The 72,089-nt window shown below is 43.1% G+C and overlaps 1 protein-coding gene and 1 pseudogene across 2 annotated transcripts; one reads left to right on the top strand and one right to left on the bottom strand.

The window, feature by feature from the left end:
• The first annotated feature begins 20,340 nt into the window (after nucleotides 1-20,340).
• LOC126473520 (opsin-2) lies at nucleotides 20,341-71,378 on the top strand. Of its 2 annotated transcripts, none has more exons than XM_050100622.1 (8): nucleotides 20,341-20,623; nucleotides 34,311-34,490; nucleotides 39,497-39,715; nucleotides 45,102-45,232; nucleotides 52,285-52,457; nucleotides 62,381-62,541; nucleotides 65,506-65,607; nucleotides 70,998-71,378. In XM_050100622.1, the coding sequence occupies exons 1-8, from the start codon at nucleotides 20,571-20,573 to the stop codon at nucleotides 71,116-71,118; spliced, it is 1,140 nt and encodes a 379-aa protein (XP_049956579.1). In that variant the 5' UTR covers nucleotides 20,341-20,570; the 3' UTR covers nucleotides 71,119-71,378. The 2 variants fall into 2 exon arrangements, with proteins under 2 accessions (XP_049956579.1, XP_049956578.1); XM_050100621.1 differs by having other exon boundaries at nucleotides 20,430-20,623; nucleotides 34,308-34,490.
• LOC126476473 (5S ribosomal RNA) lies at nucleotides 43,477-43,594 on the bottom strand (annotated as a pseudogene).
• Nucleotides 71,379-72,089: the final 711 nt, after the last annotated feature.

Here is a 72,089-nt window from a genome sequence, read left to right as displayed (position 1 = left end):
CTTCCTCTCCAAGCAGTTTTGTGAAGCATTTATTTAAACAAGTACAGGGACTTCCTATAGTATCAGCCTGAACAGTCTTGGGGGTTTTTAAAGACTTATATTGCTGACCAGCATTTTGTCGACGTTTTGCTTTATTTTTCTTCCACTGATCAATATTTCGCTTTCTTTTTCGTGAAGGCTTTGGTTTTTCGGGTGATTCTTCATTTATTCCACTTATTTCAAGCTATAATATGAAGAGCAAAATAGTCTAAGAATTTGTGTGAGATATAGTCATAAGCCACACAAAATACTAAATTTCGCTAAAATCACATTAATAAGAAAATATTTTTTACACATCTTTTGCCTTTGAAACTACATTATTGCACCATTAAGCAGTAATACACTCCTGGAAATGGAAAAAAGAACACATTGACACCGGTGTGTCAGACCCACCATACTTGCTCCCGACACTGCGAGAGGGCTGTACAAGCAATGATCACACGCACGGCACAGCGGACACACCAGGAACCGTGGTGTTGGCCGTTGAATGGCGCTAGCTGCGCAGCATTTGTGCACCGCCGCCGTCAGTGTCAGCCAGTTTGCCGTGGCATACGGAGCTCCATCGCAGTCTTTAACACTGGTAGCATGCCGCGACAGCGTGGACGTGAACCGTATGTGCAGTTGACGGACTTTGAGCGAGGGCGTATAGTGGGCATGCGGGAGGCCGGGTGGACGTACCGCCGAATTGCTCAACACGTGGGGCGTGAGGTCTCCACAGTTCATCGATGTTGTCGCCAGTGGTCGGCGGAAGGTGCACGTGCCCGTCGACCTGAGACCGGACCGCAGCGACGCACGGATGCACGCCAAGACCGTAGGATCCTACGCAGTGCCGTAGGGGACCGCACCGCCACTTCCCAGCAAATTAGGGACACTGTTGCTCCTGGGGTATCGGCGAGGACCATTCGCAACCGTCTCCACGAAGCTGGGCTACGGTCCCGCACACCGTTAGGCCGTCTTCCGCTCAGGGCCCCAACATCGTGCAGCCCGCCTCCAGTGGTGTCGCGACAGGCGTGAATGGAGGGACGAATGGAGACGTGTCGTCTTCAGCGATGAGAGTCGCTTCTGCCTTGGTGCCAATGATGGTCGTATGCGTGTTTGGCGCCGTGCAGGTGAGCGCCACAATCAGGACTGCATACGACCGAGGCACACAGGGCCAACACCCGGCATCATGGTGTGGGGAGCGATCTCCTACACTGGCCGTACACCACTGGTGATCGTCGAGGGGACACTGAATAGTGCACGGTACATCCAAACCGTCATCGAACCCATCGTTCTACCATTCCTAGACCGGCAAGGGAACTTGCTGTTCCAACAGGACAATGCACGTCCGCATGTATCCCGTGCCACCCAACGTGCTCTAGAAGGTGTAAGTCAACTACCCTGGCCAGCAAGATCTCCGGATCTGTCCCCCATTGAGCATGTTTGGGACTGGATGAAGCGTCGTCTCACGCGGTCTGCACGTCCAGCACGAACGCTGGTCCAACTGAGGCGCCAGGTGGAAATGGCATGGCAAGCCGTTCCACAGGACTACATCCAGCATCTCTACGATCGTCTCCATGGGAGAATAGCAGCCTGCATTGCTGCGAAAGGTGGATATACACTGTACTAGTGCCGACATTGTGCATGCTCTGTTGCCTGTGTCTATGTGCCTGTGGTTCTGTCAGTGTGATCATGTGATGTATCTGACCCCATGAATGTGTCAATAAAGTTTCCCCTTCCTGGGACAATGAATTCACGGTGTTCTTATTTCAATTTCCAGGAGTGTATAAGTGTGCCCAACAAGTTTCATCATTAACACACAGGATGGCTGTCAAATGCGTTGGCAATGTTGAGAGAAACAAAGTCACAAGCCACAGGAAATTAATCACCAGAAATAAACCGTTTTATATACTTACCGAAACATCATCTGAGCTGGAACAGCTGGTTGATGGATGCCAAGATTCATCACTGTTAGGATCCAAAGGGTAAAGCTCTTCACTTCCTCTACTCTCTGTGTCAAATATGCGTTGAAGACCCGAAGACGCTTCAGACGTTCCTGACCCACCTGCCATTTAGCCGTGGCTTGTGACTATGTATCTTCTGAAAATACCACCAGATGGCACAGCATAGAACTGCACTCCACCATAGCCTACCATTTGTTGCAGTAACACAGAACTTTTTCAACACATTGTGAAGAAGACATTGTTAACATGCCGCAACATGAAAAACTCAATTTTGTGAAAGTTGTGGCTTATGACTATATCTCTCCAAGCCCTTCAATTGAATGAGCAGACTGGCGATATATGGTCTCTTGTCTCTGGTAGTGGTACATCTGTTTATGGAGAAATTCGAGGACGGGGCCCTTTCAACTACTGCCTACCAGCTGATGTATTTCTTCAGATTTGTTACGTTCGTCATCCGGCGACATGGCTGGAAAAGACTGGACACGTTTCTAGGAAATCTGAACTAGAGACATCTCTTCATTAAATTCACGATGGAACTAGAGACCAATCTCAGGAAAGACCTAATGAACATGGTGAGTTGCGAAGTCGAAATTTCGTGTTGGGAGGATGCGAACCACTGGCAGTACACCCACTTATGAGATGATAATGGATAGTTGGGAAGGTCTAAGAAATTATGTAGTACAGTTCATGCAAGTTTGACATCTGTTGGATGCCAGTTTTGCTCTGTTGCAGTTGTAATGAGCGGCAGTGGATTTTTAAGTTTATAAGGGGATTGATTTATCCCTTCTCGAACATAGTCTGCTTTCAAATATTGTGACATATCTGGATCATAATAACTTTTTCCATGCTAATCAGAATGGGTTTCGAAAACCACTGATCTCGATGATCCTCTTAGTACATGACACCCTAGTGCCATGGACGCAGGAAACTAATTTGATTCGCTGTTTCTAGACTTATGAAAAGCTTCTGATTCTGTACTATATCGACACCTTCTGAAACATATACGTCATTGAGAGACACATAAGCAAATCTATGACTGGGTTTTTCATTGGTGACAGGAAGAATGAAGTGTATTATCCTAAATGAAAGGTCATCTACAGACTGTGAAGTAGTGTCTGGTGTACCTGTTTCTGTTCGAGTTATCAGTACACATGTGACAGCATGTGCTACCTAATATGTTCCAAAACGCCACTCACAAAATCGGAGTTCTTCTGGGCTCAGACCTCGGGTTATGTTGATGACAGAAAGGCAAGGTCAAGGGTTTTGTATAGCCCTTGGGCTAGGGAGCACAGGTATCCCAAACAGAATTATCACCTTAGTGTCACTCTACCACAGTGCAGGGTCAATGAATGAATGTTACACACTCTTGCTTAGGCGAATGGAGCATGTGTTTCTTCTTGTTGCATTTAATGTGGTCTGCGGAGGGGAGGGGGCTAGGAGGTTCTGGACAGGGAGCCATGTTCTGGCTGAGGAATACTCATGATGTCATCAGAGAGTAGGGTAATTAATTGATCAATTAATTAATTTGATATCAATTTGATACCTAAACTGCATCAGAACTGGCTTTATTTCACTACTTTTGGATATGTAAATGATTAGCATTTGTGCACAACTACACAAAGATGGTAGGAGATTACACAGTGGGGGGTCTCATTCTAGCACCTGGTGTGGTGATATGGAGTGGCATTTGATACAAAACACCATCATCTCTGATTCGCATTGCTGATAACTTGGACACGTTAAAGCTGGTCGAGCCTAGATTTCCATAGCTTTGTCTTTCAAGAAGGTGACACAAGACCACACATCTTGATCTACCTCGATACAGGTGATGTCTACTTGTTACTATGGCCAGCACATTCTCCTCTGGATCTTTCATTGAGTGAAAACACCTAATTATGGCTGGCTGAGAGACTATCATGTCCCAAGTCATGTGGTACCACGACTGATAAATCCTGGCCTAGAACTCAGACAGCACAGTATGACGACGCAACTTTAACTGTCATCCAAGTCCAGTTCGACTCGAACCCCTGCGGAGCAAGAGTTGTTGTTGCTGCCAGAGGTGGTAGCTCTGTATAGACCCTCGAAGCACATACACTGAAGGTTGTGTATTCTTCCCACAGCACTCTATACACAGTAAGGTTTTATTTTCATTTGCTATCCTTCATATGTTACAATTTTAATGTACAACAGTGTTTGTTGACCTCAGTAGTGTAATTTAAACTACTATGGTTGTCACTGTTGCTGTTGTCTCTCCATTCTGAAAACTGGTTTCATGAATTCCCCACACTAGCCTGTCCTGTGCAAACCTCTTCTTCCCTGTACAACTACTGCAACCTACATTTAGCATGCTTACTGCATTCATTCTTACGTCTCCTAGTACAATTTTTACTTTCCCCAATGTCCTGCCAACATAAAGACACACACAAACACACATCCACACACCCACCCACACCCACCCACCCACCCACCCGCACACACACACACCCGCACACACACACACACACACACACACACACACACACACACACACACACACACACACACGAACACACATGCTTCGTTACCAAACTGACTGTTACTTGAAGCTTCAGGATGTGTCCTATGAACAACTCCCTTCGTCTAGTCAAGTTATGTCATAAATATCTTTTTTTTGGATTTCCTATTCAGTACCATCTTCATACCTTCCTCTATATATCTATCTAATCTTCAACATTCATCCGTACCACCACATTTGTATTCTTTTCTTGTCTCAACTGCTTATCTTCCAAGTTTCATTTACTTACATTATTCGTCCAGCATCGCCCACTTTAATTCGCTATATTAGATTATCCTTGTTTTCCTTTTCTTTATATTCCTCTTATAGCCTCTTTTGAAGACACTATGCATTCCGTTCAACGTCTAGTGGCTAGCGTTGCTGCCTCTGGATCACGGGGTCCCAGGTTCGATTCGCGGCCGGGTTGGGGATTTTCTCTGCCCGGGGACTGGGTGTTCGTGTTGGCCTCATCATGTCATCATCATAATCATCGTGCGTGATAGGAGCTTGATTGGATTGAGTCAAAATTGGACTGTGTAAAAATTGGGACTTAGTACGGGCGCTGATGACCGCCCAGTTGAGCACCCCACAAACCAAAACATCATTCTGTTCAACTGCTCTTCAGAGTAATTTGCGTCTCTCACGGTATTGAAATGTAACAGACAGATCTCAAAGTTTTTATTTCAACTTCTTGAACTATAATTCCGCTTCCAAATTTCTCCTTGGTTTCATTTACTGCTTGCTCAGATTGAATAACATGGAGGATGTGCTACAACATTATCTCATTCACTTCTCAACCACTGCTTACTTTACAAGTCCCTCGACTATTGTAGCTGCTGTCTGGTTTCTGTACAAGTTTTAGATAAGTTTTCACTCCCTGTATTGTAGTCCTGCTACCTTCATAATTCCAAAATGTGTAGTACAATCAACACTGGCAAAAGCTTTCTCCCAATCTACAAATTCTTTAAACACTAGTCAAACGAAGTCGGCCTCAACCAGTGTTTCCATTATTCTCTTAGTAATTTGTGTCAATATTTTGCAACTACGACTTATTAAAGTGATGGTTCTGTGGTAATCACACCTGTCAGCACCATCCTTTTCTGGAATTGGAATTATTACATTCATTTTGAAATATGTGTATTTCGCCTGTCTCATGTATCCTGCACATCAGGTGAAAAAGTTTTGTCATGGTTGGCTCTTCGATGATCTCGGGAATTTAAGGGAATGTCGTCTATTCGAGGAGCCTTGTTTCGACTTACGCTGCAGCGCACTGTCAAATTCTTCTTCCACTACCATATCTCGGCTACCATACCTTCATCTACTTCATCGCCCTTTCTGTAATATTGCCTTCAAGTGCATTTCCCTTTGTATAGCCCTTCTATACCTTTCTTCCACCTTTCCCTGCTTAACTTCACTTTTGTTTCAGCTCTTGATGTTCATACCTGCTTCTCTTTTATCGAAACATCTCTTTAATTTTGCTATATCTTTCCCCTAGTCTTACATACTTCTACAGTCTTACATTTTCTGTTAACCTAATTTTTTATACGTCTGTATTCCCTTTTCCCCGATTCGTTGACGTATTTGCAGATGACCTCGCAGCCTTGATTCGTAACATGACAATAGCCCAGAAACAGACGGAACTCTTGACAAAAGACCGCAGGAAATGAGAAAATGTAGTTACACAGTTTGATTCTAAATGAGGGAATATGTTAGCTGAAAAAACACGAAAAATTGACATGAAAACCAAATATCAAGCAAATCCGATAACGAAAACGTCCAATTATCTACGTGAAATAATTTCGGAAAATGTTATATGAAAGAAAGCACATGAGAACAGAAGAAAAAAAGGAACAACATAATGTATCGTGCAGAATATCCGTAACAAGAATTACATCTAGAAGTATGTAAAACTGAACATTACAATTTCTTCATGAAAACAGAGTAGTTCTGAACTTCGAAAATATTGACATGAAAGCAAATACCACATACATTAAAAATCAGATAGAAAAATTATAACAAAGATCCTGGGACTGAAACGAACAGGGGACAAGTTCACGTTAAGAAATGAAGAAGAGATCAAACGGTACAGAAACATCACAGTGGTATCAGAAAACGCAGATTAAAATTCTACGGTCACTTCAAGGGATGAAACCAGATTTACTAAGAACACAAATCTGTGAATTTTAGGAAAACGGGGATGAAGCAAAAATAGAGAAAGTGGAATGGTAAAAGACGCCCCTCACGGATTGGGGCTGTTTGCAAAGGAGTACGAGCAGCGGTCTATGAATGTGGAACATGTGGTCAGGATGTCGACAGTCCTTTCAGTCGTTATTTCCAGGAGTTGAATCCTGACCGAACTGCCTCTTCTTTTTTCATGCAGCTCGTCATTTGGTTCCGCGAGGCTGAGCAGACCCGTTCTAGATCTCCTCAACCCAGAAAAAATCTATGGGTAACGAACACGGGTCCTTCCGTAGTGAAGGCCGCGACGCTAACCTTTCAGTTTTAGACGTGGCCAAAAGATAGATTGTTGGGAAAGCAAAAATTATCCAAAACTGGCAGGTATCACATGGGTAGACACCCGCAACAGGGAAATTTTTAAGCTAAAATACAATTATGGCAAGTTAATCACGAGGAAAAATCAAAGGAGACTGGAGGGTTTTGGTCTTAAACGAGAAGACGGGTTCCTATAAAAACTGGAAGGGGAAGGACAACCAACGTTGTACTTTCAGCTGTCCTAGTTGGGCAATTCCGTAAAAGAAGCAAAAAATCTGCAAAGTAGAATTCGCAGGAGGGGTTTCAGAAACTTCTGCAGCTGTAACGAAGACACGACAGGGAAACTGACTCTGTCCGTCAGTCTCATTCGCGGTCTTGAGACGTGTTACAAGGATATCGGTGATAAGACTGTCTGATGATACTGATAATCTCTTAATGCAGCTACGTTGACTGCTATTTGTCGGCGATGAAGTCTGAAATTTGCACGCCAGTGCTGCAGCTGGTCGTCCGCTGATTGGAGACAGATGGCATTTTCAGTTGTAAAATTGCCGTTGATGTGTACGGCGTGAAACGTCTGAAAGCAAACACAAGCAAGAATCTTCAGAAGGATCCAGGGCGGGGAATGTTTTCGTGGCATTCCCCGGGGTGATCTCGTCATTCTGGAAGGGACAGTGGACCGACATAAGAAGCAGATCCGCCGAATCTACTGCTATCAGACATAGGCTTTATCAAAACGAGGAAGAAATTTCTGGGGATGGATCCGGCGAAAACAGGAAAGAAGCGTTTACTACGTGTGTAAAGTAATATGCTGAAAATTAAGGGGACAATTAACAAATGAGGTGGAAACAAATATGAGGAAAACAGAAAAAGGGACAAGATGATAGTGCAAGTGTTGAGATACCAGGGGATAACTTCCATTTTAGTACAGGGAACGGCAGAGCGTAACTTTCCCCACATTTCGACGGTTATTAGCAGTCGCAAATTGAATCTACGGCAAACAGATATTGATATGATTAGATGAAGTCTCATATAGGACAATTACTGTTTCTCATTATGCATAAGCGATTGTTAATCTGAACCACTTAAACCCGAACTCAATTCCCATAACGGCGTTGTGTTACCATCTTTTCCCACTAAATTGTTGAATTAATATTCTACCTCCTAGCGCACTTACACTTCTTATTCCCGTCGACATTTATCTGACTTGAGATATTGACTAGTATCCAATACATCTTTCTTCCACTCGAAGTTCTGCTTGCACCCCCTTGCGATACGATGTACTCGCTCATTCTCCCACCCTCGACTCCCGAATTCACAACTGACTTGGAAAACGCATGTGCATTCGTATCGACAAACTCGCACTGTCAATACGAAAATGCTCACGACGTCTAATAAAGAACTTACCCTCCAGCAGATATAGTACGCTTACAAGAGGTCGAAAATTGTAAGGCTGGACTGGAAGCGGAGTGCACAGGGTTTTTCCCTTATCTCGACCACCACAAATAGCTTTTCGTCTACTTTTAGAATAAAAAAATGTGTCAAGCAAATGCTTTTAAGTTCCCATGGGGCCATTAACCTGCATGATTGTTTTTCCTGCAACTTTACTCGTTACGGAAATGTTAACAACAGTATGTCTTTTCTAAATAGCACCCTTATATTTTGTATTCCGCAATCCTCTTGCTCCCATTAATAGTTGTTAAAAGAAAGGACATAACACAAAATTGACTTGATTCTCCTGCATAAGGACAAATTACGGATAGACGACGTATGTAAATCGTTTTTTTTTAAATAAACGGTCAAATGCTTTGTGAAATGATTTGTCTTAAAGTAAGAAACAAAATAGGTTAGAGAAACAATTAACGCGCCTTTGAATGCTGCTCGAAATGACGTACAGCAAATGATGCGTCTAAAATGTCTCTCTGAACTATTGTAGCATATTTCTTACTTTTAGACAAGTCTTTTCACGAATTATTTGACAATTTTTCCTATTTTTTTTATTTTCAAGTTTTGTTCAGAAATAGCGAAAGATAGTACATAAAATATCCATCGGTATTCCATTATTATTAAGAATATATAAATCGAGTGAAAGATAAAGAGCTTTAATTTACGCTGGAATTTGAATACTTAATACTCTTTCAACATGAAAGAAAAAATTTCACATTTTCTACGCCAGTGTAAGATTTTACGCCTAAAATAACTTACCATTGAAGAGATGAACTTTTGAAAACTTGATTTACATAGTAGTAGTTGTTCGTGAAATATTTAAATTTTTCCTCAAATCAGTGCTTGAGTTCTTGTTAATTACCCTGATTACCTTCAAGTAATCAAGCCTCCACCCCCTGTTTTTTCAAAGCTAGTTCTCACACTATCAATTTGATACTCCCAAGTTGTCCATTTCCTCCGTCTTCATTTGGCTACGAAAATTAAGGACTAAACTCCATTGAGTAACTTGCAGAGAGTGTTGTTTTTCGCTCTGTGCAAACTATTTGGCAGACAAGGAAAATGCACAGTCGTCAGTCAACAGCCTTCAGTTGAGGGTTTGTGTGAGTACAATGTACACCAACGAAGAGATGGTACGGATGCTACTCATACGTGGAGGATGTAAGTACTACAGTACTGTTCTGCATGCACCCCGTTGTAAATAGGAAGAAATTATTGCAGTTACTGAGCTGCAAAGTTACATTCCCCGTGGACGAGTAACGTTTTACCTTCTCTTCATTGGTGTACACTTTGCTGGCACAAAGCTTCAACTCAAGGCTGTTGACTGAATGACCAGTGTACATTTCTGTTGTTTCCATTTGTTTACTGTTAGCTCCGGAACGCGGACGAGTTATGTTGTCCCAAGTACCTGCGCTGTGTACTGTTACAGGAGAGCAAAGTCAGTTTTGGGTTACATTTTTATTACGTGAATAGTACAGTGCGATACGTTTTTGATAGCGTCTTGAGGAGAGTAAGTGGATTACGGAATAAAAAATATAGGAGGCTATTTAAAAAGACGTTTTGGTGCTCCTATCCGCGTAACGAACAAAGTTATAAGAAGGGCAGTCATGTTCGTTAATGTTCTCCTGGTAGCTACACAATATTTGCTTTATACTTTTTTTTTATTTTGCTTCTAGATAAGAAGTTATTTTCGGTGGTTAAGATAATGGGATACCCTGTCTGTATACAGGGTTGTTCATAAGTACCAGGCGGTTATAATTAAACTGCAGCTACTCGCGGAGGTTCCAATGTGGGCGGTAATTTTCATACGACAATGAATATCTGTGGAACGGATTTACAATGGAAAAAAATAGTTGGAATTTTGGCCACCAGATGCAAATCTGGTGCTATGAATGCAAGAAAGACGTGTAGAAACGTTTCCGCATGTCATGGACTAGGACCGGGATGTGGGCAGAAACTGTCATGCAAGTGAGAATGGAATAATTTTGACTTTATTACTAACCGCCGCTTACACAATTTATTAAATGTGAGCCCCGGAGACGGCGACGAGAAGCTGCAACCGTAAAACGACGTGATGAACAACTGCTCGCGGCAGGTAGAGTGGAATCTGAGCAGGTGCTCAGGGAGGGTGCTGTCGTAGCAGCGATTCAGCGAATTGCGCGCACGTGCTCTTCTGACCGTGTTGATGTTCATTCTGTCATGGAATAGGGCTCTCAGACATGTGAGTGGCTTGAAGACTCCTTAAGTAATAGAACCCAGTACATTGTCCTAGACGGCCACTGTTCATCAGAGACAAGGGTATCGTCAGGAGTGCCCCAGGGAAGTGTGATAAGACTGTTGTCGCACTGCATATACATAAATGATCTGGCGGACAATGAGGCAGCAATCTGCGGTTGTTTACTGATGATGTTGTGGTGTACGGGAAGGTGCTGATGTAGACAGACTGTAGGAGGGTAAAAGATGACTTAGACAAAATTTTTAGTTGATGTGATGAATCAGAGCTACCTCTAAATGTAGAAAAATGTAACGTAATTCAAGTGAGTGGGAGAAACAAACCCGTAACGTTCGAACACAGCATTGGTTGTGTACCGCTTGACACAGTCACGTCGTTTAAATACACTACTGGCCATTAAAATTGCTACACCAAGAATAAATGCAGATGATAAACGGGTATTCATTGGACAAATATATTATACTAGAACTGACATGTGATTACATTTTCACACAATTTGGGTACATAGATCCTGAGGAATCAGTACGCAGAACAACCGCCTCTGGCCGTAATAACGGCCTTGATACGCCTGGGCATTGAGTCAAACAGAGCTTGGATGGCGTGTACAGGTACAGCTGCCCATGCAGCTTCAACACGATACCACAGTTCATCAAGAGTAGTGACTCGCATATAGTGACGAGCCAGTTGCTCGGCCACCATTGACGAAACGTTTTCAATTGGTGAGAGATCTGGAGAATGTGCTGGCCAGGGCAGCAGTCGAACATTTTCTGCATCCAGAAAGGCCCGCACAGGACCTTGAACATGCGGTCGTGCATTGTCCTGCTGAAATGTAGGGTTTCGCAGGGATCGAATGAAGGGTAGAGCCACGGGTCGTAACACATCTGAAATGTAACGTCCACTGTTCAAAGCGCCATCAATGCGAACAAGAGGTGACCGAGACGTGTAACCAATGGCACCCCATACCATCAACGCCGGGTGATACGCCAGTATAGCGATGACGAATACACGCTTCCAATGTGTGTTCACCGCGATGTCGCCAAACACGGATGCGATCATCATGATGCTATAAACAGAATCTGGATTCATCTGAAAAAAATGACATTGTCATTCGTGCACCCAGGTTCGTCGATGAGTAAACCATCGCAGGCGCTCCTGTCTGTGATGCAGCGTGAAGGGTAACCGCAGCCATGTTCTCCGAGCTGATAGTCCATGCTGCTGTAAACGTCGTCGAACTGTTCGTGCAGATGGTTGCTGTCTTGCAAACGTCCCCATCTGTTGACTCAGGGATCGAGACGTGGCTGCACGATCCGTTACAGCCACGCGGATAAGATGCCTGTCAGCTCGACTACTAGTGATACGAGGCCGTTGGGATCCAGCACGGGGTTCCGTATTACCCTCCTGAACCCACCGATTCCATATTCTGCTAACAGTCATTGGATCTCGACCAACGTGAGCAGCAATGTCGCGATACGATAATCCGCAACCGCGATAGGCTACAATCCGCCCTTTATCAAAGTCGGAAACGTGATGGTACGTATTTCTCTTCCTTACACGAGGCATCACAACAACGTGTCACCCGGCAACGCCGGTCAACTGCTGTTTGTGTATGAGAAATCGGTTGGAAACTTTTCTCATGTCAGCACGTTGTAGGTGTCGCCACCGGCGCCAACCTTGTGTGAATGCTCTGAAAACCTAATCATTTGAATATCACAGCATCTTCTTCCTGTCGGTTAAATTTCGCGTCTGTAGCACATCATCTTCGTGGTGTAGCAATTTTGATGGCCAGTAGTGTATATAGACGTACCGTTGCAAAGCGATATGAACTGGAAGGAGCGTGTGTGAATCGTGGTAGGGAAAGCGAAAGGTCGACTTCGGTTTATTGGGAGAATTTTGGGAAAGTGTGATTCATCTGCAAAAGAAGATCGCATATAGGACGCTAGTGTGACCTTTTCTTAACTACTGCTTGGGATCCACATCGAGTTGAATTAAAGGAAGACATCGAAGCAATTCAGAGGCAAGCTGCTAGATTTGTTGCCGGTAGGTTCGAGCAACACGCAAGTATTGCGGAAGTGCTTTGGGAACTCGAACGGAAATCCCTGGAGAGAAGGCAGATGTTCTTGCCGAGGAACGCTATTCAGAAAATTTGAAGAACCGGCATTAGAAGCTGACTGCAGAACGATCCTACTGTCGCCAATATACGTTTCGCGTAAGGGCCACGTACCTGGGGTACGAGGAATTAGGGCTCGTACGGAGGTATATAGACTGCCATTTTTCCCTCGCTCTGTTTGCGAGTGGAAAGGAGATGACTAGCAGTGGTACGGGGTAACCTCCACCATGCCTCGCCGATATGCTACCGATATTGTTGCAGTATCGGCCGGAGACGCTTCGGCGCCTTCCATGACCACCAGCGGCGTACGTCGGCCCCACATATTGCCACCCCAAAACAGCAGGGAAACTCCATGTACATCTACATCTACATCTACATCTACATGGATACTCAGCAAATGACATTTAAGTGCCTGGAAGAGGGTTCATCGAACCACCTTCACAATCCTCTATTATTCCCATCTCGTATAGCGCGTGGAAAGAATGAACACCTGTATCTTTCCGTACGAGCTCTGATATCCCTGATTTTATTGTGGTGATCGTTCCTCCCTATGTAGGTCGGTGTCCACAAAATATTTTGCATTCGGAGGAGAAAATTGGTGATTGGAATCTCGTGAGAAGATTCAATCGCAACGAAAAACGCCTCTCTTGATGAATTCCAGCCCAAATCCTATATCATTTCTGTGCCCTCCCATATTTCGCGGTAATACAAAACGTGCTGTCTTTCGTTGAACTTTTTCGAAGTACTCCGTCAGTCCTATCTGGTAAGCATCCCACACCGCGCACCAGTATTCTAAAAGAGGACGGACAAGCGTAGTGTAGGCAGTTTCCTTAGTAGGTCTGTTACATTTTCTAAGTGTCCTGCCAATAAAACGCAGCCTTTGGTTAGCCTTCCCCACAACATTTTCTATGTGTTCCTTTCAATTTAAGTTGTTCGTAATTGTAATACCTAGGCATTTAGTTGAATTTACGGCTTTTAGATTAGACTGATTTATCGTGTAACCGAAGTTTAACGAATTCCTTTCAGCACTCATGTGGATGACCTCACACTTGTCGTTATTTAGGGTCAACTGCCACTTTTCTCACCATTCAGATATTTTTTCTAAATCGTTTTGCTGTTTGTTTTGATCTTCTGATGACTTTATTAGTCGATAAATGACAGCGTCATCTGCAAACAACCGAAGACGGCAGCTCAGATTGTCTCCCAAATCGTTTATATAGATAAGGAACAGCAAAGGGCCTATAACACTACCTTGGGGGGACGCCTGAAACCACTTCTGTTTTACTCGATGACTTTCCGTCAATTACTACGAACTGTGAGCTCTCTCACAGGAAATCGCAAATCCAGTCACATAACTGAGACGAAATTCCATAAGCACGCAATTTCTCTACGAGCCGCTTGTGTGGTACAGTGTCAAAAGCCTTCCGGATATGCGGGAATACGGAATCGATCTGAAATCCCTTGTCAATAGCACTTAGCACTTCATGTGAATAAAGAACTAGTTGTGTTTCACAGGAACGATGTTTTCTAAACCCATGTTGACTGTGTGTCAATGGACAGTTTTCTTCGAGGTAATTCATGATGCTTGAACACAATATATGTTCTTCGATAGTATCTCCATTGTTATCGCGCAGAGAAGGCATTGATTGTTTCTTGCCGCTAACATACTTCACATACGACCAGAATCTATTTGAATTTTCTGCCAGGTTTCGAGACAAAGTTTCGTTGTGGAAACTGTTATAGGCGTCTCGCCATTGAACTCCACGGTAAATTTCGAGGTTCTGTAAATGATCGCCAATCTTTGGTATTTTGCGTCTGTTTAAATTTGGCATGTTTGTTTCTTTGTTTCTGCAACAGTGTTCTAACCCGTTTTGGTTACCAGGGAGGATCAGGTCCACCTAGCTGCACTCGCTGTACAGTGCGTCTAAGGCGTTCAGCTTGACCGGGTTGCCTCCAAAGACGTCTCCGAAGATTGTCTGGTTGAAGGCATATGCGACTCTCATCGGTGAAGAGAACGTGATGCCAATGCTGAGCGGTCCATTCGACATGTTATTGGGCTGTTCTGTACCGCGGTGCATGGTGTCGTGGTTGCAAAGATGGACCTCGCCATGGACGTCAGGAGTGATGCGTATTGCGCACAGTCTGAGTCATAACACGACGTCCTGTGGCTGCACGAAAAGCGTTATTCAACATGTTGGCGTTGCTGTCAGGGTTCCTTCGAACTATAATCCGTAGGTAGCGGTCATGCACTGCAGTAGTAGTATTTGCGCGACCTGAGCGAGGCATGTCATCGACAGTTCCTGTCTCTCTGTCTCTCCTCCACGTCCGAACAACATCGCTTTGCTTCACTACGAGACGCCTGGACACTTCCCTTGTTGAGAGCCTTTCCTTGCACAAAGTAACAATGCGGACGCGGTATTGACCGCCTAGGCATTGCTGAACTACAGTCAACACGAGCCGTGTACCCTTCCTGGTGGAACGACTGCGGCTGATCTGTTCTCTGACACCCTCCCTGTAATAGGCGCTGGTCATGCACGGTTGTTTACATCTTTTGGGCGGGTTTAGTGACGTCTCTGAACAGTCAAAGGGAGTGTGTCTGTGATACTACTGCTGTGTGCAGTCTGTGGCTGGTTGGGCTCATTGTTGCAATATTCGCTTATGTAGTGTTGGGCAGTTGGATGTGAACAAAAGTGGTTCAAATGGCTCTGAGGACTATGGGACTTAACTTCTAAGGTCATCAGTCCCGTAGAACTTAGAAATACTGAAACCTAACTAACCTAAGGACATCACACACATCCATGCCCGAGGCAGGATTCGAACCTGCGACCGTAGGGGTTACACGGTTTCAGGCTGTAGCGCCTAGAATAGGGTGACCAAATTATTTTTGGTGAAAACCGGGACACATTCACCCGGGTGCCAATGGACACCTCATTTCACATGTACCCAGGTTTCTTAATTTTAAATATTAATGTTTTGTTGATACATTTTGTTAACCCGAATATTATAACTAATAAGAGGATACAGAATATTGATATAATCTAGATTATCTGTGTACTTAATGACATTTAATAAACGTATACAGTAATAAAGAAATGTACTACGATTTTACAAAATTTTACAGCTATTCAACTTTTAATCAATTAATATTAACATTACTGAGCACTTGTAGATGGAATTGACTATCCTTGGAGAAAAGGGTATTTTTCACTGTCTCCAGCCTTCTTGATCATGTCTTTGATCTTTGAGACACAGTGATAAAACTCGGCACAATCCATTTTGTAGTTGTACAGGATCTGCAAGATTGCTTCAAGAGAGTCCACCTCCATTCTGTTTCTTTCATCAGTCCACAGGATATTTATGAACGAAAATATTCTTTCCACATTGGCATTATGGGTTGGGATTGCAAGTAAATACCTTGCAATTATTACCAACTCAGAGTAATGCTGAAGACAGTCACAGCTTTGAAAAAAACTCACCAACTTCTCATGACATTCCAGTGGTTTTTTTTTTCTTCATTCCACTTGTGAAGACTTTCTTCAACAAAATTTGTCAGTAACTTTCCCATTTTGGCACTCTCTTCAGTAACATCCAATCAAACACCGGCGATGAGGGTAAATATGAGGCGCTCCTCTTGCTGAGATATTCTGCACAAGTGTCATAAAACTTGTTAACTTCTTCTCTAAAACTCCTTTCCGCTGCTTCTGATACTTCCGCTCTTTTAAGGACAGATTTAACATTAAAAGAAATGAACTGCTGTTCTCTCCTCTTAGTAACAGTTTGCAGAGTATTTTTCAATACCTCATTTACCTCTATTACAATTTTTATGCTTCCCTCAATTTCCTTTATCCCATGCTGCAAAGTGCTAAGCTGACTGTGAATGAACCATAAGTAGGCTTCACTTAAAGGGTTACTGAAAAACTGAACGAATATTTTGGGGGCTTTGTCTTCATTTAGGAAAAAATCTTTTAACGGTTCAAACAGGGGCTTACTCTTTCAACTGCTGGAAACAGTGATAACCAGCGAGTTTTCGAGTGACACATTACATTCATATATTCAGTTCACACATAATCACAGAACTCCTTAAGCCTCTCTGTTCTAACAGTATATATGTAAAAGTGTGAGTATACCTTCATGACGATAGTTTCAACATCACAGCTTAAACTGTAAGCAGATGTCTGCACGCTATTGTGTAAAACATGTGCAGGGCACCCTATGCCTTCAATGTTTTAATGCAATGTTGCCTTTAATTTGGTAAATACGTTGCATTTGCCTTGTCTTTTTAAACCACCAAAGTTTGTGTTGGTGTTGTCTTCACAAAATGCCATGCATTTATTTTTCTCAAGATCAATCATTTCGATAGCATTCATACAAAATCTTGAAATTTCGTCAGATGTTTCATTAGGTAGGGAACTCACCTTCAAAAGTTTGGTCGGAATTCCCTGATTAATATCGAAAACCTGAACAACAAACGGAAATATTTTAGTGGCCTTATGATTGCTGGCATCAGTGGGTATCCCATAGAAAAAAGACTTTTTGATGTATTGAAGGCTTTCCTTTACACTCTGGGCAGCAATAACTCCTTTCACTAAGGCTGACACTTTAGTTCTTGCTGAACTAAACTTTTTTGCAATGGGAGAATCATCAAACATAATGCTGTTAAGCTTATTAGTACAATCAGGTCTATAAGTTTGGTGATGTTTTACCGTGTGGTAGGCTAGTGTAAGCTCAGCTGCTCGAACTTTCGTCTCTTCACTTGACTGATGATTCACAAAATAATTTTGTAGAGTTTTACTGCTGCTCGGTGCACTGTATCTGTTAACATATTTCTTTGACCTGATGTGATCAACTATGTCGGAACGTCCACCATGACTTATACTAATAAAACAGTTACATACGGAACGCTCTGCTTCGTAATCAAAACGACCTTTCTTAATGAAATTCCATTCCTTGGAATAACAGTCACTGAACTTGCAGGCACGTTTCGGCATTGCATTTCACAGTACTGCAGCAATAATACCAATAATATGAGAAAAAGATATTGCAGTTTGTCTGACAAAACATCAACTACTACACCGTTCTGACAATGTGTGTGTGAGTAAGCGGCGCGACAATCGGACGGTTTCATAGCTCTGTTACAATAATACAACTTACTACTTGTTAGCCAAAGTATCGCTCAAAGAAAATTATTGCCCGAGTGTAGCAATACTGATACTGTGATTACTAGTATGGGACAGTGGAGGTTTTAGACAAATAAGCTAAAATATATTAATTTCTTGTGTTTTGTTTCCTTTAATATAGCGAAATCCCAAAAATTTGAGAAAGTTTCACGAAATGTATTTAAAGACTGAATTCCGGGACTTTTGAGCGTCCCGAAACAAATTTTCGGGACACCGGAACACAGGGATTAAAACCGGGACAATCCCGGTTTTCCGGGACGTTTGGTCACCCTAGCCTAGAACCGCTCGGCCACCCCGGCCGGCGGATGTGAAAAGCACGTAGCGTTGGACAGTTGGAGGTGACCAGTCAGCAGTGGTGGATATGGGGAGAGAGATGTCAAAGTTTTGAGAGGTTACTATGAGCTGACGATCTGGACGTTTGTCCGTCAGAAAAAAGAAATTTGTTTAGTTGGAGGTCAAAAAATTATATACATATTATGACTTTTGAACGCTATAAAGGTAAATACATTGTTTGTTCTCTATCAAAATCTTTGAATTGCTAACTATGCTTATCAGTAGTTAGTGCCTTCAGTAGTTCGAAACTTTTATTTAGCTGGCAGTAGTGGCGCTCGCTGTACTGCATTAGTTCGAGTCACGAAGATTCTTGTGAGGTAAGTGATTCATGGAAGGTATACGCTATTATTAGTCAGGGCCATTCTTTTGTAGGGATTATTGAAAGTGAGATTGCGTTACGCTAAAATACTGTGAGTCAGTTTAGTAATGATCAGAATAGGTAAAGAGAAAACAGTGTGAGCACGTTGAGTTTTGCTCACAAGGGAACCTCCCCATCGTACCCCCCTCAGATTTAGTTACAAGCTGGCACAGTGGATAGGCCTTGAAAAACTGAACACAGATCACTCGAGAAAACGGGAAGAAGTTGTGTGGAGCTATGAAAAAAATACGCAAAATATACAAACTGAGTAGTCCACGCGCAAGATATGCAACCTAAGGGAGAATGTGAGCTAGGAGCGCCGTGGTCCCGTGGGTAGCTTGAGCAGCTGCGGAGCGAGAGGTCCTTCGTTCAAGTCTTCCTTCGAGTGAAGAGTTTAATTTTTTATTTTTAGACAATTATTATCTGTCCGTCCGTCCGTCCGATGCGAGGTAACTGCGCCGTAGTATCGGGCAAGGTAGAAGAATCTTTTTATCCATTCGCCAAGTGTAGAAGTTAGGTGGGTCGACAACATATTGCTGTCATGTGACGCACATGCCGTCACCAGTGTGGTATAGAATATATCAGACGTGTTTTCCTGTGGAGGAATCGGTTGACCTATTACCTTGCGATCAAATGTTTTCGGTTCCCATTGGAGAGGCACGTCCTTTCGTCTACTAATCGCACGGTTTTGCGGTGCGGTCGCAAAACACAGACACTAAACTTATTACAGTGAACAGAGACGTCAATGAACAAACGGACAGATCATAACTTTGCGAAAATAAAGAAAGTAAACTTTTCACTCGAGGGAAGACTTGAACCAAGGACCTCTCTTGCGCAGCTGCTCACGCTAACCACGCGACCACGGCGCTCCTGAGCTCACACTATCCCTGATGTTGCCTATCTTGCGCATGGACTACGCAGTTTGTATATTTTGGTTATTTTTTACATAGTTCCACACAACTTCTTCCTGTTTTCTAGATTGATCTGTGTTCAGTTTTTCAAGGCCTATCCACTGTGCCAACTTATAACTAAATCTGAGGGGGGTGCGATGGGGAGGTTCCCTTGTCAGCTTTTTGAAAATCAAATAACGTAAGAGTTTTTCCAGCACTGTCATTCTTTACATACAAGTTTCACGATATCTTCAGGAGCTCTGGGAACAGGGGTGATGAAAAACATTTTTTGAAGTGTGTACAGTTAAAAACTTGGAGAGATATTCTGCCCTTCGACCTGTCTCTAGTTTCTGTTATTTTCGGGCATTCGTTTTGTGAAATCCTGAAAAAGTCTGTGGAATACATACGTGAGGTGTGGAGACAGCTCTGAGATGAAGTTTTCGGTACAGGAGAGCAAATCGTGTTCGCACCAAACCAGTCGGAAAGACTGAAGACGGAGAGGAGGGAAAAAATAATCGATCGAAACGATGTCCTAGCGCCCGCTTCCCTCCACAACGACGACAATACCTCCGCTGTTGTGTGTGTGCGCGCGTCCGCGCGTGCTTTGTAGGACATCTCATGAGGCCCGTCCTTTGGCGACCTTGATAGTGCTTCAGCGCGTGTGTTGTAAACCGTACCACAATCGGATGCTTGGCCTCAAATCGAATTAAAACGTATTGAGAGCGTCGTGGTGGCGTCGTAATGCGTTTAGGGGGTCGGCCGGGCTCGGTGATGAGCGTCCGGTGGCGGTTCGCGTGATGTGCTGTCGCAGCGGCGAGTCGGCCGCGCCGAGGGAAGCCCGAAGCCGGCGGCGGCGCGCGGCTATAAAGGCGGCGAGCGGCGGCCCAGGCGCCCAGGTGCGAAGCGGCTGCGGTCGACTTTGCTCGCTGCCTGCTGCCCGCTAGCTTCTGCCTGCTGTCTCTGCCACTCCCAGACTCTGCTCACACACTCACCCCAAGCAGCAACACATCGCCGACTCGCCACCATGGTGAACACCACTGACTTCTACCCGGTGCCAGCCGCCATGGCCTACGAGAGGTAAAGACGCAACTTTATAAATCACACTGCTGCTCATGACCGTCTGCTTCGTCCCACACTACCCCTACATGGAGTCCCTGCCAATCACACTGATGTGCCTGGCAGAGTGTTCATAGAATCACCTTCTAACAATACCACCACTTGCAAAGTAGGTTAGAAATCAGATTAGTAATAAAGAAACTCCCTAGCAGATTAAAACTGTGTGCCCTACCGAGAGGAAGACTAAACTGTAGTTCCTTCTCTAGATTGTCGCACGGATGGTAGATATCGAAATAGACGACAGAGGGATAGACAAACAATTAAAATCGCTCAAAAGAGGAAAGGCCGCTGGACCTGATGGGAAACCAGTTCGATTTTACACAGAGTACGCGAAGAAACTTGCCCTTCTTCCTGCAGCGGTGTACCGTAGGTCTCTAGAAGAGCGTAGCGTTCCAAAGGATTGGAAAAGGGCACAGGTCATCCCCGTTTTCAAGAAGGGACGTCGAACAGATGTGCGGAATTATAGACCTATATCTCTAACGTCGATCAGTTGTAGAATTTTGGAACACGTATTATGTTCGAGTATAATGACTTTTCTCGAGACCAGAAATCTACTCTGCAGGAATCAGCACGGGTTTCGAAAAAGACGGTCGTGTGAAACCCAGCTCGCGCTATTCGTCCACGAGACTCAGAGGGCCACAGACAAGGGTTCACAGGTAGATGCCGTGTTCCTTGACTTCCGCAAGGCTTTCTATACAGTTCCCCACAGTCGTTTAATGAACAAAGTAAGAGCATATGGACTATCAGACCAATTGTCTGATTGCATTGAACAGTTCCTAGATAACAGAACGCAGAATGTCATTCTCAATGGAGAGAAGTCTTCCGACGTAACAGTGATTTCAGGTGTGCCGCAGCGGAGTGTCGTAGGACCGTTGCTATTCACAATGTATATAAATGACCTTGTGGATAACATCGGAAGCTCACTGAGGCTTTTTGCGGATGATGCTGTAGTATATCGAGAGGTTGTAACAATGGGAAATTATACTGAAATGCAGGAGGATCTGCAATGTATTGACGCATGGTGCAGGGAATGGCAATTGAATCTCAATGCAGACAAGTGTAATGTGCTGCGAATACATAGAAAGAAAGATCCTTTATGATTTAGCTACAATATAGCAGGTCTGCAAATGGAAGCATTTAATTCCATAAATTATCTGGGAGTACGCATTAGGAGTGATTTAAAATGCAATGATCATATAAAGTTGATCGTTGGTAAAGCAGATGCCAGACTGAGATTCATTGGAAGAATCCTAAGGAAATGCAATCCGAAAACAAAGGAAGTAGGTTACAGTACGCTTGTTCGCCCACTGCTTGAATACTGATCAGCAGTGTGGGATTCGTACCAGATAGGGTTGATAGAAGAGATAGAGAAGATCCAACGGAGAGCAGCGCGCTTCGTTACAGGATCATTTACTAATCGCGAAAGCATTACGGAGATGATAGATAAACTCCAGTGGAAGACTCTGCAGGAGAGACGCTCAGTAGCTCGGTACGGGCTTTTGTTGAAGTTTCTAGAACATACATTCACCGAAGAGTCAAGCAGTATATTGCTCCCTCCTACGTATATCTCGCGAAGAGACCATGAGGATAAAATCAGAGAGATTAGAGCCCACACAGAGGCATACCGACAATCCTTCTTTCCACGAACAATACGAGACTGGAATAGAAGGGAGAACCGATAGAGGTACTCGAGGTACCCTCCGCCACACACCGTCAGGTGGCTTGCGGAGTATGGATGTAGATGTAGAACTTCGGGACCTTTGCCTTTCGCGGGTAAGTGCTCTACCATCTGAGCTACCGAAGCACGACTCACGGCCGGTCCTCACGGCTCTACTTCCGCCAGTGTCTCGTCTCCTACCTTCCAAACTTTACAGAAGCTCTCCTGCGAACCTTGCACAACTAGCACTTCTGAAAGAAAGGATACTGCGGAGACATGGCTTAGCCACAGCTTGGCGGGTGTCTTCATATCAGCGCATACTCCGCTGCAGAGTGATAATCTCATTCTGGCACATTCAAACTCGATTGCTCATTTTTGCCACTCAGTCACTTCCCTACATTTAGCCATTTTTACGTAAAATGTCCGCTTGAAACACAGATGTCTTATTGATCGCTACTCACGTATGCTCAAGCACAGGCAGTGCACGGATGATTGAGCACGTGACTCTAGGTCGTTACAGCGGTGGCACCTCTTAAAAGTGAGTTAATGGCTGTGTTCAGAGTATGTGCTGGTGCTTGCGATATACGTTCACTGCCCTCAATCAAGTCACAATTAGTATCATCGCTTTGTATTTGGCGTCAAGGATCATAATCTTGTGCAGTTTGGCGACGAACTGGCAGTAGAGCCCAGTGATTCGTCTTTTACACCGAAACAAAAAATAGCATGAAAATATTTTTTTTAAAAATGCTGCATACACTGCTGTAAATGCTGTAGATAATATATGTATACAGTGGTCGATAGACAGTTCACCCAATTGTGAAACAACCATCAAAGGGTAAAGATGTCGAGGCACATAGCAACAGTACCTGCTGTAATACAGTTTAATTATTAGTGCTGCTGGTGATGATTAATAGTCTAACAATACCACCACTTGCAAAGTAGATTAGAAATCACTTGCAAAGTAGATTAGAAATCAGCAGCATATTTTCGCTTTATCGGGCAAGAACAAAGTAATTGACTGTGGACGGTATTGTCAGAATGGAAATAATGAACTCACTGTAAAAAAGTCATTAATTTTGGCACGTATCTTGAATGGATTCCCACGTAGATTTCGTCGAAGTCGTTATGGCTCATCTTGTTGATTCTAGGGTGGTTCCACTTTGACTGCTGGAAGGTCCAGATCTGTGTTTTAGCAATATTTGAAGTCCTAACAAATGCGTTTTTCAGGAAAATCTTAATGATCAAACAATCCCAGATCAGAACAATGGTATGGTAGAAATAATTTTTGACTTGATGTTCACGATCCACATTTTTATTAAACTTCTTGTAAATTCACATATACTTCTTCTTAATTGTCACACCATCAAGAAAACAGTTTTGTATCAATCTTCATATATTTAATTTCCAGTTTAACCAAACGCAAGACTTGACTGTTATTTTACAAAGCGGAAAAACAACTTAACTTCTGCAAAGTGAAACAGAGACTGCTCTATGCGCATTCGTGCCAAAACGGTTACAAGTAAGTCAAAGATTATGACAGTCTCACAGAAATGAATACACAGAAGAACCATATCACTGTAGTATATCAATACATCGGAGTATGTCTGTTACTTCGCAGAAAAGTAGTAAGATATTACTGGTATCGAGAACTGGTGTTGGAGTGCCGTAATGGTCACGTAAATAAAGAAACATTGCAACCTTCACAATGATTCTCTGTTATTCCACTCTCGGACAGCGCGCTGTAAAAGCGAACGCCTATATCTTTCCGTACGAGCTATGATTTCCCTTATTGTATTATGATGCCCGCTTCTCCCTATGTAGGTTGCCGTCAACAAAATATTTTCGCATTTTCGTGAGAAGATCCCGCTGCAACGAAAAACGCCTTTTTTTTAATGTTGTTCACCCCAAATTCTGTATCATGTCCGTGACCCTCTCTCCCCTATTTCCCGACAATACAGAAAGTGCTGCCCTTCTTTGAACTTTCTCGATGTGCTCCGTTAATCCTATCTGGTAAGGATAGCACCCCACGCAGCAGCACTCCGAATGAGGACGGACGAGCGTAGTGCAGGCAGTCTCTTTAGTAGAGCTGTTTCGTCTTCTGAGAGTTCTGCCAATAAAACGCAGTCTTTGGTCTGCCTTCCCCACAACATTAGCTACGCAATTTTTCCAATTTCAGTTGTTCGCAATTGTAATTCCTAGGTATTCAGTTGAATTAATAGCCTTCAGATTTGGTTGATTTATCGTGTAACCGAAGTTTAACTGATTCCTTTCAGCACTTATGTGGATGACCTCACAGTTTTCATTATTTGGGGTCGATTGTCAATTTTCGCAAGTCACAGGCATCTTTTCTAAATCGTTTTGCAATTTGTTCTGATCTTTTGATGACGTTACTAGACGATAAACAGTAGTATCATCTGCAAACAACCTAAGAGGGCTGTTAAGATTGGCTCCTAAATCAAATAGATAAGGAACAGCAAATGAAATGAAATGATCGTATGGCATTGTTGGCCGGGAGGCCCCATTCGGGGGAGTTCGGCCGCCGTATTGCAAGTCCCTTCAGCTGACGCCACTTCAGTGACTTGCGAGTCCGTGATGATGAAGGACACACAACACCCAGTCCCCTGCTGGGAATCGAACCCGGGCCCCCTAGGTGAGAGGCGGTAATGCTACCGCTACGCTACGGAGGCGGACATAAGGAACAGCAAAAGGTATATAACACTACCTCTGGGAACGCCAGAAATCACTTTTGTTATACTAGGTGACTTTCCGTCAGTTACTACGAACTGTGACCTCTCTGACAGGATATCACGAATCCAGTCATATAACAGAGATAATATTTCATAACCATGCAATTTGATTACAAGCCACGGTGTGAAAAGCTTTCTGGAAATCTAGAAATACGGAAACAATATGAAATATCTTGTCGATAGCACTCAGCACTGCGTGTGAATGAAGAGTTAGTTGTGTTTCACAAGAATGACGTATACTAAATCGGTGTTGACTGTGTGTCAAGAAACCGTTCTCTTCGAGGTAATTTATGACAATGAAAATACTGTCGAAGTAGGCTGTACTGTTTTGTTATCTATGCGATCGGCCAGCTTCAACTTTGGACTATTTTCAAGCACGTATCTTAAACATGAAAATGACACAGAGTTGAAACTGGCCGATCGCAAAGTACACCCTCTTGGAAAATGTTTCCATTCTTTAAACCAAATTAGTATGTCCGTCAGTGATGATCAGTAATTATCTAAGATCATTTATGGATCTTTCAACATCCATTGCATTCGATACTGCCAGGCGCCTTAAAAGCGTTGGGCGATCGTATTGGTTTACTGGATTGTGTAATCCAGCCAGGTTTGACCTTTCTATCTCCGTCATATTAGGCCCAATTAGGTTTAGTACGTAACGGCGTGTAATTGGTATGTATATTGTTGTAGATTAAGCTGAAGATGCCACTCATTAGCGCGAAACAGATTGTACCTTAATCTCACAGTAAATTACGACTAGCAGCTACAAGCGAACTCTACAATTTTTTTGGAAGTTTTTATCACAAAAATTTGAAAAGATCGTTTAGTTATACTGCAATTAAGCCATTGTAGTGTTTTTGTCTACGTAGATTGTATTTGAATGTTCTGTTACGCCGACAGGTTCGCTTTACGTAGCCGCTTATTTGGATCCTGCTGAAGATCTTGTCGCTCAGACAATCAATCTTCTTCGCTTAAAATGATTGTGCCGGTACCGCACTACAGCTTACATAAATAAAAGAGTTTTTGATAAAAGGGGCTCTAATATTGCACCTTCCTCAAATTTGGTCCCCCCCCCCCCCCCCTACCAGGAATTTTCGGTTTCCACAGTTGGTAACAAATATTTAATGCGCATTCCTGCATGATCTCAGTCGATTATATTGTTGAGAGAATCTGTTGTGTGCAGGACGTGTAGCTTCAGCGTAGAGGGAATTGAATTTTCTTTTGCTGGGGTGTTAGTGTAGCAGTCAAATTAACGGCCTGCAGTTTCTAGTGGGAGCACTGATTTGTGTTCAAATATTGGGCTGCATTTCAGTTATATAGTTTCTATGTTGTATAGTTTATATGTATAATCGCTATAGTCAAGGATTTAGTCTATGCTGCTGTAGCGGCCACTACAATAAATCTGGGGATGGTCGTAATTTCGTCCCCTGTGCAGTTTCTATTTTGGTCACGGGGACGAAATTTGGAAGTGCCATTAAAACTGATTTTATTTGCTGTTTGTAAAGACTGCTTTGCTTTTTTCACACGGGGAAACAAAAGCGGGGAGGAATAGATTCGTTGCACGACATCCTTGGTTTGTTTTTTCAATTGAATAAACTTTACCAGCAGCCGTACACTTCACGATATTTTATTTTATTTCGAAAGCAATCAGTTTTGGCAACTCATTTTGCCATCTTCAGACCCCATACCTGATTCATACGAAAGCGTGACAGCAACTGAGCCCACCTCACACTTTCGTATGAATCATCTGCACAACGATTGGGATTCACGATATCCAGTTTTATGGCGCTATGCGATAAGCTAGTTGGGGCCTGAAGATGGCAAAATGAATTGCCCGAAACTGATTGCTTTCGAAATAAAATAAAATATCGTAAAGTGTTCGGCTGTTGGTAAAGTTTATTGAATTGAAAAGTACGTACCAACCGATGTCCACTGGCCATAATGGACCAACAAAGATTGCTTGTATTGTTGTCACGAATCATGCTTTTCATCTACACAGACACACAAATTCGTAGCTGACGCATCCTTAGACGGCTGAAAAATAACTTGAAATTTTTTCATTTATGGCCTTTCAAGTGATTTATAATAGCGAAAGTGTGTGGCTATGTTACAATGCAAAAATACACTTCAGTTACTTGTACTATTGAGAATTTTTATGGTTTACAAAATTACGAACTTTTGTATTTCTGTTTTTGGAGTGTTAATGTTTGTGTCAAATACCGGCTTTAGTAAGTTATAACAATGTAAGTGTAACTTGCCAGCTAAAAGAAAAGGTCCTCTAATAATAGTATATCGTAAAACTACTACCTGTTGAGATGTACGTCAATCTGTTCTCTCATTCCCATGTGTATGTTACATAGAAGTAGACACAAGAGGCAGCGCTGCATATCCTCTAGCCCTTCGTAGCAGTGAATCACGCAATCTCTCAAATACAGCTGGCTCCATTCGGGTTGCGTCGCATACATTGATCACACGCTCCTCTAACGTCTGCACATTGTTGCCGGGTGCCTATTGTCATAAATCCAACGATTCGTTTCCGCTGGACTGGGAGCGCATGCTGCTAATCGTCCCCGACAAATAAATCGCTCGCAGAACGTTGCGGTGAGATAGGGTGCGTGGAAAAGTGGCTGGTGCTGCGTCGCACATAAACTACAGTCGTTGCCTTCCTGCAAGGGTAACGTTCTTCAAAAGCGCTGGTAATCCATACCGCAGAAATCGGTGATATGCTGCACCTGTTAAACTATTTGTTGAAGGGTATGACCCTGTGAATCTGTTAAGAATATAGACTGATACCGAAGCAATTCTGATGCCTGTCCTCTGTTACTGCTCGAGGATTTGCGTCTGCTCACACGTGCGTAGTGTGGTAATTCACTATGCAATCTCTTGTGAATCTTGCCTCATCCGTAAACACTACACGTTACTCTCCGCAAGTAAAATGGCCCATACCTCAACAGGTATTGGTTTCCGGACATATAACTACGGCAACTTTTACTCTGGTTTTGGTCAGTACTACCCCTGTACGAATATTTTTAAGCACGTTGTACACTCTTGTACAAATGATTCAGTGCAACTACACTACTGGCTATTAAAATTGCCACACCAAGAAGAAATGCAGATGATAAACGGGTATTCATTGGACAAATATATTATACTAGAACTGACATGTGATTACATTTTCACGCAATTTGGGTGCATAGATCCTGAGAAATCAGTACCCAGAACAACCACCTTTGGCCGTAATAACGGGCTCGATACGCCTGGGCATTGAGTCAAACAGAGCTTGGATGGCGTGTACAGGTACAGCTGCCCATGCAGCTTCAACACGATACCACAGTTCATCAAGAGTAGTGACTGGCGTATTGCGACGAGCCAGTTGCTCGGCCACCATTGACCAGGCGTTTCCAGTTGGTGAGAGATCTGGAGAATGTGCTGGCCAGGGCAGCAGTCGAACAGTTTCTGTATCCAGAAAGACCCGTACAGGACCTGCAATATGCGGTCGTGCATTATCCTGCAGGGATCGAATGAAGGGTAGAGCAACGGGTTGTAACACATCTGAAATGTAACGTCCACTGTTCAAAAGTGCCGTCAATGCGAACAAGAGGTGACCGAGACGTGTAACCAATGGCACCCCATACCATCACGCCGGGTGATACGCCAGTATGGCGATGACGAATACACGCTTCCAATGTGCGTTCACCGCGATGTCGCCAAATACTGATGCGACCATCGTGATGCTGTAAACAGAACCTGGATTCATCCGAAAAAATGACGTTTTTCCATTCGTGCACCCAGGTTCGTCGTTGAGTACACCATCGCAGGCGCTCCTGTCTGTGATGCAGCGTCAAGGGTAAGCGAAGCCATGGTCTCCGAGCTGATAGTCCATACTGCTGTAAACGTCGTCGAACTGTTCGTGCAGATGGTTGTTGTCTTGCAAAGTCCCCATCTGTTGACTCAGGGATCGAGACGTGGCTGCACGATCCGTTACTTCCATGCGAATAAGATGCCTGTCATCTCGACTGCTAGTGATACGAGGCCGTTGGTATCCAGCACGGCGATCCGTATTACCCTCCTGAACCCCCGATTCCATATTCTGCGAACAGTCATTGAGTCTCGACCAACGCGAGCAGAAATGTCGTGACACGACAAACCGCAATCGTGATAAGCTACAATCCGACCTTTATCAAAGTCGGAAACGTGATGGTACGCGTTTCTCCTCCTTACACGAGGCATCAAAACAACGTTTCACCAGGCAACGCCGGTCAACTGCTGTTTGTGTATGAGAAATCGGTTGGAAACTTTCCTCATGTCAGCATATTGTAGATGGCGCCGCCGGTGCCAAACTTCTGTGAATGCTCTGAAAAGCTAATCATTTGCATATCACAGCATTTTCTTCCTGTCGGTTAAATTTCGCGTCTGTAGCTCGTCATCTTCGTGGTGTAGCAATTTTAATGGCCAGTAGTGTACTACTAACAGTACTGCCATCGCTACATCCCAGTGACGCAATCACCATAACTCCCACAGATTTAATGGATTTGACTCTTTGCAGTGATACCTTTATATAAGGGAGTTCGATTCTTTAAAGAACCGGCCTTTGCTTGGTGCTGATTTTCCTCTAAAATTTAATGCGGGAAAGTACATACGAAAAAGCGAATACAGGTGATTTCACAAAGCGTCTAAATGTGAGTGTATGGTATGGATAATGTTAGACACATTAATGTTTGTTATGTGTGTAGGGTACCAAACTTCATAGATTAATAAACTTTTTGTGATTTTGTTACTGAAAGCAGACAGTATGATGACAGATCATCAACGTTATAATTTGGCTTTACAGCAGTGTATGTTTATATTAACCACTTCAGCAGGAGCGAGACACCAAAAAGTGCACAACAAAAGTCCAGATTCGTCCTCTCAACCTGACTGAAGAACTACAGATATCTGAAGACCACAGATTTATTCTGAAATAAGCCGTGGCAATAGATAATAAACTTCTTTAAGTTTTCAATTTATTTATTTACTTGTATCTTATTTTGCAAATTCCTTATGCTATCGTAGAAGCAAGACCTTTTTAATATTCTGGCAGCATCCTTTCTTGCCTTACGTATCTTCCACTTATTTTCTCATTCTCATTAAATATCTATCTCTTCCCCTGATGTCCTAATTTCGCTTACAGTCCAGTAATGCAGAATACACCACGGCACACAAAATCTCATCTATATGCTCTCTGCTCTTCTAGTTGGCTGTTCCCCAATGATCACAATCAGGACCAATGCCGACATTGTCAATTCTTCTCAGGATTTGTGCGCCGCTCTCCGTGCGATCTTCCCATTACATCTCATAATCACACCACACAGATACAGTAGCTAAGGTAAATAGTCACTGATATGACAGAATGTGTAAATACCGCCACGGCCTAGAATATGAATTTATTGAACGCTGTTTTCCGAAATTCGTTCACCAGGGAAGACGAATGGAATATTCCAGAATTTGAAACACGAACAGCTGCTAGCATGAGTTTCTTAGAAGTAGATACCTTAGGGGTTGCGAAGCAACTCAAATCGCTTGATACGGGCAAGTCTTCAGGTCCAGATTGTATACCGATTAGGTTCCTTTCAGATTAGCTGATACAATAGCTCCCTACTTAGCAATCATATACAACCGCTCGCTCACCGATAGATCTGTACCTGCAGATTGGGAAATTGCGCAGGTCGCACCAGTGTTTAAGAAGGGTAGTAGGAGTAATCCATCGAGCTACAGACCTATATCATTGACGTCGGTTTGCAGTAGGGTTCTGGAGCATATACTGTATTAAAACATTATGAACCACCTCGAAGGGAACGATCTATTGATACGTAATCAGCATGGTTTCAGAAAACATCGTTCTTGTGCAACGCACGAAGTAATGGCCGCTATCGACAGGGGATCTCAAGTTGATTCCGTGTTTCTAGATTTCCGGAAAGCTTTTGACACCGTTCCTCACAGGCGACTTCTAATCAAGCTGCGGGCCTATGGGGTATCGTCTCAGTTGTGCTACTGGATTCGTGATTTCCTGTCAGGAAGGTCGCAGTTAGTAGTAATAGACGGCAAATCATCGAGTAAAACTGAAGTGATATCAAGTGTTTCCCAGGGAAGCGTCCTGGGACCTCTGCTGTTCCTGATCTATATAAATGACCTGGGTGACAATCTGAGCAGTTCTCTTAGGTTGTTCGCAGATGATACTGTAATTTACCGTCTAGTAAGGTCATCCGAAGACCATTATCAGCTGCAAAGCGATTTAGAAAAGATTGCTGTATGGTGTGGCAGGTGGCAGTTGACGCTAAATAACGAAAAGTGTGAGGTGATCCACGTGAGTTCCAAAAGAAATCCGTTGGAATTCGATTACTCGATAAATAGTACAATTCTCAAGGCTGTCAATTCAGTTAGGTACCTGGGTGTTAAAATTACGAACAACTTCAGTTGGAAAGACCACATAGATAATATTGTGGGGAAGGCGAGCCAAAGGTTGCGTTTCATTGGCAGGACACTTAGAAGATGCAACAAGTCCACTAAAGAGACAGCTTACACTACACTCGTTCGTCCTCTGTTAGAACATTGCTGCGCGGTGTGGGATCCTTACCAGGTGGGATTGACGAAGGACATCGAAAGGGTGCAAAAAAGGGCAGCTCGTTTTGTATTATAACGTAATAGGGGAGAGAGTGTGGCAGATATGATACGCGAGTTGGGATGGAAGTCATTAAAGCAAAGACCTTTTTCGTCGCGGTGAGATCTATTTACGAAATTTCAGAATGCGAAAATATTTTGTTGAGCCCAACCTACATAGGTAGGAATGATCATCAAAATAAAATAAGAGAAATCCGAACAGTAAGGTTTAGGTGTTCGTTTTTCCCGCGCGCTGTTCGGGAGTGGAATGGTAGAGAGATACTATGATTGTGGTTCGATGAACCCTCTGCCAAGCACTTAAATGTGAACTTCAGAGTAATCATGTAGATGTAGATGTAGACTAGTCTATTGATGGGTTTGTAATACCTACACCTGGAATCCCTTGTATCCCATATTTTTAGTCTTATTGTAGAGATGTTTAAACTGTACTGCTTCATCAGTGGGAAATCTTTCACTGTACAGCGATTTTAATATAATTATAGTCAGACAGTGAACAAAGCATTCGCCCCTTTTCACTGTACTTTAAGTGTATTATCTGCAGTATTTTTAAGTTAAATAAATGAAATGGTATTTTTGCTAGCTATGTGAGGTTTCACTCGCTATGACGGCATATGATTGTGGCATGAACAGTCACCGCTAGGTAAGACCTCACTTCTTATATTCCATATCTTCAAATAAAGAGATTATAGTTTTTTTTAAACGTAGTATTAGTTTACTGATGTACATATACTTACACCTTATAAGAGGGATAGTTCATTACACAGGGTGTTACAAAAAGGTACGGCAAAACTTTCAGGAAACGTTCCTCACACACAAATAATGGACAGATGTTATGTGGATATGTGTCCGGAAACGCTTAATTTCCATGTTAGAGCTCATTTTAGTTTCGTCAGTATGTACTGTACTTCCTCGATTCACCACCAGTTGGCCCAATTGAAGGAAGGTAATGTTGACTTCGGTGCTTGTGTAGACATGCGACTCATTGCTCTACAGTACTAGCATCAAGCACATCAGTACGTAGCATCAACAGGTTAGTGTTCATCACGAACGTGGTTTTGCAGTCAGTGCAACGCTTACAGATGCGTAGTTGGCAGATGCCCATTTGATGTATGGATTAGACGGGGCAATAGCCGTGGCGCTGCACGTTTGTATCGAGACAGATTTCCAGAACGAAGGTGTCCCGACAGGAAGACGTTCGAAGCAATTGATCGGCCTCTTAGAGAGCACGGAACATTCCAGCCCATGACTCGCGACTGGGGAAGACCTAGAACGACGAGAACACCTGCAATGGACGAGGCAATTCTTCGTGCAGTTGACGATAACCCTAATGTCAGCGTCAGAGAAGTTGCTGCTGTACAAGGTAACGTTGACCACGTCACTGTATGGAGAGTGCTACGGGAGAACCAGTTGTTTCCGTACCATGTACAGCGTGTGCAGGCACTATCAGCAGCTGATTGGCTTCCACGGATACACTTCTGCGAATGGTTCATCCAACAATGTGTCAATCCTCATTTCAATGCAAATTTTTCTCTTTACGGATGAGGCTTCATTCCGACGTGATCAAATTGTAAATTTTCACAATCAACATGTGTGGGCTGACGAGAATCCGCACGCAATTGTGTAATCACGTCATCAACACAGATTTTCTGTGAACTTTTGGGCAGGCATTGTTGGTGATGTCTTGATTGGGCCCGGAGCACGTTATCATGATTTCATACGGGATACTCTACCTGTGCTGCTAGAACATGTGCTTTTACAAGTACGACACAACATGTGGTTCATCCACGATGGAGCTCCTGCACATTTCAGTCAAAGTGTTCGTACGCCTCTCAACAACAGATTCGGTGACCGATGGATTGGTAGAGGCGGACCAATTCCATGGCCTCCACACTCTCCTGACCTCAATCCTCTTGACTTTCATTTATGGGGGCATTTGAAAGCTCTTGTCTACGCAACACCGGTACCAAATGTGTAGACTCTTCGTGCTCGTATTGTGGACGGCTGTGATACAATACGCCATTCTCCAGGGCTGTATCAGCGCATCAGGGATTCCACGCGACGAAGGGTCGATGCATGTATCCTCGCTAACGAGGGACATTTTGAACATTTCCTGTAACAAAGTGTTTGAAGTCACGCTGGTACGCTCTGTTGCTGTATGTTTCCATTCCATGATTAATGTGATTTGAAGAGAAGTAATAAAATGAGCTCTAACATGGAAATTAAGCGTTTCCGGACACATGTCCACATAACATATTTTCTTTCTTTGTGTGTGAGGAATGTTTCCTGAAAGTTTGGCCGTACCTTTTTGTAACACTCTGTAGTTTATTTGCAATGGCAGTTTCCCTTACGTAAGCATCTTAATTTGAGGACGAGTGTTTGTTTACGTGCACACGTGCCTGCTTCTCACTTTAAGAACTGGGGTTTCGGCCGTACTTGCGCGAATCCCCATATGAGTCGCTGGACAGAAAGAAAGCTTTAAAAATAATTCCCCGCCGTTAAGAGGATTGTATGCAGCGCGCGGCGCGCTGCGGCACACTTGTGAAGTTTCGCTTCGGCAGCCGCGGCGTTTGTGTGTGTGTTGCAGCAGCGTGGGCCTGCCGCTGCTGGGATGGAACGTGCCGACGGAACACCTCGACCTGGTCCACCCGCACTGGAGGAGTTTCCAGGTGCCCAACAAGTACTGGCACTTCGGACTAGCCTTCGTCTACTTCATGCTCATCTGCATGTCCTCCTTGGGCAACGGCATCGTCCTGTGGATATACGCCACGTCAGTAACCTACTTACTACACGTTTCTCCACATGCACTTATTTATTTATTTATTTGTAGCGCACGATAAGATAAACTGCACAAGACCCTTTAGTTTAGTATTAAGGGGACTGGTTCGAGAACACAAGGGGAAATCACGAAAAACTTGTAAGTTTTCTGAACAGTGTAGCTCAAGGAATACGAGTTGTAAGCCCATTTAATGGTATCCATCTTTTAACAAATCTTTTGGGTACACTTTTTTCTGAACTGTATTTTGTGTTGCAAATGAAATCAAACATGTTAATTATTTATGTACAGCACAGGTACACATACCTCGAAATAAAAAGAAAGTAGAAGTTTGATTTTTGTTTTGCAAATTCTGTACACTATTGTGTTTAAAGTAGACTTTGAGAAAGACTTTGCTGTCATAAATTATGGCTCAAAGAAAATTTAATAATGATCATCAAAAATTTCAGTAATTATAGTTTTTCTTAAAAAAAACTTTAATTTTCAAACTGAAGTCATAAGAATAGTCTACTCTCTAGTTAAGTATACCTAGAGCCAGTATACAGAATCTCAGCCTTCTATCTTTAATAGTTTTTAACCAATGCGTGCCAGGATATAAAAACGTGAACTTCTGGTTAAAAAAATAAACTCCAAAAAATGTTTGAATGGTGTTCTTTCTCCTACAGCAATTTACAACCTCCTACAACTACACAAAAATTTTAGGATTCTCGGAGTCAAAGAACAAATATTCGGCCTATAAAGGATTGCAGCACACGCAAAGATAAAATGCATAAAAGATATTAGTTTAGTATTAAGTATTTATTAGTAAGTGGGAATTTGAGGAGATGGGACCTGGATAAACTGAAAGAACCAGAGGTTGTAGAGATCTTCAGGGAGAGCATTAGGGAACGATTGACACGAATGGGGGAAAGAAATACAGTAGAAGGAGAATGGGTAGCTTGAGAGATGACATAGTGAAGGTAACAGAGGATCAAATAGGTAAAAACAAGGGCTAATAGAAATCCTTGGGTAACAGAAGAGACATTGAATTTAATTGATGAAAAGAGAAAATATAAAAATGCAGTAAATGAAGCAGGCAAAAAGGAATACAAACGTCTCAAAAATGAGATCGACAGGAAGTGCAAAATGGGTAAGCAGGGATGGCTAGAGGACAAATGTAAGGATGTAGAGGTGCATATCACTAGGGGTAAGATAGATACTGCCTACAGGAAAATTGAAGAGACTTTTGGAGAAAAGAGAACCACTTGCATGAATATCAAGAGCTGAGATGGAAACCCAGTTCTAAGCAAAGAAGGGAAAGCAGGACGGTGGAAGAAGTATTAGAGGTTCTATACAAGGGTGATGTTCTTGAGGACAATATTATGGAAATGGAAGAGGAGGTGGATGAAGATGAAATGGGAGATATGATACTGCGTGAAGAACTTTTGAATACATTACGGGAGAGGCAGTGATCAATGTCTTACAAATATTTACTATTAAAAACAGTCTTGATCACGATTTATTTGTCAAGGTGACCGGTTTCGACCGCTACTGTGGTCATCTTCAGACCATTGATTAGGAACCTCTTTCTGTTGGAGAATCAATACTAAGTAGTGCACCTTGATAAATAAATCGTGATCAAGACTGTTTTTAATAGTAAACAACTGCGTGAAGAGTTTGACAGAGCATTGAAAGACCTAAGTCGAAACAAGGCCCCGGGAGTAGACAACATTCCATTAGAATTACTGACAGCCTAGAAAGAGCCAGGACTAACAAAACTCTACCATCTGGTGAGCAAGATGTTTCTGGCGTTTGTAGAGTTAAAGCTTTAGGCAATGTTGACTGGAATACTCTCGTTCAAATTATGAAGGTGGCAGGGGTAAAATGCAGGGAGCGAAAGGCTATCTACAATTTGTACAGAAACCAGTTGGCAGTTATGAGAGTCGAGGGACATGAATGAGAAGCAGTGGTTGGGAAGGGAGTGAGACAGGGTTGCAGCCTATCCCCGATGTTATTCAATCTGTATATTGAGCAAGCAGTAAAGGAAACAAAAGAAAAATCCATGGAGAAAAATAAAAACTTTTTCGCCGATGACATTGTAATTCTGTCAGAGGCAGCAAACGACCTGAAAGAGCAGCTGAACGGAATGGACAGTGTCTTGAAAGGAGGATGTAAGATGAACATCAACAAAAGCAAAACGCGGATAATGGACTGTAGTCGAATTAAATCGGGTGATGTCGAGGGTATTAGATTAGGAAATGAGACGCTTAAAGTAGTAAATGAGTTTTGTTATTTGGGGAGCAAAATAACTGATGATGGTCGAAGTAGAGAGGATATAAAATGTAGACTGGCAATGACAAGGAAAGCGTTTCTGAAGAAGAGAAATTTGTTAACATCGAGTATAGATTTAAGTGTCAGGAAGTCGTTTCTGAAAGTATTTGTATGGAGTGTAGCCATGTATGGAAGTGAAACATGGACGATAAATAGTGTGAACAAGAAGAGAATAGAAGCTTTCGAAATGTGGTGCTACAGAAGAATGCTCAAGATTAGATGGATAGATCACATAACTAATGAGGAGGTATTGAACAGAATTGGAGAGAAGAGAAATTTGTGGCGCAACTTGACTAGAAGAAGGGATCGGTTGGTAGGGCATATTCTGAGGCATCAAGGGATCACCAGTTTAGTATTGAAGGGCAACGTGGAGGGTAAAAATCGTAGAGGGAGACCAAGAGACGAATACACTAAGCAGATTCAGAAGGATGTAGGTTGCAGTAGGTACTGGGAGATGAAGAAGCTTGCACAGGATAGAGTAGCATGGTGAGCTATATCTCCTAATCTTCAGCTTATGAATGTATAAGCCAAATATATTTTACAAGTGAATAATGGCGCAGTCTTCTATACGATATGGACAAACTCGTGAATGTGATGTACAGGTTGGAAAAAGGAGGGGAGGAAGAGGCAGTCTATAGAATGTGTGTGTGGAACAGTTATAACAAGATTATTTTCTAATGATGATAGAAATAATAACTGGCTGCTGCTACTTTAGTAATGGAGGGTAAAGGAAATATGTTTGGTCGCTAAGGACCAGGTGTAAAGGTGGAATCTTTCGTATTTCAGTCTTCAACTCTTTCTGTGCTCAGTCAGTCTAGTAGTTATAGCCCTACTTGATTGACCTAAATATAATTTGCCACACAGATTGCAAGAAATCCTGTAAATTACACTCTGTTCCAAAGGTGGTATCTAGTCTTTGGTGTTGAACAGAAAGTGGGCAACAGTATTCCTAATGTAAAAATGTTGAGCATATTTCCTGGATTTTAGATCCCATGTAAGAACCTGTGAAGTCCTGCCTGTGGCAAACTAATTGAGCATGAAACGACTTGGAGAAAGATTCGACCTTTGCTGAATATGCTCTGAATGGATGTTATATTTCGGACTGATCATCACATTCACCAGTTTGTCCATATGACATAGTAGGCTGTGCCATTGCTCACTTGCACAACATATATGGCTTACGGATTCATACAGTTTTAATATTGGAGTATACTGTGTAACGTTCCGTTAGAAAAACTATAAATGACTGTACTGATAAACTTCTTACGTTATTTGATTTTCAAACAGCTGAGCAAAACTGAACGTACTCAGGCATTTCTTTCTTACTTATTCTGATCATCACTAAACGGACACACAATTTTTTTTTTCTTAGCGCAACGCAATCTGACTTTCAATAATCCCTACAAAAGAATGGCCCTGGCTAACAATAACCTATACCTCCCATGAATCACTTAACCTCACAAAAATCTTCGTTCCTCGAACTACTGCAATACAGCAAGCGCCAATACTGCCAGATAAATGAAAGATTCTAACTACTGAAGGCACTAACTGCTGATAGGCATATTTAGAAAATGAAAGATTTTGATAGAGAACAAACAATGTATTTACCTTAATAGTGTTCAAAAGTCTTAATATGTATATATCAGTTCATGACATCCAGTCTTACAAATTTACTGTCTCTGACGGACACACGTCCAGATCGTCTGCTCTCAAAACTCTGCCATCTCTCTCCCCACATCCACCACTGCTGGCGGCTCACCTCCAACGGCGCAACACTACGCGCTGTTCACATCTAACTGCCCAACACTACAATACCGAATATTCCGACAATGAGTCCAACCAACCACAGACTGCACACAGCGCGGTCAGTGATTTTCATACAGAGCGCTGCGTGGAGTTACCAACATAAAAACCTAAACAGCCTATTTACAACTGTAGTATAAGATTTATTTGTTTAGAATCGCTTTGGATACAACATTTTGCTTGTGTTTTGTGCCGATATTGTCATAAAATGTCAGATATCTTTGTATAACAATCTATGCACAGCCATGAAGTCCCGTTGAACTCGTATGAACTATCTGTTTAGTATTAAGTTATCTGACTATGACCAAAGAGGCCGAAAATCGGTTAATGACAAACTATTGAATAAATATTATTATGGAACGTTAATATTGCGTATTCAAGTTTTTAATATGACTGTGTTCCTCCAAGAACCGAGGGAATATTCCATGACGGATTCTGTAGGTTGGGTGATGTTGCAGGGAGAGGGGAGGGTAGGAGGCGGGCGACAGTATGTAGTGGTTCGAGGATAACCTAACACGGCCGGCCGGAGTGGCCGAGCGGTTCTAGGCGCTACAGACTGGAACCGCGCGACCGCTACGATCACAGGTTCGAATCCTGCCTCGGGCACGGATGTGTGTGATGCACATAGGTTAGTTAGGTTTAAGTAGTTCTAAGTTCTAGGGGACTGATGACCTCAGAAGTTTAGTCCCATAGTGCTCAGAGCCATAACCTAGCACAATCTAGCGATCGGAAACCCTACATAGCCTCCCGTTATGGCCAGACATCAGACATAAAAATTTCTTCCGCCGCCAGCGTTCGAACCCCCACTGTAGAACGTCGCACACCTTGTAAAGAGCCAGCAGAAAGTACAGGTAATGTTACTGAGTAGAGTGTTGCGCCGCCCACAGGACCAAGTCGATCCGCACACCGTCCAACATGTTCATCGTTAACCTGGCGCTGTTCGACGTGCTGATGCTGCTCGAGATGCCGATGTTGGTGGTCAACTCGTTGTTCTACCAGCGACCCGTCGGCTGGGAGTTGGGCTGCGACATTTACGCCGCACTCGGCTCCGTCGCAGGCATGGGCTCCGCCATCAATAACGCCGCCATCGCCTTCGACCGGTACAGGTAGGTCAGCTGGTGCTCATTCTCTCTACCTGTTGCTCTGCGCTGCCTGCGAGCGAATCAAGCGGTGAGGCCAGCTTACGCACCACCGCATTGACAATTGCACTCTAGAGTCTTTCCGAAGTAGAGGCATCAGACAGAAGCAGATGGAGGGGGAGAAGCACCTGGACTGGATGAAGTGAGCGTGGAGATGGCGAGAGCAGCTGACATTTTTGGAGTGCAGTGGCTCTGTCGGGTCACGGTATAGAAACACGGAGGCCACCTGAAGTCTGGCAAAAGGGTATCATAGAGCTAATTTTTAAGGAGGGCTGCGGGAAACATGAACATCAACAAAAACAAAACGAGGATAATGGAATGTAGTCGAATTAAGTCGGGTGATGCTGAGGGAATTAGATTAGGAAATGAGACACTTAAAGTAGTAAAGGAGTTTTGCTATTTGGGGAGCAAAATAACTGATGATGGTCGAAGTAGAGAGGATATAAAATGTAGACTGGCAATGGCAAGGAAAGCGTTTCTGAAGAAGAGAACTTTATTAACATCGAGTGTAGATTTAAGTGTCAGGAAGTCGTTTCTGAAAGTATTTGTATGGAGTGTAGCCATGTATGGAAGTGAAACATGGGCGATAAATAGTTTGGACAAGAAGAGAATAGAAGCTTTCGAAATGTGGTGCTACAGAAGAATGCTGAAGATTAGATGGGTAGATCACATAACTAATGAGGAGGTATTGAATAGAATCGGGAAGAAGAGGAGTTTGTGGCACAACTTGACAAGAAGAAGGGACCGGTTGGTAGGACATGTTCTGAGGCATCAAGGGATCACAAATTTAGCATTGGAGGGCAGCGTGGAGGGTAAAAATCGTAGAGGGAGACCAAGAGATGAATACACTAAGCAGATTCAGAAGGATGTAGGTTGCAGTAAGTATTGGGAGATGAAGAAGCTTGCACAGGATAGAGTAGCATGGAGAGCTGCATCAAACCAGTCTCAGGACTGAAGACAACAACAACAACAACAACAACGCGGGAAACTGTGCCAAAATTATAGGGAAAGAGAGCACCGATGATAGCTGGAGGAGGATTGAAAGAGGGACAAGGTCAGTTTAGACGAGGAAGGTCCACAGTGAGTCTAACTTTCATGGTAAAGCAGTTCGAAGAGAGATGCTTTGAATTTCGTAAGGATTTAGTAATGGTTCTCCTAGAAGGCGTGTGGTAGTGTGGAAGATCTGGGAAACTCTTCTGGAGAGGGCAACTGGAAGGCTGACTAGCACAACGGAAACGTATCAAGGAACTGTCACTTGTGTAACAGCGGGAGGGGAGAAGACAGGCTAGTTTGAACAGATAAATGGGCTGAAGCAAGGGAACGTACTATCACTTTAATTTATCATCGCCATTATGGATGATATAATGACAGGAGTGGTGCAGCAAATATGAAATGAAAATACAGAAACAGTGATGTTTGCACATTACTTAATTGTCTAGGGAAATAGGGAAGGAGAAGTTCAAAAAAGACTAAATGTTGGGATTAAGAGGCCGGACAGTATCGACTGAAATTTGGCCAAAGAAGTGTGAAATGATGCTGCCAACGAGGAATAAGAGGAGAGTAGCGACGGATATAAGTGTTAGTGGGCAAGTTCTAAAGAAAGTGGGAAGTTTCAAATACCTAGGGACCGTAATAGAAGACAGCGGGAGGAAGATTAGTGAAAGGGGACCGCAAGGCCACGGAGAGTGAAAAAAGCTTGGTATGGAGCAAGAACGTAACACCCTAGAGCAAGCACTTGTTATGCTGAGTATATTATGCTCCAGTATTCACGTATGCATCGGAAATGTGGGTAATGAAGAGAAGGCAGGTGAGGAGTATATCAGCTTACAAAATGCAATTTCAAAGAAGCGTAAAAGGATATGGATACAGAAGGGTATGAGACAGTGAAATAGTGAAAGAGAAGCTCTTGCAGGAGACCATAGAAAAAACAAGATTAAGAAGGTAGGGGCAAACTACAAGAATGGGAATTGGCAGGATACCGAGACCGGCCCATAAAATGACAGTAGGAGGCAAGATACCTAGAAGAAGACTGAGAGATGCATCGTGGAAGTGAAGAAATTTGCCATGAAGAGAGGAAAAGACTGGGATGGAGTGTAGGGAGAAACGTGGTATGAGGTCAGGGAAAGATTGGGAGGCTTATGTTCTCAACAGACTCAGCCATGGGATGGAACCTGTAGATGAAGATGCTGCTGCTGCTGCTGCTACTGATGATGATGATGATGATGACGATGGTGAGAATCACGATCCTCTTTGAAATACTCCTCGCTTGTAATACATACAATTCTTTCTGCTTCGCATTCCGCACGTATTAATGCTAAAGCCACCCTGACACGGAACGTGTTTCATAGCGTTAAGAACGACGAACGTGCCTTCCATCGTGGCTGGTTCACCATTAGAAACGAGCTGGTGCATCACAGGGAACATAACGTGTTCCTCACCATTATTTGCGACCGCAGCGCTGATCCACCGGCAGTTTTAGGCTGCATCTGAGTCGCAAATCATACGGTTCGCTTACGAAAACGGACACGCATGAAATTGCTACACCAACTGTATTAAAACTCCATTTTCTACTTTCTCGATATGCCAACCTTGTTCTTCTATCTGTAGTACACACAAATAAAATATCCATAAACATGATACGCGACAAAAAGAAAAGTTTTGTTGAAATAGACCGAAGTTGCAGATGGAACGGACACAAGCCTTCATGATTACTAGTGCTGGATTACATCACAGTGGACATAAACTTTTAAAACTTTCATTACAAATAGAGCGTTAAAAATGTGCAAAAGTCTTCTACATGAGATAGAAATTATATCATAATTCTTAATTTTTTTGTTAATTCCTAAATTGATTCCTATTAAAACACTACTTCTATTTAGTAACTGAATTTTTAAGACTTACGAAATACGAGATCTAAAACAAGAAAGTGGGAAATCTTATACAGCAAGAAGTGCAAGCTGTCTTGCATATAAATGCAAAAGGTAAAATCTGTACTGCAACACTGATACTAAATTTTCTGTACTTTCATGTGTGTGTGTGTGTGTGTGTGTGTGTGTGTGTGTGTGTGTATGCACACATAAATTTGTATACATGTGTGTTTGTACACACAATTATACACAATAGTTACAAAGGACTTATATTTCATACAGTGTGGAAAGTTATTTGGATAAATAAAAGAACAAATGCTAAACAGCAATTGAATCAGGTAGAGACTTAGATTTGCAATTCATTGGTCCACGTTTCATGGCATGTTGACAAAACCGAACGAGCACACTTCCGAAGTAGTGCACACTTACATATATGTAAGACCGAGTATTATTGTACATACCTCTATGAAAGTAATAAGGAAGTCCAAGAATTTTTAGAGAAAGCACAGACGAACAAAAATAATCACAGATAGCAGATGTGAACCACCTAATTCGTATTTATAACAAAGCTTGTGTCCACTACACTACAGATTATTTTGCTAAAATCTGAAACGCCTCGAACTTTTTAACGGCCAATATCTCATAAAAACCAAACTCCACCCGAAAAAGCCATGATGGCCCAACGGTACCGACAGACCGCTGTGTAGTTCTCAGCCCACAGGCGTCACTGGATCGGATATGGAGGGGCATGTAGTCAGCACATCGCTCTCCCGGCCGTATGCAGGTTTACGAGACCGGAGCCGCTACTTCTCAGTCAAGCAGCTCCTCAGTTTGCCTCACAAGGGCTGAGTGCACCCCGCTTGCCAACAGCGCTCGGCAGACCGGATGGTCACCCATCCAAGTGCTAGACCAGCCCAACAGCGCTTAACTTTGGTGCTCAGATGGGAACCGGCGTTACCACTGCGGCAAGGCCGTTGCCCAATAACTCATTAATTGACATTTAATTACGAAAAATCATACGAAGAACGACTCGTTTTTGAAAAACCTTCAATGAGGCGTTGACTTGAAAGGGCATACGTTCATAACACGCAAGTTGCAATACAAGAACACCAGATACAAAAGTTCTTTAGTCACAAATATGATGTTTCCCGTGATTTTATTTCAACAAATTGCACACAAAAAATGACGAGTTTTAGAGAAATCCGCACTGTGGTGGTGCTTCGGAACAGCATGTAGTCCTAGTACGTAATTATACTACTGGCCATTAAAATTGCTACACCAAGAAGAAATGCATATGATAAACGGGTATTCACTGGACAAATATATTCTGTATCCAGAAAAGCCCGTACAGGACCTGCAACATGCGGTCGTGAAATATGCTGCTGAAAAGTAGGGTTTCGCAGGGATTGAATGAAGGGTAGAGCCACGGGTCGTAACACATCTGAAACGTAACGTCCAATGTTCAAAGTGCCGTTTTGCCGTTTTGCTATACGTGCATCCAGGTTCGTCGTTGAGTACACCATCTCAGGCGCTCCTGTCTGATGCGGCTTCAAGGGTAACCGCAGCCATGGTCTCCGAGCTGATAGTCCATGCTGCTGCAAACGTCGTCGAGCTGTTCGTGCAGATGGTTGTTGTCTTGCAAACGTCCCCATCTCTTGACTCAGGGATGGAGACGTGGCTGCACGATCCGTTCCAGCCATGCGGATAAGATGCCTGTCATCTCGACTGCTAGTGATACGAGGCCGTTGGGATCCAGCACGGCGTTCCGTATTACCCTCCTGAACCCACCGATTCCATATTCTGCTAACAGTCATTGGATCTCGAGCAACCCGAGCAGCAATGTCGCGATACGATAAACCGCAATCGCGATAGGCTACGCATTCCTCCTCCTTACAGGAGGCATCACAACAACGTTTCACCAGGTAACGCCTGTCAACTGCTGTTTGTGTATGAGAAACCGGTTCGAAACTTTCCTCATGTCAGCACGTTGTAGATGTCGCCACCGGCGCCAACCTTGTGTGAATGCTCTAAAAATAAATCATTTGCATATCACAGTATCTTCTTCCTGTCGGTTAAATTTCGCTTCTGTAGCACGTCATCTTCGTGGTGTAGCAATTTTAATGGCCAGTAGTGTTCTAACGCGAAACGCATCAAATACGTGCTTCAGCTGCAAACTACGTAATTGAATATGATGTCTCCTAAGTTCTGTTCGTGACGTAGAAACCAATTTTGCATCTGATTGGCCACGTTTCTCTTCGCGAAGCAAAAACTCTCCTGGCCATAGTTTCCCACGCTTCGGAATGCTCTGGAACGGGAAATTCCACATGGTGATCTCACAAAACTCGTTCAACTCCACGTCCAGGAACGCTTTCACGTCTCGTGTGACGATAGGTACTGCAAAGTTTTCGATACCGCTGGAGCTGTACCTGCTGCTGTGCGTTTTGCTGTGGTACACGGTGTGTGTGTGTATGTGTGTCTGCCCTCAGGACCATCTCGTGCCCGATCGACGGCCGACTGACGCAGGGCCAGGTGCTGGCGCTGATCGCCGGCACGTGGGTCTGGACGCTGCCCTTCACGCTGATGCCGCTACTCCGCATCTGGAGCAGGTTCACCGCAGGTAACGGCATCCCTCCTGCCTAACGGGGAGCTCCGGCCAGTGTTCACGTCGCGGACTGCAGAAGATACGAGGGCTGTTCAGAAAGTAAGGTCCCATGGATAGCGAAATGAAAACCACAGTGAAAGTCAAAAATTTTTTATTCGAAACAATCAGCCACACCTTTCACCTACCTCTCTAAATAGCCGCCGCTCCGACTTAGACATTTGTCGTGGCGTAGTACAAACTTTCCAGCACCCTCAGAAAGCAGCCACCTGTGCTTTCTGTCAATTCTGTACGCTAGTCTACTTCTCATTGTTTGTGCTCATTGTTGTCGTAGCCAGTGGTTCATGTGAGCAGAGATGAACAACTGAGGGAGACAGTTAAGGGCTGTATATGCGGGTGATCCCATCAGAAGCGCTGCAGGAGCGTCTTCAGTGCCCCTGCATAATATGGGTGAGAAAGAGGAAAGTTGAGAAGAAAGAAACGCATGACATTTGCGTTATGTGGGCTGCATAGCTTCAGGCGAAATCTCTTACATACCGGGTGATCAAAAAGTCAGTCTACATTTGAAAACTGAATAAATCACGGAATAATGTAGATAGAGAGGTACAAATTGACACACATGCTTGGAATGACATGGGGTTTTATTAGAATAATAAAAAAAATACAAAAGTTCAAAAAATGTCCGACTGATGGCGCTTCATGTGATCAGAATAGCAATAATTAGCATAACAAAGTAAGGCAAAGCAAAGATGATGTTCTTTACAGGAAATGCTCAATATGTCCACCGTCATTCCTCAACAATAGCTGTAGTCGAGGAATAATGTTGTGAACAGCACGGTAAAGCATGTCCGGAGTTATGGTGAGGCATTGGCGTCGCATATTGTCTTTCAGCATCCCTGGAGATGTCGGTCGATCACGATACACTTGCGACGTAAGGTAACCCCAAAGTCAATAATCGCGCGGACTGAGGTCTGGGGACCTGGGAGGCCAAGCATGACGAAAGTGGCGGCTGAGCACACGATCATCACCAAACGACGCGCGCAAGAGATCTTTCACGCGTCTAGCAATATGGGGTCCTGCATAAACATTGTACGTTCCAGCAGGTGTTTATCAGCCAGGCTGGGGATGATGCGATTCTGTAACATATCGGCGTACCTCTCACCTGTCACGGTAGCAGTTTTGCTGTCCAGCGCCATCTGTCGGACATTTGTGAACTTTGTTTTTTTTGTTCTAATAAAACTCCATGTCATTCCAAGCATGTCTGTCAATTTTTACCTCTCTATCTACGTTATTCCGTGGTTTATTAAGTTTTCAAATTTATACTGACTTTTTGATCACCGGGTACTTGGCGGGAGACACTGTTGTTTTAGGCATTTCTACGTGATCGCTTTGCACTATGAACTGAAAAGAGCGGCGTAAAGCGTTCGACAGGCGCACTAAAGACACTGCCCAACACATGTGTGCAAAGATCCATCGGATTTTTACAGTGGTTTCCACTTTGCACCTAATCGGAGCCTACTTTCCGAACACGCCTCGTATCTCCCCCTAGCACTGATGCTGTATGCTCTTGCTTCAGTGACCGCTGCCTTACACTTTCCTGTCCTGATCGTGGCCGAGACATCAACTTCCTCTCACTTATCTCTGTGAATGTGATCAAGCTACTAACAGAAACCAAGGGCAGGTGGGTAAATAAAAAACCTGCATGAATGAGAAAGCATCTGAATCGGCAGACTGAACAGACTAAATCGATAGATATTTTGGTGTTAAAGTAAAATTCAAACGTAATTCGTGAGACTATCAAGTACGATATCTAAAGTTAAATTTATGTGAGAAGTATTACAGCCATTTAAAATAATAACGTGTTAGACAAAGGGAAGGCTTATGACCTGTACTGCGTTTCAGAAAAAATTGTAAGTATCTGCAATTTGGAGCTAAAAAATCACAAAATTGAACCAATAATTCTGGAAAGGGAGACAAATGAAAGTAAGGTAAAATACCTGTCTTTTGCAGGAGATTTCGCAATGCCTTCAGAAAATCTGACAGAAGCAGTTACTCAAATAAGTTTTCTGGAAAAAATTACGAGTAGAACCTATACCAAAGAAATGCACAAAAGTATATGGAAACACAAGTAGGCAAAATAGAACGAGTTTGTAAATTCAAATATCGTGGGTGAAATTATACAGCAGAATGGACTAGAAAAAGAGTTAATGAAATTGAAACAGCATGTGGTTCGCCAAAAAATATATCTACAACAAGAAAAGCAAGCCTAGGAAAACTAAATTAAAACACTGTAGCACAGTGGTAAGACCAGAAGTTTGTGACTACGTGAATGCTTAACGGTGAACTCTAAGCTGGACAGAACAGAGGTACTTGAAAGACGGATTATTAGAAAAAGATGGGTGTAACACAAACTACAGATAGTTGGAAAATGAGAAGTAACGAGGGAATCTATGAAAATATTGCGACAGTATCAGAAGTAACAACACAGTGAAGATGAATCTTCTTTGGACACATCTACCATATGAATGCGAATAGGCTAATGAAACAAATGTTTCTCTGGAAAAATAAATCGACACAGGCATATATTACAGAAATAAGAACATAACTAGAAAGAAAGAGTATGAAAGAATAGTAAATAACAGAAACAAAGGTGATTCATGCAATGGTTTAGAAATGACGTACTTGCAACAATTCATTGCAGATGTAGACCGGTTGCACGTGTAACGCTTGTTGCAAGAGATGGCATTAATTTAAACAGCTTGTAGCTGGTTTGCGGCTGACAAAAGAAAAAAAGAAAGAGGTAAGAAAAATGAGGCGCAGATAAAGGAAACTCGTGTTTTGGATAGTGGCTTAGCCAAGGGCGACAGCGGTCTGCTTTTAAACGCGACCGCTTGCGGTACAAACTGTAGCTTAAACGCCTCGCTAATGGCGCCTTACTCTCCGTAATTACCTAGTGTTATCAGGTAGTGGAAGGTTGCAACTGGAGGTAATGCTGCCTGTCAACGAAACAATGTCGCGTGTAATTTTCAGACTGTGCCCGAACTTTATCGGCTAAATTTCGAAGACTGTTCAGCGATATTTTCTGAGTATTTTAATAATAAGGGACCTGTGACCTCCGGTAGCTCGTGATAGAGTAAATTTAATTTGATTTGTTACCCTGGCTTACCTTCGTATCTTTACTGGAGTGAAAAATATTTCACAACAGTGCAAATGTTGTGGGTGTGCCATGGGTGTGTTGTTTGGAAACAAACTTGTTCCTTTCATTCACAACAAAGTGTGGACAGTCTAACTTGGCAGTCAGCCGCGATTGTAAACAAACGAGAACTTAGACCGCCTGAGGGGATAGGAGTGGTGCGAGGGAAACAAACAGGGAGTACTTTTGTACTTTTGCGTCTTCACACAGGCGCCTTCGAAGAACTAGGTCCTTCTATGTTAGAGCGAGATATTGCAGGCCCCTTCACAGATACGAAGATAATTCGGTTGACAAACGCACCACGGTTCCCTTATAGCAAAATACTCGGGAAATATCCCTGAACAACCACCAAAATTTTATCAGAGGCGTTCTCTGAGATGAAGAGGGGAGCACAGGAGAAGGAGTTGTGGCGGGCCGCGTCGAACCTGCCAGAAGACTGATGTCAAAAAAAGTTCTGAGAGTATGAGCGAACTTTTATTGTAACGAGTAGGTTAGCGTAGGTTTCCAAGCTTTCTAGATGGATCAGTGTATGGCACTCGCGTCTGCCGCCCTATAACTTGTTATAGCTTGCAGCAGTAAGCCTCAGCCACTACTTGAAGCTGTCGAGCGTTTATCTCGAGGAAATAGGGAAGGATGAACAAAACGTGATGTGCCGGCAGATTCGCGAGCCCAATACTGAAGCAGATCAATGACTGTGAAGTAAGACCCTCGACAACAACTTCCGCCTGTCGCAACTTGCAGACCGCGGGCGAAGGACGAAACAAAAGAAATTTTCCCTTTCTCTTAGTATTTACAATTATTACAAACAAATCAGTTATCGAGTACGACTTACTCTGCATCTACATCTACACCCCGAAAGCCATCCTGCAGTGTATGGCGAAGGGCATTTTGTGTACCAGTATTACTTCCCTCTCTTGGTGTTCCAGTCGTTTATGGTTCACGGGAAGAACGACTGCCGGTAACCCTTCGTGTGGGCTCGAAGCTCTTTAATTTTATCTTCATTGTCTTTACGCTAGATATACGTAAGGTGAAGCAGTGTACTTGTTGACTCTTCTGGAAATGTAGGCTCTCGGAACCAAGAGCAGTCTATAACGGGATGCAGAACGCCTCACTTGCAGTGTCTGCCAATGGAGTTGGCTGAGCATTCCTATAACGATTTCGCGCTTGCTAAATGAACCTGTAACGGAACGTGCTGCTCTTCTTTGTACCTTCTCCGTTTCGTCTATGAGTCTTACCTGGTACGGATCCCATGCTGACGAGAGGTAGCTACTGGTCGAGAGAGGTTTTTGTAAGCTACTTCCCTTATTGATGGACTACATTCCCTGAGGTTTCTTCCAACGAATCTTCTAATGAATCGCCTTACTAGCGATTAATTTTACGTGGTCTCTCCACTCCAAAGAGCTCCGTACGCATTTTCCCAGGTATTTTATGGAAGAAACTGCTTCCAGTGATTGGTCTGCAATTTTGTAATCATACAGTAAAAGGTCTTTAAATGTATTCGCAATTGCGAATAAGGACAACCAGCTGTAGAATGAAATGGTGACAATGAAACTTTGTGGCGGGCTGGGACTCGATCCGGATTTCTTCTCTCAAGCAGTCGCTTTACCATTAGGCTACCCGAGCACGACTCACGGCCACAGCCAAATTTCCATATGTCGACTCACATATCTATTATGTACACTCCTGGAAATGGAAAAAAGAACAAATTGACACCGGTGTGTCAGACCCACCATACTTGCTCCGGACACTGCGAGAGGGCTGTACAAGCAATGATCACACGCACGGCACAGCGGACACACCAGGAACCGCGGTGTTGGCCGTCGAATGGCGCTAGCTGCGCAGCATTTGTGCACCGCCTCCGTCAGTGTCAGCCAGTTTGCCGTGGCATACGGAGCTCCATCGCAGTCTTTAACACTGGTAGCATGCCGCGACAGCGTGAACGTGAACCGTATGTGCAGTTGACGGACTTTGAGCGAGGGCGTATAGTGGGCATGCGGGAGGCCGGGTGGACGTACCGCCGAATTGCTCAACACGTGGGGCGTGAGGTCTCCACAGTACATCGATGTTGTCGCCAGTGGTCGGCGGAAGGTGCACGTGCCCGTCGACCTGGGACCGGACCGCAGCGACGCACGGATGCACGCCAAGACCGTAGGATCCTACGCAGTGCCGTAGGGGACCGCACCGCCACTTCCCAGCAAATTAGGGACACTGTTGCTCCTGGGGTATCGGCGAGGACCACTCGCAACCGTCTCCATGAAGCTGGGCTACGGTCCCGCACACCGTTAGGCCGTCTTCCGCTCACGCCCCAACATCGTGCAGCCCACCTCCAGTGGTGTCGCGACAGGCGTGAATGGAGGGACGAATGGAGACGTGTCGTCTTCAGCGATGAGAGTCGCTTCTGCCTTGGTGCCAATGATGGTCGTATGCGTGTTTGGCGCCGTGCAGGTGAGCGCTACAATCAGGACTGCATACGACCGAAGCACACAGGGCCAACACCCGGCATCATGGTGTGGGGAGCGATCTCCTACACTGGCCGTACACCACTGGTGATCGTCGAGGGGACACTGAATAGTGCACGGTACATCCAAACCGTCATCGAACCCATCGTTCTACCATTCCTAGACCGGCAAGGGAACTTGCTGTTCCAACAAGACAATGCACGTCCGCATGTATCCCGTGCCACCCAACGTGCTCTAGAAGGTGTAAGTCAACTACCCTGGCCAGCAAGATCTCCGGATCTGTCCCCCATTGAGCATGTTTGGGACTGGATGAAGCGTCGTCTCACGCGGTCTGCACGTCCAGCACGAACGCTGGTCCAACTGAGGCGCCAGGTGGAAATGGCATGGCAAGCCGTTCCACAGGACTACATCCAGCATCTCTACGATCGTCTCCATGGGAGAATAGCAGCCTGCATTGCTGCGAAAGGTGGATATACACTGTACTAGTGCCGACATTGTGCATGCTCTGTTGCCTGTGTCTATGTGCCTGTGGTTCTGTCAGTGTGATCATGTGATGTATCTGACCCCAGGAATGTGTCAATAAAGTTTCCCCTTCCTGGGACAATGAATTCACGGTGTTCTTATTTCAATTTCCAGGAGTGTATATTCCCGTACAGGTCGTCACGGGGTCCCAGGTTCGATTCCCGGCCGTGTTGGCGATTTTCTCCGCCCGGGGACTGGGTGTTTGTGTTGCCCCCATCATTTCATCATCACTCATGAAAGTGGCGAGAGTGGACTGAATAATGACCAGGAATGTGTAGTTTGAGTCCGGCCGTGAGTCGCGCACGGATAGCCAAATGCTAAGGAGACCGCTGCTAATAACAGCCGGCATGGTAGCTCAGCGTGTTCGGTCAGAGGGCTAGTTGCCCTCTGTAATTAAAAAGCTGAGGGGACGGGTCAACGATGAACTTAAACAGGTGTCACGGGACGTCCGCCCCGAACAAATGCAACCAACAATAGCGAACAAAATGAGATCAGCGAAGTAAATAAATGGTAAGGCGACCGCTCGCGATAAGCGAGAAATCCGGGTTCGATTCCCGCTCTGGCACAAATTTTTACTGTCGTTATTCCATTCTACAACTGATGGTTGTCCGTATTCGCAATTGCGAATTCATTTAATGCATTTCACAGAGGCTGCAGTCGCCACAACTTTGCAGCGTAATCAGTATAACACTGCAATATACTAAAGGGTCTTTCTGTCTACGTATTCGCAATGCGTTACATTTGTTTATTTTGAGGCTCAATTGCCACGTCTTGCGCCAAGCGTCGATCCTGTGCAGGTCTTCCTTCATTTCGCTGGAAACTCTGATGTTTCATTCGAATTTGTGTGGAAAGTGTTAAGGTAAACGGTGAGTGAGAGATGCTGTGGGTTCTTTCAGAGGGCTTCCTGACGACGTGTTCGTTCGACTACCTGACCGACGACGAGGACACCAAGGTGTTCGTGGGCTGCATCTTCGCGTGGTCCTACGCATTCCCACTGTTCCTCATCTGCTGCTTCTACTACCGCCTCATCGGAGCCGTCCGGGAGCACGAGAAGATGCTGCGTGACCAGGTGAGTCGCCGCTGTGTGTCCACTGTAGCGGAAGTTCTCACAGGCAACTACATCTTCAGACAATAAGCACTCCGTCCAAAAACATACGCCATGCACTTATCACGCTAGTACCGTTAGCACCGCCTCTACTCTTGACATAGAATAGTGCAGCGTCTGCATTTGACACTGTATATTTTACGTTCCGCTGGGACCACAACATAGTATACACCAGTGTAAGACACAGTGAAAATGAATGCTTAAGAACTAGCCGCAACAAGTCAATATTTTTTTTTTTAAACATCTTGCACGACAGGCCTCTTTCGGCTTATCGTAATTGTCGAGTGACTCTAGTTAGATATTTGTAAACATCGTAGTAAAGAACTGTCAAAACTGAACTATCGAAATACCCGACAAAAATGTATTTTTACCTTCCGTAACTACAAAATGTAACATATTTACCAAGATATAACAAAAAGAATTACTACGTATGCAATATGGTCCTCACTTTCAACTAGACGTCACTTGAAAATGACAATAAACCAAAACAGGCGTGTCGTGTAAAATATTTTTAAAAAAATATTACCTTATTGCAGCTAGCTTTGGAGCATTTATTTTAATTATGTACTGTCTTTTAAATGCAGAGGACAGAGTGGATAGGTGGAAAGAGTACAACGAAGCCTCTATGAGGGGGGAAGATTTATCTGATGTGATGAAAGAAACAGGAGTCGATTTAGAAGAGACAGAGCATCCAGTAATAGAATTTAAGAGAGCTTTGGAGGACTTAAGATTAATTGAGGCAGAACGGATAGATAACATTCCATCAGAATTTCTAAAACCGTTGGAGGAAGTTGCAATAAAAGGGCTGTTCACGTTGGTGTGTGGAATGTATGAGTCTCGCGACATACCATCTGACTTTCGTAAAAATAACATCCACACAATTCCGCAGACTACAAGAGCTGACAAGTGCGAGAATTACCTCACATTCAGCTTAACAGCTCATGCATCCGAGTTGCCGACAAGAATAATATAGAGAAGAATGGAAAAGAAAATTGAGGACTTGTTAGATGACGATCAGTTTGGCTTTAGGAAAGGTAAAAGCACTGGAGACGCTATTCTGACGTTGCAGTCGATAAGGGAAGCAAGAGTAAAGGAAAATCAAGACACGTTCATAGGATTTCTTGACCTGGAAAAAGCATTCTACAATGTAAAATGATGCAAGATGTTCGAAATTCTGAGAAAAACAGGGGTAAGCTATAGGGAGAGAGGGTAATGTACAATGTGTACAAGAGCCAAGGGGGAATAATAAGAGTGGACGACCAAGAACGAAGTGCTCGGATTAAAAAGGGTGTAAGACAGGGATGTAGTCTTTCGCCCCTACTGTTCAATCTGTACATCGAAGTTGCAATGATGGGAATAAAAGAAAGGTTCAGGAGTGGGATTAAAATTCAAGATGAAAGGATATCAATCATAAGATTCGTTGATGACATTGCTATCCTGAGTGAAAGTGAAGAAGGATTACATGATCCGCTGAATGGAATGAACAGTCTAATGAGTATAGAATAAGGATTGAGAGTAAATCGACGAAAGACAAAAGTAATGAAAAGGAGCGGAAATGAGAACAGCGAGAAGCTTAACTTTACAATTGATGGTCACGAATAAACGAAGTTAAGGAATTTTGCTACCTAGGCAGCAAAATAACCAATGACAGTAGACATCAAAAGCAGACTAGCACTGACAAAATGGGTGTTCCTGGTCAAGACAAGTCCACTAGTATCTAACATAGGCTATAATTTGAGGAAGAAACATCTGAGAATGTACGTTTGGAGCACAGCATTGTATGGTAGTGAAACATGGACTGTGGGGAAAAGGCAACAGAAGAGAACCGAAGCATTAGAGATGTGGTGCTACAAACGAGTGATGAAAATTAGATGGACTGATAAGGTAAGGGATGAGGAGGTTCTGCGCAGAATCGGAGAAATATGTCGAGAACACTGACAAGGAGAAGGGGCAGGATGATAGGACATCTGTTAAGACATGAGGGAATGACTTCCATGACACTAGAGGGATCTGTGGAGGGCAAAAACTGCAGAGGAAGGCAGAGACTGGAATACATCCAGCAAATAATTGACAATTGAGGACGCAGGTTGTAAGTGCCAAGAGATTGGCACAGGAGAGGAATTCGTGGCGTGTTGCATCAAAATAGTCAGAAGACTGATGGAAAAAAAAAAAAGAAAATGGCCATCCTGTCTAGTGTTCAGGATGCTAAGGAGTTCTGGTATTGCGTTCCATTCCTCCACCAGCGCCGCTGACTGACAACTGCTGTATGGTCATTGGTGGATGTGGACGTGTTCCAGTAAGTCACCTCAACGCGTACCACACATTGTCGATGGGATTTAAGTCGGGTGAATGGTCAAACCAGCTCATCCGCCTAATATTCTCTTGTTCGAAGAGCTCCTCCACTTGCGATGTTGGGTGCGGTCGCGCATTACCATCCATAAAAATGACGTCACGGTCGGAAGCACCCGCGAAAAGACGGACATGGGATAGGAGTACTTTGTCAGATTAACACTGATCAGTGGGTGTACTGTTTTCAAAGATTTGTCATCGCGTCGAGACCGTGGCGACTGAACTAACGATGAGAGCAGATTCCGCCTGAGTAGTGATTCTTGACGTGCTCTCATATGGTGAGAGGAGACAACACGTAATGGACACAGATATCTTGTCGAACATGACTGTTCTGGTGGTCCAGGTGTGACGGTGTTGGGAGGCATAATGTTGCGTGGATGCACTGACCACCAAATCTTTGAACGCAGTTCATTCACTGCTCAACATTGTTGTCACACTGTACTCCTTTCCCATGAGGGTCTTTTCGAGGGTGCATTCGGCCCTGACTTCCTTTTTGTGGATGACAACATACGATCGCACTGAAGAGCGCAGGTCGAGGAGCTCTTGGAACGAGAGGATATTCGGCGAATGGGCAGAACTGCGAAGTCCCCCGACCTAAATCCCACCTAGCACATGTGGGTAGACGTACTGCAGCCCATACAGAAGCACCAACGACCATCCAACAGTTCTCAGACTCGTTGGTGGAGGATTGTAACTACCTACCACAAGAACTCTTTAGAAATCTAGTGACCAGCATGAAAGATCGATGTAGTCACTGCTGTCCATGGTGATCACATAGCCTATTTTAAGAACCATGTCCCACCGGCTGTAATGTCCTGGGAATCATCACGAATAGCGGTGACTTCAGTATACTTGTTGTCATTGAATAAAAGACCGTTTTCATCTGTACTACACTGTAGTAGGTGTTTCTACGTACGGTCCAAGGTTTCATCGATCTGTGTTACTGGGCAGTCACACGCCATGCAAAAGTTACGTTCGACATTGAAATTTTTGCAAGAGTGTACATTAATAAACGGCTGAAACTGTCACACAGCCCCAGTTCCCAGTTGTAGTTCAACATTTACATCACTATTCTGCAATTGACACTAAAGTGCTTGCAGGAGGGTTCTTCGAACCACCTTCGCACTGTTTGTCTACTGTTTCGCTCCCTAACAGCGCGTGGGACAGATTAACACTTAAATCTTTCTGTACGAGCTCTGATTTCCTGTGTTCTATTACGGCGATATTTTCTCCTCATGTGTGCTGTTAACAGTGGAATACGAGGGCTATTCGGAAAGTGAGGAACGATCGGTCGCGAAATGGAAACCACTGTGAAAATCCGACGAGGTGCCTAGGACAACAATGTCTCCGGCCAAGTAGGAGGGCCCGCTGAGAGGCTTCGCCTTAATGAATGCAGCCCACTTAACACAACTGCCACGCACTTCCGTCTTTATGGCAATTCTCAGCCACACTCTGTAGGGGCAGTGAAGACGTTCCTGCAGCCTTTTCGATGGGAAGTGTTCGATCACCCACTACACAGCCATAATTGGCTCGTCCTAAGTATCATCACATGAAACGCTGGATACGAAGACAACACTTGGGCGCAGGATATGTGCTATAGACCAGTGTAGAGAATTATTGGAAAGCACAGGTGGCTGCCCTCTATGACGATGGTGTTCGAAATCTGGTATAACGCTCCGACAAATGTCTAAGTCGGAGCGGCGACTGTGTAGAGAAGTACCTGGAAGGCGTAGCTAAATGTGCAAAGAAAACCGTTTTGATTTTCACTGTGGTTTCCATTTCGGGACCGGTCGTTCCTTACTTTCCGAACAACCCTCGTATTTTCACATTGATAGCAGAAAATTGGTGCTGAAACTTCGTGAAAAGATCTCGCCAACACCTTTTTTTTAATTACTGCCACCCCAAGTCGCTTATCATATCCGTGACAATTTCTCCAATATCTAAAGGCTTACAGGGGTAACAAAAATTTAATTTCATATATTTATTGACCGATTTTAAACTTTTAAAATGCTATCATAATCTACTCATTAAGAGGTGTAAACTTACATTATAGTTTTAGCACAATAAAACAACTATTTAAGTCAGAAACTGTGCGTAAGTCTTAACTAACAGCGAGAAAACTACCCAAACCGTACTCGTCCACTGTTTGATTATGAGAGCAGGTAACATCTTTTAACAAACTTTAAACTAATTTTAAACCTTTTCTTAACTTTTCCTCTCTTGCAACCCCACAAACAGCACTTTTGATTTTCACTTTTTAATAAGTGTGTGATCCGAAACCAATAAAACTAGTATGATTAGGGTTTTGCGTCTTCAACTCTTAAGGTTTTACACGCTTATCGCCGCATATTTAACACATTAACTCAGTTGTAACCAGACGTATGAAGCCGTTTTATACATAGCAGTTCGGGGGGATCGATTGTTAAAGATTTGTGGGGTGAGAGGGTGTTACTGGTACATATTGAATCTGCTTGCAATTTCTCAATGCGTTTCAGTGTTACGTTTTACATGTCACCGCTTCCCAACGCCTGACCCACTCGCATCGCTTAAATGTCATCAGTAGAGGTCTGCACGTATAAAAGAAACGAGACCTGTACCCATATCGCATCTACATATGCCTTTTCCGATTCCGCAACTCTTTTTTATCCAGTTGTGCCCCGCATGCGCGGATATTAAACTACTGTACGCCACTGTAACCCGTCCGATAGACTGGCGCTCTGACGGCAATATTGGCTCTGCTATGAATTTTCGTCTGTTGGAGTCGGACCTCATACTTCACACTTCACTTAGTAAGAACTTGGAGGTCGATAATGGCCACAGTTTAATTCAACATGTCCCGTTTTATACTTCCATGAGTTAGAACTTCCGTTGTAGTTAATGAAACGGATTTTGTGAAATTTTTCCGTGGAAAATTTCCGCATCGCTGGGAAGTTAAATGAACTCGTGTGACAAAACAGAAGGGGAAGTGCCGAAAAAGTACTGCTTCGTAAAGAGGACAATTTTCCCAATGTCTGCGACGTGTTGAGGTAAACGTGAAGCAACGAAGTATTGCACTGGAGGCGATACAGGACCAAAACAACGGCGACTGAGACAGTGAAAGTCGTTTGAGAGTGCTGCAAAGTGGATTAGTGTCCAATACGGATTCCTCCTGCTAAGCCTGCGGAAACCTTTAGCGAGGCGGACTGCTTCTTCCACTCGGCTGCCACTTTCAACAGCCTTACTGAGAGCGAGACACAGATGTCAATTTTCGTCGCATCACCTTCTCTCACCTGACATCACCGTCACTGATCAAACTACTGAAGAGGCGCTCAGCGGAATACCCGGAATGAAAACGCACCATCATGGAGAATCCCATGTTCGTTCATCAGTCTCCTCTCTTGTGCCAACTTCTCAGAGAATTGCACCCAACATCGTGTTTTGTCACTTTTTGGCATATGATCCTTTCTTTGCCGATCCTGCGGGCACCTCATCATTGCTTATCTTATCTGTCCATAAACTTTCTACAACACCGCATATTAAGCACTTTGATTTTCTTCTTTTTCGTTTTCCCGATAGTCCATCATTCACCTCCATACAATGTTAAGCACCATATGTAAATTCTTAGAAATTTCTTTCTAAGGCCGATATTTGATAATAGTAGCCTTCTTTTGACCAGAAATGCTCTCCTGTTGCTGTATGTTTTCTGCAATCCTTGCTTCGCCCCTCAATATATGTTTTCAAGTTAATATCACTCTATCATTCCGTCTACTTTGTGAACCCCAGTTTTGATGACGAGTTTTTCACAAATCTACTTTTTGCTACGCCTCATTTCTTTCGTCTTTCTTCGGTTTACTCTCGATCCATGATATTCACTCAGTATAATGTTCATTCCATTCAGTTTATTCTCTAATTATTCTCCACTTTCACTGAGGGTAGTAATGTCATCAGCCAATATTAATATTCATATCCTTTCACCTCGAATTATGCCTACACTCAGGAACTTCTGTTTTATTTCTGTCTTGCTTCTTCGATGTGTAGACTGAACAGCAGGGATAAAAGACTGGACCATGTCTTATAGCATTTCTAATCGGAGCACTTCATTCTTGGTCTTCCATTCTTATTTTGTCCTCTTGGGTCCTGTGAACATTTTATATTATCGTCTTTGCCTATCGTTTACGCCATTTTTCTAGTATTTTCGGACATGTTGCACCATTTTACGTTGTCGAACGCTTTCTCCAGATCAACAAATCCTATGATGTCTTGATTTTTCTTAAGTGTTGCTTCCATTATTTAGTGCAACATCATAACTGTATCTCTGTTGTCTTTACCTTACCGAAAGCCACACTGATCGACTGATCGCCACTTAAGAGATCCTTATTTTCTTTTCAGTTCTTGGATGCATGTGGCTGCTTGTGCGATAATTCTCGTACTTATATGCCCTTGGTTTCTCCAGAATTGTGTGGAAAATATTTTTCTGAAAGTCTGATGCCTCTAATTTCATACATTCTACACACCAACTTGAATAGGCGTTTTATTATCATTTCCCCTAATGATTTTAGAAAGTCTGGAGGAATATGGTCTATGTCAAACACAAACTTTAATACTGGATCGCTATATCTTGCAAATCGATTTCCATTTCTTCCTCCATTTCGCCTACAGACAGTTTCACCCCTCGTTGCAGCCTTCAGTGTATTCGATTCTCCTACCTTCTCTCTCTATCTCTCTCTGTCTCTCTGTCTGTCTGTCTATCTGTCTGTCTCTCCCTCTCTCCCTCTCCTCTGTTTTTAATTTTTCGGTGTACTGTTTTGACTTTTCTATTGCTGAATCAGTCCTTCATACAACCGTTTTTTACGAATTCTTCGAATTTTACCTGCAGCCAAACGCCCTAGCTTCCCTGCACTTCATATTTATTTCATTCATGAACGACTTATATTGTGATGTTCCTGGTTTTTCCTGAGCATTTTTGTACTTCCTTCTTTCATCGATCGGTTGCAGTATTTCTTCTGTCACTCAAGGTTTGTTCGGAGTTACGTCTCTCGTAGCCATGTTTGTCTGTGCAACGTCTGTCATTGCCCTTTTTAGGGATGTTCTTTCCTCTTCTTCTTAACTGCCTGCTGTGGTATACATTATCGCACTATCTACAGCCTGAAAGAATTTCAAAAGCACATCGTCACATCTCAGTACTTCCTATCACACTTAATTCCACGTTGATTCTTCCTGACGATTCTCTTAACCTCCAAACTACTCTTCGTCGTTAGTAGATTATGATTTGAGTCTATATCTGCTTCTGGGAACACATTACAATCCAGTAACTGATTTAGGAGCTCTGTGTGATCATGATGTAATCCAAAAGGTATTTCCCGTGTCTTCAGACCTTATAAATGTACATGGTTGCTTTGTGTTTGCATGCTGTTATCACCGAGAATGGATAAAATGTTTCAACATTATATAAATTTCAGTTTTTATTATGTAGTTAATAAACTGCCTGGCGATAAATAGAGGAAATTAATTTCTATTAAATATTCTGATTAAAAACAATATTTCACCACTTACCGAAACTAGCGAACATAGTAAAAAAACACTGTAACCACACGGAATCAATGCAGTACAGGGTTAATGTAATAATACCGTGCTGCCGAAACACGTCGTGCCAATTAGTTTTGTGAAACAAATACAAATAAATCGAGTGAATTATGAAAAAGAGTACGTATTTGAAGTCTTCTGCAATTGATGTCTTTAAACCTGCGTTTATCAATCCAAAATGACCTTTCTGTGGTTATGTGTTTCCTGCCAAAAAAGTAAAAATGGTGCCCTAATGTCCGATGCACAACTTTCGACTTTCCTTGGCTACGGAAATGAATGTGATCACGTGAGCCTAATCGGACCAGAAAATTAAGGCAATTGTTTTCGAAATAATAAGTGATTATCGGGGAAAGTGTACAACAAGTTACTTCTATAACTAACGTACTTCACATTCTTCTTTGCGTAAATTTTGAATGATCGTTATGAAGTAGTGCAAATCACACACTGTTTATCTGTCTGTTGGATATCAAAAAAATAATTATTACGTAACTTACGCTAACGAAACGTTTGCTGACGAAATAATTCGCACACAGAACCAACATAGGTACTTTAGGAAATAACAAGGAGACATATAAAATTTGTTTTTAAGCTACTTAAGAAAATCAAATGTAATAATTTGGGGAAAATAATACATAATCGTTATAGAAATAGTGAGCTCTATTACAATCAAAATTGCGTTGCCTCTCAATGACTTTTACCTGGACAGGAAAAACTGATCATCTTCAAAGAAAGAGATTATAGATTTTTGTTTTGACCAATCTAGAACTCTTTGCATGAAATGATAATAACCAAAATGCAACTCTGATGCAACGCCACAAGGGAAACATCATTTGAACGATAGAAACACTTCTATAAAATCAATCGTCAAATGACAGATTTAAAACAACATAGTTTTTCTTAGCCATAATTATTGCATTTAAATTACATTGCTAAGAATTTTGAAATACATTTCTCTCTTTAATTGACAAATTAGATTTTCGTCAAAGACACTCAGTTCTATTACAGTAGGATATTTGCAGACTCCTAGTTTAGTTAACAATGAAGTCAGTTACAAGATCGAAAAGTTAGAACTTGATGTGAAATTTTTTATTATTCAGTTCTCAGTGAAATTCACTGGATATACATTACAACAGCGCCAAGATAATCCGATGTGAACAGTCTCACAAGTTACCGATGCCGTTGACAAGACTTTGACGGCATCAGTGACAACTATCTATTCACTCAGGTGGATATGAGCAGACGATTTCGGAGCAGGCTCTTGATGTTATTTAGAGCTTAATTCGACTGGCCACGTCGCTTCTCTTGTGTCTCGTCAAGTAGAGCTTAGCGACATATGGGGCAACAGTGCCGAGCGCACTGACATGCTAAAGCACCACCTAGAGGCGCTGCTACCATTGCGGTCTACTCTCTGACATATGTATAGAAGCCATTCCCATACTGCATGACCTACTATAAAGTCAGTTTACGTAGAATTACGAAAGTTGTTAAAGACTGTTCTAGGAAATACATATCATTTCTAAAAACATTTTGGTCTAGTCACAGGTGAAATTTGCCGCGTGGGCTAGCCGCGCGGTCTCATGCTCCTTGTCACGGTTCTCGCGGCTGCCCCCGTCGGAGGTTCGAATCCTCCCTCGGGCATGGGTGTGTGTGTGTGTGTGTTGTCCTTAGCGAAAGTTAGCTTAAGTTAGATTAAGCAGTGTGTAAACTTAGGGACCGATGACCTAAGCAGTTTGGTCCCATATAACTTACCACAAATTTCCAAATTTTTACCCGTGAAATTTCGAAGTTACAGAAGAAATAAATATTTTTCTTCGTACAAAATGAGAAGTGGTTTTGTAAGTTTGTGGTAAGGACTATGGGACCAAACACATGCTTCTCCAGGCCTCATTATCCTGGCTGCAGACGCAGAGCCACTGGCGTATTCCCCCCATACGGACTCGCTCGTTCTGAGACGGCCGTCAACTTCTGTGTTTCAGGCCAAGAAGATGAACGTCAAGTCGCTGCAGAGCAACGCTGACACGGAAGCCCAGTCGGCCGAGATCAGGATCGCCAAGGTGGCGCTCACCATCTTCTTCCTCTTCCTCTGCTCCTGGACACCGTACGCCGTCGTGGCCATGATCGGCGCCTTCGGCAACAGGTGCGTCGCATCTGGCGTCCGAGCCAGCGTCGCGCTTGGGCGATGTCGTTTATTAGTTTATGTGAGCCACGATAGAGCGCAGCAAAGTGATGTGTACCACATGACGCTCTAGCCCAAGGATGTACAACCCGCGGCCCTCGGGGCTCATGCGGCCCACGAAGTGAGCGTCTGTCAGACGATTGCTAAAATTCCATTTATGGAAGTTATGGTAATGAAGCTTCCGTCGTATGATAAAGATGTCATTCTCTCATTGGTCCATACCACTTTCCTCCTCAGTGATTATTGTTTGTATTAGGTATAGGGGAGGGGCAAAATAATGTGAACACCTGTACTTACTTAGAAATGATTTATTAATAAGGGGATGGAACCCCATTTGCCCGAAATATGGCTGCGATTCGTCTTGGAATATTGGCATATAAAATTGCTGTATAGTCTCCAGTGGAATGCTATACCACTCTTCGATCAGAACTTCTTCTAACTCCTGTAATCACGAGGGAGGCGCAAATCTGATCTTGAGTCTGGCCTCCAATACCACCCACAAGGGTGTTCAAGTCCGAGGACTGTGATGGCCAGGGAAGACGCTGCAGTTCAGTTGCACGTTCCTCATACCAAGATTATACTATTCTGGCTGTGTGAATGGGTGCGTTATCGTCCTGAAATACGGCATCACTGTTGGGGAACATTTGAATCACCGTGTGCACCCGATCATGTAAAATGTTCACATAATCGTTGGCTGTAGTACGTCCTTTGTGAGTAATGATGGGACTAGCGGAATACCATGATATGGCTGCCTACACCATCACAGTTCTACCTCCATGCTTAACCGTTGGAATCAAGCAATCAGGATTGTAGGCTTCTTTTGGCGTTCTCCAGATATAAACCTGGCCCGATGTTGGGAATAACGAAAACGTTGACTCGTCAGACCATATGACGTGTTTCTACTGATCAACCGTTCAGGGTTTATGCTCGTGATACAATGTTTCACGCTTCTTTTCGTTGGTCACCGTCATTAATGGTTTCGGTGTATCAGCTCTTCCAAGAATATTCGCTTTATGGAGTTCTCAGAGGACAGTGGCGATAGATACGGGGTCTCAAAGAGGGCTATTGAGCTCTGCCGTCACTTTAGTTTTGTGTTCTTTTGACACACTTGGTGTTAGCGTACGTCGATCTCTGTCATTTAGTTTTGATTTGCGCCTACTATTACGTTTACACGATGATATCTTTCCATGTTTTGTTGTAGGCTGTTATGACAGTTGAAGTAGTTGCTCTTGAAACATTCAGTAAGTTGCCTGTCTTGGTTACTGATGCTGCAGCTAATCGGGCCCCCAAAATGCACCCCCTTTGGAACTCTGTTAGGTCTTTCATTACACGTCGACCTCGGCCTCTGAATGCAACTACGAAGTGTGCACTACTCGTAAGCAACCTGCACTGATGCCTACTCTGTACTGAACACGCACAATCCATCGCTACACTTGCACTGCCTGCGTTGTTGACAATCAAACACAACCATCCCATTACCACGACCATTCACATTATTTTGCCATAAAATACCCGTCTTCTTCCAATGTGGCACAGATAAGCTAAAAGGCTGAACACCCCTGCTCTAGCCAAAAGCTTAATCCCGCAATTTCGAGTTCTCACGAGTTCTACAACAACATCTACATTCATACTCAACAAACCATTGTGCTATGAGTTATATTGCATTCCATTCGCATCAGTGCTGTAAGGATGAGTGCTGAAATCCTTCTGAGTGTGCTGTAATCTTCCTATAGGAGCAATACGTAGGGCAACTGTATAGTGATAGATTCTTCACATAACACTGGTACTTTAATCTTTATATGAAAGCGTGGTCTCTGTTCTTTCGGACATGTCGGTGGGAATGTGGATCGGTTGTGTAGGCGGCTGTGTACCGGTCCTTTTCTTAATAACTGCTCCTGGTCACTGGAGAATTGCTAAGTAGTCGTTTTCAGTATTCTAGCCTTTACAGTGTTGCATGTTGGCCTTTTACCCTTAAATACTTGTCAGATAATGATGAAACTGGAGGAAGGGTCATTAGCATCCACTCTCAATGACTGCATAACAACTGTGGCTAAAATACACTGACTTAAAACAAGGTATAAAATACTCGTACGATCCCAATCCTTGACGAAAAATGTGATTGAATGTTCCAATGCAGATTGTCATCCTACGTATGTAGCTATTTCTTCCATAGTCGCTCCCGATCTCCAGGGTCTACTAATCTTTCCCAGTCCACAACGTTCCCCATTCTCTGCACAAGAAATAGCTCGGATGATTTCTATGTATCCAGTAAACTAATGTTCCATTTACATCCCTAGTATGTCATAGACAGCGCCACATGACCATACTGCCGAGCTGACTATGTTCTATATGAACAATGTAGTTTGTACGTCATTTTGTTCTACCCTGGCAGACCTGATAACATCGTCATCTGGTGACAACAATAACGTACTTTGTGGCTGTTCTATCACATATCATTACAGTTCTAATCATTTAGACACTCACAAATGGTCTGTACATGCACGACGTTGCGTTCACGTTGTTGTGTGTCTTCAAACTGGACGTATCTGACCAGAAGAGGTTTTTCGGCGAATAGAAGGAGATTTTAGTCTTTCCATACAAATTTTTCTATTTTGTAAAAAGCTTTATCATGATTTTCTGTCTTCCATTGGCTGTTAATAAATAACATCACGTTTTTGCACTATTTATAAAGAGAATAAGATGTCGATACTTTGTAGCACAGAGTGAATATCAAAACCAGCGATCCATGCTAATTTGAGGTGCAAATGATTCAGTGATGAGGTCTGTAAAAAAATCTCGCAAAATTTGTTTGCCAAGATTGCAAGGGTGGAATAAATTTTTAAAAATAACACACGTACACCTGTCAGAAACCCGTGTTCACTGCTGAATATTGTATGGTATGGATTAATGAATTATTGTTCGCAGGGCTGCACTAACACCTTTGTCGACAATGATCCCAGCAGTGACAGCTAAGATCGTGTCGTGCATCGACCCATGGGTGTACGCCATCAACCACCCTAGGTTCAGGTAAGTCTATGACCTCATGTTTTGATACTGATCATAGTTGTGTGACTGGAAAAATATCATGCAGTAAGTATAAAAATATATTTAAACACTGACACGTCACCGAAAATTCAGGGTACTGTACATAGCTGAGCTAGTAACATGACTTAAAGCTAGATGGGGAATTAGGGTTCGACCTAGGGACTTTTATTTGTTAGATGGAGTGGAGCAGCTGCTGGCTGCAAGGTCCGCTCATTCAGCTAATTTTGTCTCGCTTTAGATCCATACAGAACACAGGCACACAGCGACGGATGTAGACTTCTAAGGGATCCCAGATTGTCATACGTAAATAAGTAAATAGTCCCACAGGACCACAGAAATTATGCCCAGGAAGTAAGCACACAACATTTCTAGATATACACACAATCAGCCAGAAATCAGTTATCATGAGCGAGAATCATTGGTTTAAAAGACCGTCTAACATTTTGAAGCGAGATGTAGCCTTTCTGGGGAGATGTATGGACGACCTACAGGGCGTGTTGAAAGAAATGGACAGCATATTTACCGGAGAAGAGAGCTCACCTCCAACGTGTACATGATGTAGTTATTTCAGGCGAAGAACATGAAAAGGAAGAAGCAGCTGAACAGCGCGTGAAACTATTTAACAACCTGTTCAATCTGTTCACAGAACAAACAAGGAAACCAAGGATAAATTTTTCAATGAAAATAAAATTCAAAAATGCAAGAAAGGACTTAGTGGTTTTTCGGTAACGGAGTGTTATAACAGGGTTGGCAAAGAACTTTAAGGACCAATGAAATTGAAAAGACACAGTTGGGACATGGTACATTCTCTATACCCTTACAAAGTGAAAAATTATTATCACCTGAAAATGCACCTACAACCGTTTGTATTGTGTAATAAAGGAATGTGTATACAACGAAGGCGGCCTTGAAGAATTTTCATTTATTAAAAAAGAAATTTAAAGCATTTTTTATGATTATTTTGTTTTTGAAAATTTTTGGAAATTTCTTTACAGTGACAATATATAATCTAAGCTATGGCTGCCCTAATTACAAAATGGTCTTGAAAAGAAGATGTAAGACGAACATCAACAAAAATAAAATAAGGTCAATGGAATATGGTCGAATTAGATCAAGGCTGAATGAATTAGATTCGGAAATGAGACACTGAAAGTAAGAGAGGAGTTTTGCTGCTGAGGCAGAAAACTAACTAACGATGTCAGAAGGAAAGAGGAGACAAAGTTCACACTGGCAGGTTTCCTGAAAGAAAGATAAATTTTGTTAACATACAATATAAATTTGAGTGTGAAGTGAAATTAGATCTCTTTGACCCTTGCAATAGACTGGTGTCCTCGATACCTGAGTAGCCTGTACAATTTGCAGTGAACTGCCTGTTCGTTCTTTCAACTGGATTCCTCTTCGCAGATTTCCGCGCCCTTAACCTACCCCAGTAATGATACTAGGAAGAGTCGACCTACATTTTAGCATAGAATCCGAACCACGTGCAGTGGGGCACCATGTCAAATACTTCCCGGAAATCTAAGAATATGGAATCTACCTGTTGCCTTTCATCCATAGTTCGCAGTATATGACGTGAGAAAAGGGCAAACTGAGTTTGGCACGAGTGATGCTTTCTAAAACCATGCTGATTCGTAATACAAACAACAATAACAACAACAACAGTATCAAAGTCGAGAACAAGACAGTAGTGGAAGAGTTGAAAGAATTCTCCTATATAGGAAGCAAGACTGCACAGAACAGCTGATGCAGGGAATATACTTTAGACTCAGTAACAGAATATCCTTACATCTTTTTCGGTGATACACTCGTATCTTCAGAATCTGCCATTGGATAAGAAGACAACCCATGTAAGAATCTTAAAATCTATGCATGTTTTACATTTGTAAGTGACTTAAGTAAAAAATCAAAATATATGCGGATAGTTTCAGTCTACAGAATACCATGTCAATGTAGGAAAGCTTACATTCATCACTTCACTCACAGAGGTTATGAAGGGTGCATCGAATATGGTTGCAACACTCTCCACCGACAGTCCAGTAAGTCAGTTGTAGCAGAGAAAGTATTTCCACATGACATACTGTGGATTATTCAGCCACGAAAATATCGGCTACAACAAGATATTTATGGGGTTCAGTTACTAAGAAGTCATTGGAAATATGAGTAGATTTGGAAGAGGATGTCGTTAGTCTTGTTGGTGCTATCAACTAGCTAAGTCTTGGATCTGGCGATCTGTTTAATTCCTTCACAAAGTAAATTTTTACATTTCATGCCACATCTAGGGACAGTTAATTTTGTCGTTTTGACTACTACATTTTAACCTGGGAGCCTACAATTAAACACCATTACACATGTGCCTACACAGTGCAGCTCGCCATATGCCAGTACAGCAGTCTCTAATGTAAACCTCACTTAAGAATAGGTGCCTAGTTTTCAGCCAGAAGAATGGGTCAAAATATTGATGTCATGGAACAAAATAATAGTGGTCGATATCTGGCTCATTGGTGGTATTTGGTGCACAAAGTGTTCATGACATGCATTGTCATCTGAAAAATAAAACCAGGAAAATATATAGGCATAAGTAAGTGGTGCTTCGACTTACTTACTACTAACACACACACAGACACACAAACAAACAATATGTGGATGTGGATATATTTGTGTGTGTGTGTGTGTGTGTGTGTGTGTGTGTGTGTGTGTGGACAGAAGCTACAGTTTGCACTATTACATGTCCCTTTTCGTATTTTGTATAACTGGTAAGTTCAAACAATTAGTCATTTAGTGCATGTCAATGTAGTGTGCAAATCAAAATGCTTTCAAACATGTTTAAAACTAGAGTAAAACCTGTGTTTCTAATGAAAATAATGAAGAAATGGCCCAGTTAGTGATGATTTTGCGAAGGACTTCCAGTTGGAAGGTATTTACATATGTGGGCCTATGCTTAGAAGTGATGGTACATAACAGATGGCATAGAGCATTATTCTACTATGCTCCTCTGTCTGCGAGGCACCTTAATTAACTGGCCAATGATGGAAATGAAAGAAATTTGGAGCTACTAGCCTGTTGCAAGCCTATTTGACCCCAATTTGGAGATGTCCATGCATATTTTCCAACTTATTTTATCAAGTGGTCTCTCATTTGGCCACATGAGAAAAATATGATTTGGTCACTGGAAATCAAATGAGGGCTTCTGTGTTATTACCCGCAGATGCTAACTGCTAGACCACAGAGGCAGCATATGCTCAGAGGTGATAACACATTTGTTTCTCAAATTAAAAAAATGTGTATAAAAGGCCAATGACTTCTTCATAGACACAATGTAATTTTTTACCTACATACAGGGTGACAATTATTTAACCATATGAAATAAAATCATCCTAACTTCTAAACAGTTTGCATTAAGACGTTCAAAGTGGACAGATGGCCATGGGGCATGATGGGAAATAGTATGCGCATGTATCATTTGCTTTAGCGACGAAGTCAAATTTCATTTGGATGAGTTCGTCAATAAGCAAAATTGGCGCATTTGGGGGGCTGAGAATACGCATTTTGCGATCGAGAAGTCTCTTCACCCTCAATGAGTGACTGTGTGGTGTGCAGGTCCAGTCACGGAATAATCGGTGCAATATTCCTTGATGGCAGTGTGACTACTGAATAGTACATGAAGGCTTTGTAAGATGATTTCAGTCGCATTACCCTGATGTTTGTAATCAACTGAATAATTTTGGTTACATGGTCATCAAGTTTCTTTACATCAGACTTGTGCTGTTGGTTATGGTAATTTGTCCCTGTTTGAAACATCGAAGACAAAGACGTTCTTCCAAATCGGAAAGGGAACAGGCTGTGTAACATCAGAAACTTTATCCGCATTGCTAGAAAACTGAATCACGTTTACGGAAAGTTCGTCTGTCTGTTTGGTAATTGTACTTAAGTGTTCCTGCATAGCAGATTCTGTCTCTTTAGATTTAAACGATGCACACTGCTCTTCAAGGCTTTGTATCTGGGTTTCAAACTGACTATCCTACTTTAACTGTGAAATTTCGGCACCTTGACTTTAGATTATTTATTTCAGGATTGAACTCCTCACGTACATCTTATTTAACATTTTTAGGTTTCTCATTTAAAAAGGCTGAAAGTTCCCCTCTAAACTTTTTATTATTCTGTTCTAGATTGCTTGCAATATCCCCTATCTTTTCTTTAATATCTTCTGTCACTTTCTACAAATTTCTGTTAAGTTCTTGAAACATTCTATCCCATTCCTTATCGTGCTCTGCTTATACTTTCAGAAATTTTCTATCCTATTATTTATTGTACTCTGACAACACTTCAGGATATTTTGCAAAAATTCATTGTCCCCATCTTCAACATTGCTACAGGAAGGGGTAGAGACTGGTTCAGCTTGGTCAACAGTTGTGGATGCAAAACCTGTATCCTTAACTACAGAACATGACTGTTGTGACAAATTACATCCTACAGACTCAGTTTCCATAGCAGAACTCCCAACTGCATTTTCTCGTTCCATGTTTGAAACCGAAAAATTATGCTGATCAACCCTGGCAGGCATTGTCCTATCTGTTTCAGTTAAATCAATATTGTGAGAGCATCCCTGTTCAATGGTCCCCTCTCTGTGTACATAATCATCAAAACTTACACCAATTGCACCTCTCACATTGGACCTTGCTCTGGTAGTATTTGACAAAAGTGAAATCTCTTACACACATGTGATCAACACTATGTAGATAACACCTACAACCCCTTCCTACAAATCTAAATGAAAGCAGAAACATATTTACATTACCACTGTCAGAATTCACTGAATAAATGAAAATCCAAGCTACTGATTTCCAAACGATGTGGTTCATGCAAGATGGAGCTAAACCCCGTCAACGTAGGAGATTGTTTGATGTCCTGGAGGGGAACTTTGGGAAACGTTTCTGGGGTACCCAGAGACCACTTGCATGGGCCTCGATTGATCACCATATTCTCCGGATCTGAACGCATGTGTTTCCTTTTTATGGGGCTATATTAAAGACAAGGTGTACTGCAATAACTGCAAAACCATTGCCGAGCTGAAAACAGCCACTCAGGCCCCTCGCCAGCATCGATGTTCCGACACTTCAGTGGGTCGTGCAGAATTTTGCTACTCGCCTGCACCACGTTGTCTCCAATTATGGCAGGCATAACGAACATGTCATAACTAAAATTGGAATATTTGTTGTGACATTTGCATGTTGGATACAGTTGTGCACACTGTAGTTTTTAATTAATTTACGTTTTTTTAGTATAGTTCAATAATTGTTGCCCTGCACGAAAAGCAGTTCGGAGCAAAGTAGGGACAGTGTCAGCTGATGGTGGCCGGTGGGCTGTTGTTGCAGGGCGGAGGTGCAGAAGCGGATGAAGTGGCTCCACCTCGGCGAAGATACACGCAGCAGCAAGTCTGACACCTCCAGCACGGCCACGGACCGCACCGTGGGCAACGTGTCCGCCTCGGCCTGAGCCCGCAGCCAGACTGTCTAGAAGGCCCTGTGGGCTGCAGAAGCGGCTGTGGCGGCGGCGGCCGCGCGCCCTGAGCCAGAACGCCGCTCACCTCCCTACTCGGGACGTGTGGCAGCTGCCCGCCCTGCCATTACTGCTGCGACACAGGAGACCCGGCTGACGGACATGGACTTCGCGCCTCTCCCATACACACGCACTTCCTTTTTTCTTGTACAGTGCCATTTTCTTTCTAGAATAAACTCTTTCCTTTCATACCGCAACTGCTCTTCTACTGTCTTTATTTCTCGTTTTTCTATTCCTGTGTCCCTCACTCGAACATACCGGGTGATCAAAAGCCAGTATAAATTTGAACAAATCACGGAATAATCTAGATAGAGAGGTACGAATTGACACACATGTTTGGAATGACATCGGGTTTTGTTAGAACCAAACAAATACGAAAGTTCAAACAATGTCCGACAGATGGCGCTTCATCTGATCAGAATAGCAATAATTAGCATAACAAAGTAAGACAAAGCAAAGATAATGTTCTTTACAGGAAATGCTCAATATGTCCACCATCATTCCTCAACAATAGCTGTAGTCGAGGAATAATGTTGTGTACAGCACGGTAAAGCATGTCCAGAGTTATGGTGAGGCACTGGCGTCGGATGTTGTCTTTCAGCATCCCTAGAGATGTCGGTGGATCACGATACACTTGCGACTTCAGGTAACCCCAAAGCCAATAATCGCATGGACTGAGGTCCAGGGTCCTGTGAGGCCAAGCATGACGAAAGTGGCCGCTGAGCACCTGATCATCACCAAACGACGCGAACAAGAGATCTTTCACGCGTCTAGCAATATGGTGTCATTCCAAGCATGTGTGTCAATTTTTACCTCTCTGTCTACATTATTCCGTGGTTTATTAAGTTTTCAAATTTATACTGACTTTTTGGTCACCCAGTACCTGAACATTTCCTGCTTGGTAGCGT

Source organism: Schistocerca serialis, chromosome 4 (genome assembly GCF_023864345.2).
Source record: "Schistocerca serialis cubense isolate TAMUIC-IGC-003099 chromosome 4, iqSchSeri2.2, whole genome shotgun sequence".
Lineage (NCBI taxonomy): Eukaryota > Metazoa > Arthropoda > Insecta > Orthoptera > Acrididae > Schistocerca > Schistocerca serialis.
The sequence above is the reverse complement of the archived record's forward strand: the minus strand, read 5'-3'. Positions and strand labels throughout refer to the sequence as shown.

Coding starts and splice junctions, on each gene's coding strand:
- LOC126473520 (XM_050100621.1), top strand. CDS start 20,571: ATGGTGAACACCACTGACTTCTACCCGGTGCCAGCCGCCATGGCCTAC. Junction 45,233..52,284: donor CTGGAGCAGGTTCACCGCAG/GTAACGGCATCC, acceptor GGGTTCTTTCAG/AGGGCTTCCTGACGACGTGT. Junction 52,458..62,380: donor AGAAGATGCTGCGTGACCAG/GTGAGTCGCCGC, acceptor TCTGTGTTTCAG/GCCAAGAAGATGAACGTCAA.